The following is a 72,089-nucleotide window of genomic DNA, read 5'->3' as shown; positions in this document are numbered from 1 at the left end:
TTTCTTGAGCTTTCCCACATACACTATCTGGCTCAGTCACAGGTTGATAAGCAAGGGACTATCGCAGGCAGCAGTCCCCTGCAATTAGGCGGTAAGCTTCTGAAGCAAAACGGAAGTGAGAGCTTAGACTAGGGAACGGCCAGCCAGTTTCAAAACCTGGGTCTACTGCTTACTGATTGGCGACCTTAGGCAATTCATTTAACCTCTCCTCTCTAAAATAATTTTACACTCCTTCTCTGTAAAATAAGGATGTGAAAGAACCACCTTATACTTTTGTAGGATTTCAATGAGCTAATCTAGTTAACACGTGTTAGTTACTATCATCATGACGTCATCATCACCATCACCACCTCTGAACCTCACAATTTCCACTGTAGTGCTCTGCACAGTGTGATAACAGGGGAGCAATTTCCCTTTGCTGTGCAACTGACTCTACCTACTAATGAATTAAGAGATTTCAGATGAAATCTACCAGGAATGCCCATTCAAATTCTTGGAGACTTTCAGTCTACTCTGCTCTTATTTTAGGGGGTAGGAAGAGAGTAACTTCTTAACAGTTGCCTAAATACCAACCTGAAAAGACAATCATTAGATCTTTGTTTATAAAAATTCCTGGTGTAATCTTGGCACACCGTAGCAGACTTTGATAAAAGGTCTGAGAAATAGAAAGGTTCCTATTTCATTTTACAGAGAAGACACAGGCTTATAGTGACTTATAGTCTAAGAAACAGGAATGTTGTTTTTGGATAGTCTTTCCTAAGTTAAATTAGGCAAAGTCAAATTCTATTTTGTGTTTAATAACACAGATGCAATTATCTTTAGTAAATGTTTTCTTAGGAAACCCAAGTAGTGAAAAATTCCTCCAGAGAGCTGCTTGGCTGGCAGACATTTTCTATGTTACTTAAGTGAGACGTCTCTGTCCATGAGATCTAGTGAATAAAAGAAGTGATGAACAGTGGCTCTCAACCTGCTCAGCTCTTTTGAACCACCTGGAATCCTAAAAATGCCTGAGCCTTGCCCCACCCTGAGATTTTATTTCAGGATAACTCAGAGATTTTGCTTTGGGATAATCTAGTAGAGCCTGGGCAACAGAATTCTTAAAAATCTTTCTGAGCAATTCTAGAAAGAGTTCCTGTCTTCTTCTTCGTCTTTAGCCTTCTATGATTCTATATTCTCACACTTTCTACGTACTTATAGATTTAGCACATTAAAATACCACCCCTTTGTAACTTCTCTTTAAAAGGGACATTTTTTAACTTTGGAAAAATATGAAACATGATAGGAATTAAATAATTTGCTCTTCTAGACCATATATAAAAATCTGATTTTACAGAGAAATGCCATGATTGCTCTGTCTGAGATGTCACTGGTCTGGTAGCCAATAGCCTCTTCATTTTACACAATCAAGAAAGCACCTGCTTTTTTTCCTTTCTAAATTCACTTAACAGAAGGAAGCTTGCCCAAAAGACTCTTCCCTTTGAAATTTACAGAAGGATAACCGGAAGTCCATACATTGTAATACTAACACAATGTAGAGAGGTAGTAAAAATAGTAACAATGTTGCTAATATTGCCTCTGTTCATCCTGTTAGGCTGTTTTGAATAGGATTTGTGGGGGACTACATGCTCTTCCATATTGTATGTTTAAAGACGAGTGATAGCTGCACCTGCCAAGATATGAAATTTAAGTGAAACTGTTTACTCTGATTTTCGTGATTGATAGACTATTTTGGTTGAATATCCAAATTCCTCTGATACATGCTGCAGCTTCTGTGCTGCGGTACTAGTCATTTCTTATAATAAGCCTAACTCTATGCAGCAACAGAGAGAGGAGCATAAAAGGTCCCTAGGAGCACCTAAGGGAATGGCAAAGACCTCATAAACAGAAAACACAGGGAAAACTGGCATGTAAACTACTTCCTCCCCACCATATATGGTTCTCTCTCCAATTTTCTATCTCCCAGAGAGAGCAACTTTTGCTCAATCTTGGAATATCTCCTAAGCTCTCCTCTTTAAACTTGAATGATTCAATTGGCAATGCTTTTACAGTACACTTAGTGCATTTTGTATTGAGGAATTATTTGTGTGTTTGCCATTACTTCTTTCCTTTCACAAATATCACTTGAAATACACTGCTTCTGGAAAGTCTCACCTAGTTAAGTGGAATATGATCTGGCTCTATCTTTAAACGATACACGAGAAGCCATATATGCATAGGCATGTGCTGAAATCCTATGTATGAGAACACACGTCTGCATATTTCTTTTATTTCTCCAATTTAAGCACCGTGGGACAGGTATGTTCAATGGAATGTACTCTTCCAACTGCTCAGAATATGTTTTGCTTCTACCAGCAACCCCTTCCTCTAGCTCTTTTCAGAGCTCTGCTTGGTTATTTTTTTTTTTTAAAGATTTTATTTATTTATTATTTTTTTGACAGAGACAGAAATCACAAGTAGGCAGAGAGGCAGGCAGAGAGAGGAGGAAGCAGGCTCCCTGGCGAGCAGAGAGCCCGATGCGGGGGCTCAATCCCAGGACCATGGGATCGTGACCTGAGCCGAAAGCAGAGGCTTTAACCCACTGAGCCACCCAGGCGCCCCTCTGCTTAGTTATTTTTGTTCAGGGAAGCTTTCTTTACTCTGTTACACTGTTGTACATGGTCTTGGAACATCTCTCCTAAGCTTCATTTATATACTTAACTGAGTGATTGTTTGATTAATACCTGCCTTTCTTGGTAGACTGCAACTCTGACCACAAACTGAAAGTTTACATTTGATTTTGTTTACCAGTATATTTCTAGCCTTGAGCCCAGTGCCGGGACCTAGTAGGTGACTAATAGCTGAATGACTAGATGAATAAGAAGCTGTGTGTTTTCTCTTTGAGACACAGATACAGTTCTACTTCACATAGAAGTATTGCAATACTTAAACAATTTTCAAACTCATGGCTTATGCAACACATTTAAAGATTAAAAAGTAATGATTAAGAAGATTTAAGAAGTGGTTCATTATATAAAAATAATGAATGTTCCTAAAAATATTAAACTGAATTTGAAGCATAAGCTATAATTCTTTTAAAACAGTCAACCATAATTTCATATTATTATAGCAACTTTTTCATTTCATCAAAGGATGTTGTCTTTAAGCTGATACTATTTTCGTTCTAAATGTTTTTAGCTCTCCTCCCCCACCCACTTCTCTGCATGATGATAGGTTGCTTGCTAAACTCTGGCTAGAAATCAGGATCTATGAGATATAGCTTTTTATTCCTATGTATCAAACAAAAACAAAAACAAAAAACCCCAGTGCTATCTAGAGACAAAACTGCTCCAAAATGTTCACATAAAATAACCTAGGCTTGCTACCTGTTGTGCTAAGCAGCATAACTTAAATTCTGCCTTCAGCCTCAGGAACCAGACCCCATTGTGCCAAATTCAGAGTAACATCTATCTCATTTGATTTAAGACATTTTCAGTTATAAAATCTTACTCAAAATCATAAGAATTGTCCTTTCATGTGACTTTCTGTTGTATATGAAAGTTAGGACATTGTTTTAACAAGAGGTTCCTTCATTTTTGTAATCACTGCATTTATCCCTAGGACTCGGTGCCTCTTGACCAAGATTCGAGTAAACTGTTTAGATATGAAAATTAATTACCAATTAATGATTAATGTAATGAGCAATTAAACTCTCCTCTTTATTAATGTTACATGGTCTTTCCAGTATTTTTCTAATTGTGAAAGTATAGTTTGTCATACAATGCTATATTAATTTCAGATGTACAACATAATGAATTAACAATTACATACATTATGAAACGGTCATAATGGTAAGTGTAGTTACTATCGATGTTATTGCAATATTATTGACTGTATTTCCAATGCTATAATTTTCATACTGTGACTTATTTTACAATTGGAAGTTTGACCCATTAATTCCCTTTCCCTATTTCACTGAACTCTCCACCCCTTTGACAACCATCAGTTTGTTCTTTGTATTTATGAATCTGTTTCTGGTTTAGTTTTGTTTTTTAGATTCCACATATAAGTGAAATCATATGGTATTTGTCTTTCTCTGACTTATTCTGCATAACATAATACCCTTTAGGTCCACCTATGTAGTCACGAATGGCAAGATTTTGTTACCTTTTTATGGCTAAGTAATATTCCATTCAGATCTTCTTTGTCCATTCATCTACTGGTGAACACTTAGGTTGCTTCCACATCTTGGTTATTGTAAATAATGTTGCAGTAAGCATGGGATGCATCTTTTTGAATCAGTATTTTTGTTTTCTGTGAGTAAATACCAAGAAGTAGAATAATTGGATTGTATTTCTATTTTTAAATTTTTGAGGAAACTCTGTACTGTTTTCCATAATGACTGCATCAATTTACATTCCCACCAACAGTTCCTTACCTTCTACATCCTCATCAACACTTTTTATTCCTGCATATTTTCTTAATTGGCTGTTCTGATAGAAACCTGGAGGCAGTTCCATGGTAGCATTTGGTTGATCCAAGCACCAGCTGACTCGTGATCAACAGTTAATGTAACATTTGGTATCACCTAGTACCTTGTAATGGCAACCTTTACTGTCATGCGTGTTTTATTCTCCCTTTGTTATGTTTTCCAGAGGGATAACGAATTGGCTGATAGAGTAACAAATGAAAAGTAATCTGACTCCACTGACCTGCTTAACTCTGGATGAGAACAATGGAAAGGAGTAGCCTTTTGCTTTGAAACAGTGGAACAGGTACAGAATTACTCCTTTCTTTGTTGCCTCCCTTTATTTCTTTGCACATCTATTTCCAGATTTCCAGACCAGTTAAAAACAGCAAGTTGCTCCTGTTTTGAGAACACTGAATCGGAGTTATAGGAACAGGTACTGTGGGTTATTTGTAACATTTCCAAGTTTTCCCATCTTCAAGTTGCTATTTCTATAAGTGCCAATGCAATTAAGGGATAATTTTTTTCTATAATAAGTAATTATGCTAGGGAGAATTATTACTTTTAAACATAAGATTAGCATTTTGGATGTGTGCTTAGCTTTAAGATACAATGTTATTTGAATAAGGAAGTTTTGCTTCACTAAGTAGATTTCAATGGAGGAATCACAGAAGGAATAATAAAATGGTAAAGCTTGTTGGTTTCCCCAATGACAGCCACTGGAAGTGTTTTTGCTCTGTTTGATGATCTAATTTCCCTTGCCTACATTCATTTTCTGAGTCTTGCAGAAAACCATTCAAGAAAGGTATAGTTTGATTTTTTTCCATTTTTGAGAATTCACATAATAGATATAGGTGAAAAAAAATTTTTTTTTTGCTTTGAAAAGAACATTTTATGTCAACACGAAGAATTTAAAACAGCATTTGTAAGACTCCTGGATTTAGAATCTTTAAAATCAGTGTTTATTTTGAATTGGATGCCCATCATCATTGGACTACTAAACCTTCTTTTGATTATATCTCTTATCAAAAGGCAGGTGAGCTGTAGGTGTTTTAGTAGTAACCATATAGTTGTCAGTGTTTTAAGAAATTATGATGTTAATGGCATTGTAATGTACCAAAAAAGTAATTTAAGTTCAGAAGATTAAGTATCATGTACTGGATGATCAAAATTAAATTACTTAATAATTTTGCATGACAACATTTTTTCTTCATTGGATGGCTTATATAGATGAGGGACTATGAATAAATAATAAAGACTTGAATTTTACATAGGAATATTAGAATTCAAAAGTCTACAGAAAAAAATTCATAAAAATTATATTTTATATAAGGAATTAAAGAAAAGTATGGCTTCATTATTTAGTATTTAAGGTTTTTTAAGGAAAGGTTTTACAAGACATTTTAACTATTACTCTGTAATTAGTATGTTCTCAGGGCACATATCTATTTTTCTATATTAAAACGACTGAAAGTTTCAATGTATTACACCACTGAATTTGAAACTAAATGTCATCTGCATCAATAATGTATGAAGAGTCTGGTTTCTATATCAGTAAGGAGACAGAAAAGGAAGCACGTCATTGCTGTTTGATGTACAGAGAGCAATTCTACAGTTTTTTGGTCCCTTTATGTTTCTCTCTGTAGAATTAGCCAACAACTAACCACATGGACCAACTATTGACCAACTATCTTTATCTTATGTTCCAATGGTGATATAAAAGGGCTCTTTTTTAAAAGTATCTTAACAGACTTTATCTGTTTGAAAGGAAATCTTTTGGGAATAGAGCAAAGTAGATGAAACATAGTAATTTCCAAATTCTTTATAACAACTCACTCTACATATTGTTCAATCCACACCAAAAAACAAGTCAGCTACTGGATTTTTTTTCAGTAGGAATGGATTACAGTATGATTGGATTTCTGAAAGAGGGAATTTGAAAAAATACATAAACCAAAGTAATACCAAGTTACCTACCATGTTTTCCTGGGTGTGAGTTTCTACATGTGAAACTATTTGAGAGATGGAATCTGTCTTCCTTTTTTCTTTTCTTTTTTTTTTTTTTTAAAGATTTTATTTATTTATTTGACAGAGATCACAAGTAGGCAGAGAGGCAAACAGAGAGAGGGGAAGGGCAGCAGGCTCCCCGCTGAGTAGAGAGCCCAATGCGGGGCTCCATCCCAGGACCCTGGGATCATGGGGATCATGACCTGAGCCGAAGGCAGAGGCCTTAACCCACTGAGCCACCCAGGCACCCCCTGCCTTCCTTTTTTCTATCAGGAAGAGGAATGTGTAGAGGGATAGCCATGGGGTAAGGAATGATAAATCCTAAAAAAGTCCCAGTCACAATGTGAGAATGTCCTCCCTTCTCTTTCAGACCCTAAGCCCAGAAATCCTCTTTCCTTTTCAGTTATACAAATAAATGATCAAGAGAGTCACTGGTTACACATCAATGCAGATCCAATATTAGGCTTAGGTACAAGGGCTGTAATAGAAATTTGTGCCAATTTCTACAGAAATAAGTGGTTGTATTATTATCAGCCTAAATTTCATCTTTTCTGTGATGTTCTCCCTAACTTTTCCATTCAAGCTAACTAGTCAGTTTTGATTTAATTACCCAACAAACATTTATCACACACCTAATACATCCCAGACACAATGTTGGGCCTCTGGGGGCACAAAGCAGAATCCCCGCCTTCCAGAAAATTCCTTCTTGTTCTATCCTCAGTACTTGTTTAACATCTAAACACTAGTTTCATTATTAGCTTACAGTTTTGTATTTCATATTAGTCTGAAATCTCCTAAAAGACTTGGCCTGCATTGCAGGACTTGAATAAATAATTGAATTTTTTGCTGTGGGTATTACCATAATCTGTTTAGCAGATTATCTTCAGTAAGTATAAATCCTTTTCCTGGATTAGTGACAAGATCCAAGTAGGAAGGAATCCAAGCTGGTCATGGAGCATGATGCTCACAATTGTGGAAATTGTGCATGTCTGTGTCTTGTTAAGATTAATTTTAGGACATCTGTTGATTAATGGGAGCCATGATATCTCTTATTTCATGAAATAGATGAAGAGTGAATACATTTTTTCCCTCAAATCCAAATTGTTTCTTTGGAATGCTGAATATAGACATAAATAGATAAAGCAAAGATAACTACTTGTCATACTTTCATTTCTTCTTAGTTCTCCCTAATAGCTATCCATAAACTTTTGCTGTGAAAGTGGGTTTTTTAATTTTTACATTTATTTATTTTTATTTTTAAAAATTAACATATAATGTATTATTTATCAGGGGTACAGACCAGTCTTACTTAATTCACAGCACTTACCATAGCACATACCCTCCCCAATGTCCATAACCCAGCCACCCTGTCCCTCCCACCCACCCCCCAGCAACCCTCAGTTTGTTTCCTGAGATTAAGAATCTTTTATGGTTTGTCTCCCTCCCCAGTCCCATCTTGTTTCATTTTTTCCCTCTCTACCTCCCACAATCCCCTTCTCTGCCTCTCAAATTCCTCATATCAGAGAGATCATATGATAATTGTCTTGCTATGAAAGTGTCTTAACCCAGATTTATCACTGCTCCTTTTATCTGTACTAGTAATGTCTACACAATACATCTGAATGAATCTGTTTGAATATCTTAGTATATGTTGTTATTTCCCCAAAGTATTCATTTCCAAGTACCAGGAAGCCACATTCAACTTAAAGGATGAGTAGACGCAATAATTTAAGATTAGCCTGGCTTGGAAGTCCATGGGGAACCACTGGCGGTGTTTAATTGAGAAAGTACATGACACTTAGGAGTTTGGGTTAACAGTGAACAAAACCTAGCTAAAATATGGTCAAAAGAAAAAAAATGTGTGTAAATTTGTGTGTGGAGAGGAATTTTATTGGCTAAATGCAAGGAAAAGTTGATTGGCAAGCTGTAGGAGGGGAAGAGATATAAGTGCACTCTGAAACAACTGGAACCAGAAGACTGAACTCTACTGGGTCTTTCTCTCCATCTTTCAGCCATGACTCTCCTTCTGAGGATCAGTTTGAATCTCTCTCATTTCAGGCCAGCCAGTAATACCTAAATTTTACATTTTACTCATTTTACCATCTGCAAGAACTTCCTGTATATTAAAAAAAAAATGCTAGGGAAGGAATCCTATTGGTCTGCCTTGGTACCTACTCTCTCTCTCCTCAACTGAGATCAGGTAAGACTGAAGCAGGTGTCAGGAAGGGCATATGTTGCAGTGGGAATCGGAGCATCGCCCAGAAAAAGGAGAGCTAATAGACTAATAGTAAAGTTGTCTGCTACAATGATCTATGGCCCAAATTTCCCAAAAGGCATTTGTTAATTGTTAATTGGCTTATATAACCCCTAACTCCCTATCTTACAGTCCTAAAATTTGAATTATTATGTTGATATCGTCTTAGTTTGTGACTCTGGGGATCTTGTGGCCCTACTCCTTGTCCACAAAGCCACACAGAAATACCTATCTTCCAAACCCCACTCATTTGTGGCATTTAGTATGACTTGTGAGAGACTAGCTGGTTGCCTCCATTCCTGGGAACCTGGGTGAATGTATGGTGGAGAGCATCAGTATCTCGACCATTTCTTTGTGTGGTGGTAGTAGGACGGAGGGAACAGGGAAGGAAGTAGAGAGGGTGTCAGACATTTGGGTACTTCTTCCTTCAATTGTGAATAATCAGCTGGGCTGTGATTCTAAGACAGGGCTGACCTGTAGGACTGAAACACAGAGATGAATGACATACCCCAAGCCTTTAATTGCTTACTCCCTAGGGAAGTTGTGAGGGTAGGCAAGAAATGTAAGTTAGAGCAGTAATGAAAGCAAGTGCACAATTTACTGAATGGCTGCTAGTCAGTATGGACATTAGACTTTGTTTTGTGGCACGCAAAATCAGTTTCCTTCTCCTCTTATCCTTGTGTTAACCAGGAACTTGGGACTGGGGTCCTTCTGGCCTCCATGGACACTAGTTTCACAAGAAGCTGATTGAGGAAGGGACGATGCAGCCACGCCACAAAATAAGCCCTCGTCCTTGGTGCCTTTAGGCAAGACTTTTGCCCAGGTCTGACTTTTTTCAGTATTTTTCAAAGCTCACAAAAATATTTTGGAATTCCTCATATTGTTGTTCATTGAATTCTTTAAGACCACAAACACTCACGGTACAACACTGGGGCCTCAGGGACCCCTAAGGCCACCCTGACCCACTAGTTGACATCTAGGGGCTCTGCTCTTGCATATGTTGGTTTGGTTGGTCATTAGTCTGGTGGGAACAGAGTTGGGAGGTCAGCTCCATTCAACCCCATCCACCACTGGGATGTCCAGTTCAACTGTTGTCACTGTTGTCACCAGGGATTTCCTATGTTGGACGTGAGTGTCTCCACAGTCCTAAGACCATCTCCTGAGTCCTGGCATATTCATTCATTCATTCATGCTTATAGCACTGGCTGTACAAGGCTCAAAGCTAAGAAATGCACAGTGATTTTCAAGGAACTTCCAGCCCTTGTAATCTAAGGACTTTGCTATCTAAGTAAATATTTTTCCCTTGTTTTGTATTTGTGGCAAAATTTAACATTTACTCTTTCAACTATTTTTAAGGGTAAAATTCAGTGATACCAAGTACAATCACAATGCTTTCTAATCATCACCACTATTTCTAGATTTTTTTCATCATCCAAAACAGAAACTCTGTGCCCATTAAATAATAATTCATCATTCCCCATGCCCCACAGTCCTTGATAACCTCTACTCTACTTTTTGTCTTGACAAATTTATTTATTCAAGGCATCTCATATAAGAGGAATTATACAATATTTGTCCTTTTGTGACTAGTTTATTTCACTTAGCATAATATTAAGGTTCATCTATACTATAGCATGTATCAAAATTCCATTTTTTTAATGGCTGAATAATATTTCATTGTCTGTACATACCACATTTTCTTTCATCTGTTCATGGACATTTGGGTTGTTTCTACCTTTTGGCTGTTATAAAAAATGGTGAGCATTGGTGTATGAGCACTGGTGTATGTTTTCTCTTCTTTAATATATGAATATGTTTAATTCTTATAACAGCCCCAGGATTTTAGGCACATTTCAGTCTCTAGTTCACAGATAGGGAAGGTCATTCAGCTGGTCATGGCAAGGCCAATATTCTGAAAAATCTGACTACAGTGCAATCTCTGAATTACATATGGTGCTGACTTTAATAAAAAATAATTATCTTATTCTTTGAACCCATATGTCCTGCATATATTATATACATTATTTCTAAATCCCTAAGATATCCTTGTGATGTGGGTTTTATTATCCTTTCATTATAAATGAAGCCCTTAAGCCTTAGAGAGAGGTTGAGTGGTGGATGCAGGAATGCCCCTAGGTATGCTTGCTTATCTTTGCTGCCCTAGAGCCAGAGCATGGAAGGCAGATTTTATCTGGGTCTTAGAGGTAGCCCCATTCCTTCTGGATAGACCATAGGAAAATGATCTATCTCAGGTGCAAAACCCATTAGGATTCTGACATCCTATAGGTGCAGAGGAGAAGTTCTATCCTGACTCCCAGATGATTTTTTCCCTCTGATACTTCAAAAGGTTTTCTTTCTTTCTTTTTTTTATTTCTTTTTAAAACTCTTGCTCTAACAATGGCAAGGCCAATAGAATCAAAGTAAAATGGAAGATTATTTCCACTGCTAGCTAAATTTGGAAAATATACAAAAAAAAGAGCTGTTCAAATTCTGGCAAAAAAGAATTGACATAGTCTGACCAGTGAGGATTTATTTCCAAAAATTCTGAATTAGCTGGGTATTTAGATAACATTTCACTCCTATTTATCCATGTGGACAAAGCCATATTCCATTTACATGACTGCCTGTAGCCTTTAACACCCTGACTTGAAGCTCTACTTTTGGCTCTCCTAACCCTTTACTCCTCTCCTTGTGTGGCTGGCACACAAATGTACTTTAGATTGTCATTTTGCAAAAGGTTAGAGATAAACTTTCTCTTTAAATAGTGGGACCCAGTATGCATAACCTTCATGGCTATTTCCCCTCTTTGCTTTCACAGCCTGAGAAAATGGCATGTAACATACCTAACCAAAGACAGAGGACTTTGTCTACAACTGGAGAAGCTCTATATGAAATTCTTGGTCTGCATAAGGGAGCATCAAATGAAGAAATTAAGAAAACCTACAGGTACAGAGAAATTTCAATGATGACATCATTCTACTACTAGCATTAGTTATTTTGTGATGGGCAAATTGTGATAGGCCCCCAATTAAAGACAAAAGCTTCTTGCCAAGACCAAGTAATCAGAGTTTTGAACCTCATGTCCCCTGTTCTACAACTTAGGCTGTTAGAAATAGACAAGTATGAAACTCACTTTTTAAAAGAATACTCTCATGATTTTGGGCCTTATTAAAAGGAAGCCTGTGTTCTAGGCCTTCAGTGTGAGAGAAAGACAGAGATAACTGAGAATGACCAGGAGTTTTAATTTAACTTAAATGGTAGAGCATCATGGAATCTGGTAGAGGGATTTTAAAAGTGGGGGGGGGATTGTCACAATTGTCATATTTTATGCTATGCTTTTCAAGTCTTCAATTTTGATTTTTCATATCTGATCTAGTTCAGAGTTAGATATAATTGGGAAAAACTCAAATATATTTTTCTTTAGAGATCCAAGAAATTAAAAAAGTATTGAGCAGGAAATACTGTATAAAATTTGAAATTGCTCAAAATGAAGACAATAACATTTATTCATAATAATATATCAGTTATTGATATTTTGTTTTCTTCTAGTCTTCTTTTTCTGTCTAGATAAGACATTTAAAAATAAAATTGGATTTGTCAATACCCCCTGTTTTTTAACAAGGTTCTATCATGTAAATATCTTGGTATTATTAAATACTGAATTTTTAATGAAGCTTATAGTCATCCTGTAGTATCATCACTTTGAGCTATTTTTTTTAAGTTTAAGTTCTTTTAATTTCCTCCTATACTTGATATTCCTACATGCAAATCATGATGCATATTTCCAAATATTTCATTATTTTCTTTTTAAAGATTATTTAAAGATTATTTATTTATTGAATAAATTATAGCATGCAAGTAGGAGTGGGGAGGAGGAGCTGAGGGAGAGGGACAGTGAGAATTCTAAGCAGACTCCCTGTTACCACAGAACCCCATACAGGGCTCTATCTCACAATCCTGAGATCATGACCTAAGCCAAAATCAAAAGTTGGACATTCAATTGACTGATCCACTCAGATCCCCCTTATTTCCTTATCAAGGAATAAAGCTGTGCCTTTAGAGGAAAAATTAAATCAAAATATAAATGAAACTTTCAGATTTTAATTGGTTACTTCTTGATTTGACCTTGAACTTGGTTTTTTAGAACTTAGAGTGTATATATTTTTTTACATATGAGAGTTTAGAATTATGAAGACAAATTTGCTAGTAATTTTCTTTGTGGATTTTATCTTCCATGTTTAAAAAGCTACTCTTCGTTATAATATTGTAAAAATATTAACCCATGTCTTCTTTCAGTACATTTATAATTTATTTTCACATTAAATCTTTGATCCATTTGGAGTTTATTATGACATATGGTATGAAGGTAAGAGTCTAGATTTGTTTTTTCCCAAATCACTAGCCCACAAATATTTATTGACTTCTCCATTTCTATGTACTGATGGGAAATTCCTTGACTTTGGATTGTAACCCTCACCATGTGGTAAACCATGGGACCTGAAATGCCTTCAAGAAGCATGTGAAGAATAAATGACAGAGGTGAAAATTGCCATTTGGACCCAAACAGTTCTATGAAAATGGTCAAGAGCTTGATCCAAAGTCACTATCAATCTTCTAGTTTATGTTTCACTTAAAGTAGTGGGGACAGAAAGTCTTTGCCATTTCATTGCTCCCCAGAGTTATTTAGAAGTGTACCTGGGAGCTGTTCAACCTCCTGTGGATAGATACCCTTGGCTGAAAGTTATTAGACTTGACTTTTGAGGCTTCAGGCTGAGACAACATGCTGGAAGTGGGGGTTTGGAATCAAAGTAATTACACCGCAAGCTTATTACCTATAAAGATGCTCCCCCAAATGAGAAAAAGAGTGATACCTAACTACCTTATAATCCTTAAAACCCACTTTACTTTACAAATGTGACTTTTAATTGCCTCAATTAATTTTGTAAGCTAAAATTTCAGGTCATATCCTAATTAAGGCACTAATTATGCTGAGTTGTTTGCAAGTTTAATAATTATAACCTAAAATCTTTTCATGTAATCAGTGTCCTGCTATTAATTTTGTTTTAATGTCATACAAATATCATTTTTTCCAGCTGATTAGGGTGCTAGTATGCTGCCAAAAGCATCTACTTCTATCTAAATTACACATTTGTATTCTGCAAGTTATTATTCAAAATGTATGAGCAGGCTGAAAACCCACTGAGAACATTATTCTTATATTCAGAGATCTTGATCAAAGCAGTCACAATATAGTGAAATTAAAAGTCAGTGAAATTTAATAAAATTACAAACTGTTGAATCCATACTCTGCTTGACCAATGTTGCAATGCTTGGTTGTGCTCTTGAAAGTAAGGCTGAATTAGATTTCTTCTTCTATATTTTATTTTTATTTTTGAACAGATAATATATTCACCTGATTAAAATAAGAACATGCAAACACATATACAAAAAAACTTTCCCTTCTACTTCATATTCCCTAGGTTCCCTCCTCAGGAAACGCAATTCTTTGTGTACCATCTAGAGAGATTTTAGGCCTATATAAGCTTATATAGAGATCTTCTGATCTGAGCAAAATGGTGTAGACTTGTTTCTCTCTTCTCCTTCCTGTCAAGCATAACTAAAGGCCTTGGAAATAACACAAGTGACAACTAAAGAAGAACCCTAAAAAGTAGAAACAGGAAGATGAATTAGTTAGGGACCAGAGGACCAAGGGAACAACACAGTGGCAGGGCATGCTCTGATTCTCCATCCAAGAGACTATAACCCAGGCCCAGCCTTTCCTGATACCCAATCTAGCAAGAGAAAGCAGACAGATAGCCTTATTCTTCCTCCAAACTGAGCAGGAGTCCTGGCAACAACTCTAGACAAGCTCAGAAGAAATAGCAAGGAGAACAAACTGAATGTTCCCCAAACAGTAAACTACCAAAGAACTTTCCCACCATCTGAGACTCCCTTCTCCTACCCAGGGATTCACCTGACAGGGGAGATTAGCAGGTAAGATTCTTTCACCAGTACCCAGCCCAAAAAGTGTTTTTTGTCTCTGCAGCCTGGAGATTCCCTTTCTCCACATAAGGGAGATTCCCTTTCTCCACATAATGGCACCAAGCCACTCAGCCTGGGAAGCTCCTTTCACTTCCTCAGCTAGTACCAACAAGTACCAGTGAAGTCTCAGAGGCAGGAGACAAAGAAGACAAACATAGTACCATCAAGGCTCTGAAAATCAAACTGTCATTGGAGCCACCACCCATAAAAGTAGGCTATGACCAACACGCTAAATCTAAACAGAGTCAATGCCTGTTAAAATAAAAAATTTAAGTAAGACCCAGAGTCTCCTAACATAATAGCAAAAATTTCCAGATACAATTAAAATCAGTTATCATACTAAAAAAAAAAAAAAACCCAAGAAAATTATAACTTGAATGAGAAAAGATAATCCTCTGAGTCTCACACTGAGATGAACCAGACATTAGAATTATCTGACAAGTAGCTATCATTAAAAAAATCCACAAACAATTACAAATTCTCTTGAAACAAGTGAAAATAAAAACAACAGAAAATTTCAGCAGAGAAATAGGAATTATAAAATGTAACCAATGGAAATTAAAGAACTTAAAAATAACAGAAATAATAAAAATAACTTAAAGAGTTCAGTCGTAGAGTACAACTAACAGATGACGGGATCAGTGAAGTTGAGGACAGATCCATAGAATTTACCCAATTGGAACAAATGAGAGAAAATAAACTGAAAACAAACAGAGCCTCAGGAACCTATAAGACCATAACAAAAGATCCAACATTCATAGAACTGGTGTCATAGGAGGGGGGAAAGAGAGTGGGACTGAAGGAGTATTCAAAGAAATAATGACTGGAAATTTCCCAAATATAACAAAACATATAAATTCACAGATCAAGCAGCTAAGTGAATTCCAGAAAGGATAAATCCAAAGAAATCCATGCCCAGACACATCATAATTATACTTCTGAAAACTAAAGACAAAGAAAATATCTTGAAAGCAGCCAGAGAGAAACAACGCATTACTGATAGAGGGACACCAATTCAAAAGGCAACTTTGCAATTTCTCACCTGAAACAAAAGAGGCCGGAAGAAGTAACACACCACTTTTCAAGAAAGAAAAGAAAGAAAATTACTGTAAACTGAAAATTCCAAATTCGATGAAACAATACCTAGGGAATTAAGGGGAAATTAAAAAATTCCTACATGAAGGAAAACTGAAAGATTTTTGTCACTTAGCCAGATATGCTTTTACAGAATAGCTGAAGAACATATTATAAAAGAAATAATAAAAGAAGGAATCCTACATTATTAAGGAAGGAAGAAAGAACAATGGAAAATATAGAAATATGGGTAAATACAACATACTATCATCTTCATGAATTTTCTAAATTATATATGACAACTGACACAAAAATTCTAACACCATCTGATACTCAAGACAATGATATTTAAAAGTGGGGAGGACAAGAAAACCTAAATGAAAAAGTTCTGTACTTAGATTGGTAAAACATTGATATCAGTAGACTGTGATAAATTACATTACATACTCAACCACTAAGAAAAGTATACAAAGTAATATACTTCAAAACACTACAATAAGGCTCTTCAGCCCTGGGAGATTTCTGGGAGGCCCTAGGCACCAAACTTCCAAGCATGTCATGAATTGCCCAGATTCCTAGCCCTTAACAGTAGACTGTGATGGCTCAAAGATGGCATCCCTACCATAGCCCTACAACAAAGCTACCTGATTCTGTGTTCCCCTTGGTAACTTGAATGAGGCAAATACAGTTCACCAACCACTTTAGGCCTGTCATAAGGTATGTCACTTTTCTTGACACTGGCACATAAAAATCCTTCACTCCAAACCCAGTAGATTGTTGATCTATGCCTTACACTGCTGCCTAATTATAATGAAGCTAGGAAGGCTGATCAGGGCATGTAGCATGTAGTATGTCTAGAATCTCTTAGAATCCTAACGGCTTTATAACAAGGCTTGATCATTATTCAACAAATATTTCTTAAGTACTGTTTTGAGCACTGAGAGAATTGCATTGAACAAAAGAGATGAAATCCCTACTTTCCTGAAGCCTATATTCTGGGCTGGGGGAGAAGGGGGGCTTAGTAATAAAGTATACAATCTATCAGATATTGGTAAGAGCTGTGGAGAAAAGCAAAGCAATTAAGATGTTGGGGAGTGCTAGGAGTGGTGCTTGAAGTCGCATATTCTCTTTAAGGTGTTCCAAGTTGATTTTAACACTAAACTCCCTCAGTTGCAGTGAATTTTAAGTATAAAGTAGCAGCAGTTAAGAGTAGAGGGTATGAAGTCGGAAGGACCTGAATTAAAACCTCTTCTCTTAGCCTCATTTTCTTCATGAGTAAAATGGAGAAAACAGTACTGCAGAGGGTTGCTAAGGATTAAAAGAAGTAATATATGTAAAGTGTTTAGCCAAGTTCTGACACACAGTTACTGTGTACCACAAAGGACACGTAAGGCATCAGAGAAAGAAGCCTATAGAATGGCATTCTTCAAAGTTGGCTAGGGCATGGGTGTAAGAAGACTCTCCAAGAAATATGTGTGTGTATGCATGCCTATGCATGTATGTGTGAGAGTGTGTGTGTGTGTGTGTGTGTGTGTGTGTGACTGTGTATAGTTTCTGTGATATTTAAATTCTGTTGATAAATTTAAAGGAGTGTTAAAACTTTTATTTTAACATGTCAATGTCTATAATGCTGAAAATTACACCTTTTGCATCTGTTTTATCTTACAAAAAATTTAGATGCAAAGTTTAAAATGTTAAGAGGACAATTTCTCAAATTTATTTTAAGGAGCATATAAGCAAAAAATTAGAATCTAATTGGGAGAGGGAGAGAGAAAGAGAAAGAGAAAGAGAAAGATGGAAACTTAAACATCATACCCAAAATGATTATGAGAAGCCATTTAGGTTGATTGGGAGAGAAAGGCGATGGGGGCCTTCCCTGTGGCATATTATATATTCCATAACTCACTTTGCTGTTCAATGAGAGCATAAAATTCTCACAGGTTGTAATTCAGTCTTCTTTTCTGCCTTTCCCATTCAATCAATTCCCTCAGGCCAAGCATTGTGTTTTGTCTTCCATTGGTGTGGTCAACAAATAGATTTTGCCTGTGGGTGTATGTCTCTTTCTCCATACTTACATTTTTAGCTTTGTCAGGACCTTGTCTCAAATGTTTTGCCACATAGTTGAAACAAGAGTCATTCACTGACCCAGTAAAGAGAGGGACAGCTCAGCAAGGAAAGACTACAGTTTCAGACTAGGACACAGTGCACTATTTTATGGCTTGAAATCCTCAAGTAAAATGTAGTTAGGGGATAAGGAATAGAAAACTCTGAGAAAAGAGAGCCAGTTATATAATACAGAAAATGTGAGTATTGAGTATTCAAAGTCTCATACGCAACTTAAATGTTAGTTTTTATTTACACTGATGTGTACATTTTTAAATTTAGATAGAAACAAGAGTAAGATACCCAAAGGAAAGCCAGCAGGTTTTTCTAGAGTTTTGGGTACAGGGACCTAACAAAATGCTGGCCTACTTGAGGAGAAATGAGACAAAGATCTAGCCCTTCCTTAGCTCCTCAGAAAAAAACACAAAATCAGAGTGAACTAGTTTTGTACATTAGCACCTGGGTTTCTGTGCCTCATGGATGAGCTTGTTGATGAGGTACCAAATATCTTGGTTCACAGGGCACAGGGACTCGATTTTTCTATTTCATTCAATTTCACATGGAATTTTCTGGAAATCATCCTCCATCTCTGAAGAGGTGAGTTTGCACAGAGTAGACCAACATGAGGCAAATGCTATTCTCACAAGAAGCAGGAAAGAGTGTAATTTCCATAGTGATCTGTGGCAACCCCAATCTGTGGTGCTTTTACCCATCTTTATTAGCAATTATAGGTCATAACAGAGGCTGCTTATGAATAAAGTGTAAATGTCAGGGGAATGCATAGCTAATAGAAGAATTGTAAATATTTACAAGGCAAAGTGATGATTCAAGCTCACAAGATAAATTGAAATTAATCTCTATCAGTACTAATTTGTTTCCTGAATTCTAAAACCTTCCACTAAAAAGAAGAGTATATGAGGCTATTTCAGAGTTATCTTTCAGGTCAGTGGCATAACCCCCTTTGTCCCATGGCAAATATTCTTGGTCCTCTTAGTTCTTCACACTACTTCATTTGTTCCTGGGCACTAAAATTGTTATGACCAATGACATTTTTTTCCCACCCACTCATTCACTCAATCCTATTTACTTTTGGATACTTATTTATATTATACTCTGAGAAATGAAAATATGTATCTATGTATCTATGTCTATCTATATACATGTAATTTGTACCTTTTAAAGAGTTCACCTTATAAAGAGTTAGATTTAGTAAGGTTGAAAGATACATATAGAAGGACAAGCAAAATAAGGGAGACTGTGGTAAGAAGAATAAATTGACTTGAGCATAGAATTCATATTAATCGAAATTTAAACAAAAAAAATTGCTTCATTCCATCACTTATTCCTGTCCTAGAAACTATGCTAGTTTCTAAAAAGAAATCAGTTCTGACATATCCCTGGGAAACTAGAAGCTACTCACCTGCCCACAGTTGTACACACACTTGGGAAAGACTTGAGAAAGCCCCAAGTTCTCACTTCTGGATGACCTTGTAGCTCTGTTCAAGCAGGAATAAAGGCTAAGGCAGAGTTGCAAACTCTCTGGCTCAGCACTGAAGATGTGTCCTAACACACATAAAATTCTATATATAGTAAAACCATCCATCTAAAATGAAGGGAGATATTAATTTATTTCTAGATAAATGATTAACTGAGTCATTGGCAGACCTTTTCTATAAGAAATACCAAAAGGAATCCTTCAGAGTGAAATGAACACTGGACCATAATCTGAATCCACATGAAAAATTAGAGAACACCAGTAAAGGTAACTTCACAGGTAAATATGTTTGTAGATCCTCTTTTTTCCTATCTAATTTAAAAGACAATTGCATAAAACAATAATTATATATCTATGTTGAATGACACACAATGTATAAGGATGTAATTTGCAACAATAGCAGCATTAATGAGGAGGTGGAACTATATAGAGGTTTTTGTGTACATTTTTTTTTACCAGAACCTCACTTTTTAATTTACTTTTCCATCTTTTTTTTTAAATTTATTTTTTTATAAACATATATTTTTATCCCCAGGGGTACAGGTCTGTGAATCGCCAGGTTTACACACTTCACAGCACTCACCATAGCACATACCCTCCCCAATGTCCATAACCCCACAACCCCTCCCAACCCCCCTCCCCCCAGCAACCCTCAGTTTGTTTTGTGAGATTAAGAGTCACTTATGGTTTGTCTCCCTCCCAATCCCATCTTGTTTCATTTACTCTTCTCCTACCCACTTAACCCCCCATGTTGCATCTCCACTTCCTCATATCAGGGAGATCATATGATAGTTGTCTTTCTGCGATTGACTTATTTCGCTAAGCATGATACCCTCTAGTTCCATCCACGTCGTCACAAATGGCAAGATTTCATTTCTTTTGATGGCTGCATAGTATTCCATTGTGTATATATACCACCTCTTCTTTATCCATTCGTCTGTTGATGGACATCTAGGTTCTTTCCATAGTTTGGCTATTGTAGACATTGCTGCTATAAACATTCGGGTGCACGTGCCCCTTCGGATCACTACGTTTGTATCTTTAGAGTAAATACCCAGCAGTGCAATTGCTGGGTCATAGGGTAGTTCTATTTTCAACATTTTGAGGAACCTCCATGCTGTTTTCCAGAGTGGTTGCACCAGCCTGCATTCCCACCAACAGTGTAGGAGGGTTCCCCTTTCTCCGCATCCTCGCCAGCATCTGTCATTTCCTGACTTATTCATTTTAGCCATTCTGACTGGTGTGAGGTGGTATCTCATTGTGGTTTTGATTTGTATTTCCCTGATGCCGAGTGATATGGAGCACTTTTTCATGTGTCTGTTGGCCATCTGGATGTCTTCTTTGCAGAAATGTCTGTTCATGTCCTCTGCCCATTTCTTGATTGGATTCTTTGTTCTTTGGGTGTTGAGTTTGCTAAGTTCTTTATAGATTTTGGGCACTAGCCCTTTATCTGATATGTCATTTGCAAATATCTTCTCCCATTCTGTCCGTTGTCTTTTGGTTTTGTTAAATGTTTCCTTTGCTGTGCAAAAGCTTTTGATCTTGATAAAATCCCAATAGTTCATTTTTGCCCTTGCTTCCCTTGCCTTTGGCGATGTTCCTAGGAAGATGTTGCTGTGGCTAAGGTCGAAGAGGTTGCTGCCTGTGTTCTCCTCAAGGATTTTGATGGATTCCTTTCTCACATTGAGGTCCTTCATCCATTTTGAGTCTATTTTCGTGTGTGGTGTAAAGAAATGGTCCAATTTCATTTTTCTGCATGTGGCTGTCCAATTTTCCCAACACCATTTATTGAAGAGGCTGTCTTTTTTCCATTGGACATTCTTTCCTGCTTTGTCGAAGATTAGTTGACCATAGAGTTGAGGGTCTATTTCTGGGCTCTCTATTCTGTTCCATTGATCTATGTGTCTGTTTTTGTGCCAGTACCATGCTGTCTTGAGGATGACAGCTTTGTAATAGAGCTTGAAGTCTGGAATTGTGATGCCACCAACTTTGGCTTTCTTTTTCAATATTGCTTTGGCTATTCGAGGTCTTTTCTGATTCCGTATAAATTTTAGGATTATTTGTTCCATTTCTTTGAAAAAAATGGATGGTATTTTGATAGGAATTGCATTAAATGTGTAGATTGCTTTAGGCAGCATAGACATTTTCACAATATTTATTCCTCCAATCCAGGAGCATGGAACATTTTTCCATTTCTTTGTGTCTTCCTCAATTTCTTTCATGAGTACTTTATAGTTTTCTGAGTATAGATTCTTAGCCTCTTTGGTTAGGTTTATTCCTAGGTATCTTATAGTTTTGGGTGCAATTGTAAATGGGATTGACTCCTTAATTTCTCTTTCTTCTGTCTTGTTGTTGGTGTAGAGAAATGCAACTGATTTCTGTGCATTGATTTTATATCCTGACACTTTACTGAATTCCTGTACAAGTTCTAGCAGTTCTGGAGTGGAGTCTTTTGGGTTTTCCACATATAGTATCATATCATCTGCGAAGAGTGATAGTTTGACTTCTTCTTTGCCGATTTGGATGCCTTTAATTTCCTTTTGTTGTCTGATTGCTGAAGCTAGGACTTCTAGAACTATGTTGAATAGCAGTGGTGATAACGGACATCCCTGCCGTGTTCCTGACCTTAGCAGAAAAGCTTTCAGTTTTCCTCCATTGAGAATGATATTTGCAGTGGGTTTTTCATAGATGGCTTTGATAATATTGAGGTATGTGCCCTCTATCCCTACACTTTGAAGAGTTTTGATCAGGAAGGGATGCTGCACTGTGTCAAATGCTTTTTCAGCATCTATGGAGAGTATCATATGGTTCTTGTTCTTTCTTTTATTAATGTGTTGTATCACATTGATTGATTTGTGGATGTTGAACCAAACTTGCAGCCCTGGAATAAATCCCACTTGGTCGTGGTGAATAATCCTTTTAATGTACTGTTGAATCCTATTGGCTAGTATTTTGGTGAGGATTTTCGCATCTGTGTTCATCAAGGATATTGGTCTCTAGTTCTCTTTTTTGATGGGATCCTTGTCTGGTTTTGGGATCAAGGTGATGCTGGCCTCATAAAATGAGTTTGGAAGTTTTCCTTCCATTTCTATTTTTTGGAACAATTTCAGGAGAATAGGAATTAGTTCTTCTTTAAATGTTTGGTAGAATTCCCCCGGGAAGCCATCTGGCCCTGGGCTTTTGTTTGTTTGGAGATTTTTGATGACTGTTTCACTCTCCTTACTGGTTATGGGTCTGTTCAGGCTTTCTATTTCTTCCTGGTTCAGTTGTGGTAGTTTATATGTCTCTAGGAATGCGTCCATTTCTTCCAGATTGTCAAATTTGTTGGCGTAGAGTTGCTCATAGTATATTCTTATAATCGTCTGTATTTCTTTGGTGTTCATTGTGATCTCTCCTCTTTCATTCATGATTTATTTGGGTCCTTTCTCTTTTCTTTTTGAGAAGTCTGGCCAGGGGTTTATCAATCTTATTATTTCTTTCAAAGAACCAGCTCCTAGTTTTGTTGATTTGTTCTATTGTTTTTTTGGTTTCTATTTCATTGGTTTCTGCTCTGATCTTTATGATTTCTCTTCTCCTGCTGGGTTTAGGGTTTCTTTCTTGTTCTTTCTCCAGCTCCTTTAGGTGTAGGGTTAGGTTGTGTACCTGAGACCTTTCTTGTTTCTTGAGAAAGGCTTGTACCGCTATATATTTTCCTCTCAGGACTGCCTTTGTTGTGTCCCACAGATTTTGAACCGTTGTGTTTTTATTATCATTTGTTTCCATGAATTTTTTCAATTCTTCTTTAATTTCCTGGTTGACCCATTCATTCTTTAGAAGGATGCTGTTTAGTCTCCATGTATTTGGGTTCTTTCCAAATTTCCTCTTGTGATTGAGTTCTAGCTTCAGAGCATTGTGGTCTGAAAATATGCAGGGAATGATCCCAATCTTTTGATACCGGTTGAGACCTGATTTAGGACCGAGGATGTGATCTATTCTGGAGAATGTTCCATGTGCACTAGAGAAGAATGTGTATTCTGTTGCTTTGGGATGAAATGTTCTGAATATATCTGTGATGTCCATCTGGTCCAGTGTGTCATTTAAGGCCTTTATTTCCTTGTTGATCTTTTGCTTGGATGATCCGTCCATTTTAGTGAGGGGAGTGTTATAGTCCCCTACTATTATTATATTATTGTTGATGTGTTTCTTTGATTTTGTTATTAATTGGTTTATATAGTTGGCTGCTCCCACGTTAGGGGCGTAGATATTTAAAATTGTTAGATCTTCTTGTTGGACAGATCCTTTGAGTATGATATAGTGTCCTTCCTCATCTCTTATTATAGTCTTTGGCTTAAAATCTAATTGATCTGATATAAGGATTGCCACTCCTGCTCTCTTCTGATGTCCATTAGCATGGTAAATTGTTTTCCACCCCCTCACTTTAAATCTGGAGGTGTCTTCAGGTTTAAAATGAGTTTCTTGTAGGCAACATATAGATGGGTTTTGTTTTTTTATCCATTCGGATACCCTGTGTCTTTTGATTGGGGCATTTAGCGCATTAACATTCAGGGTAACTATTGAGAGATATGAATTTAGTGCCATTGTATTGCCTGTAAGGTGACTGTTACTGTGTATTGTCTCTGTTCCTTTCTGATCTACTACTTTTAGGCTCTCTTTGCTTAGAGGACCGCTTTTAATATTTCCTGTAGAGCTGGTTTGGTGTTTGCAAATTCTTTCAGTTTTTGTTTGTCTTGGAAGCTTTTTATCTCTCCTTCTATTTTCAATGATAGCCTAGCTGGATATAGTATTCTTGGCTGCATGTTTTTCTCGTTTAGTGCTCTGAATATATCATGCCAGCTCTTTCTGGCCTGCCAGGTCTCTGTGGATAAGTCTGCTGCCAATCTAATATTTTTACCATTGTATGTTACAGACTTCTTTTCCCGGGCTGCTTTCAGGATTTTCTCTTTGTCACTAAGACTTGTAAATTTTACTAATAGGTGATGGGGTGTGGACCTATTCTTATTGCTTTTGAGGGAGGTTCTCTGCACCTCCTGGATTTTGATGCTTGTTCCCTTTCCCATATTAGGGAAATTCTCTCCAATAATTCTCTCCAATATACCTTCTGCCCCCGGTCTCTCTTTCTTCTTCTTCTGGAATCCCAATTATTCTAATGTTATTTCGTCTTATGGTGTCACTTAATCTCTTGAATTCTCCCCTCGTGGTCCAGTAGCTGTTTGTCCCTCTTTTGCTCAGCTTCTTTATTCTCTGTCATTTGGTCTTCTATATTGCTAATTCTTTCTTCTGCCTCATTTATCCTAGCAGTGAGAGCCTCCATTTTTGATTGCACCTCATTAATAGCTTTTTTGATTTCAACTTGGTTAGATTTTAGTTCTTTTATTTCTCCAGAAAGGGCTTTTATATCTCCTGAGAGGGTTTCTCTAATATCTTCCATGCCTTTTCCAAGCCTGGCTAGAACCTTGAGAATCGTCATTCTGAACTCTAGATCTGACATATTACCAATGTCTGTATTGATTAGGTCCCTAGCCTTCAGTACTGCCTCTTGTTCTTTTTTTGTGTGTGTGGTGAATTTTTCTGCCTTGTCATTTTGTCCAGATAAGAGTATATGAAGGAGCAAATAAAATACTAAAAGGGTGGCAAAGACCCCAGGAAAATATGCTTTAACCAAATCAGAAGAGATCCCAAATCATGGGGGAGGGGGGAGAAAGGGGATAAAAAGAGGTTCAGAAAAAAAGAAAGAAACAATTTTAAAAAAGAAAATGAATAAAGAAAAAATATAAAAAAGAAAAAATATATATGTATTAGATAAACTAGTTGAAAAAGGTTAAAAAAGAAAAGGGTAAAAGTTTAAAAAATTTAGCAGAAGAAGAAAAAAAATTGAAAAAGAAAAAAATTAAATTAACTGCAAGACTAAAGAATCATGGGGAGAAAGCCATGAGTTCTGTGCTCTGCTTTCTCCTCCTCTGGAATTCCACTGCTCTCCTTGGTATTGAAACTACACTCCTTGGTAGGTGAACTTGGTCCTGGCTGGATTTCTTGTTGATCTTCTGAGGGAAGATCTAGCTGATCTCCTGTTACCTGAAGTTGTCTCAGCCTGCTACTTCTCCACTATCTTGACTCCGTTTCTGTGTACTTTTGACAGCATATTAATGTGAACTAGATATTTAAAAATTAAGATGTTAATTGTAATCTGAAGGGAAACCACATACACAAAAAAAGCCTTAAAAATATATAAAAGAAATGATACAGGAATTATATAATTCCTAGTAATGGAAAGAATCTAGTAATATTCATAGGAGAATTGAACAAAAGGGATATAAGAATATAAATAGAAGAGTGCCTGGGTGGCTCAGTCAGTTAGTGTTCAACTCTTGATTTCAGCTCAGGACTTAATCTCAAGGTTGTGAATTAAAGCCCTGCATTGGGATCCATGCTGGGCATGGGCTCTACTTAAAAAAAGAAAGAAAGAACGAAAGAAAGAAAGAAAGAAAGAAAGAAAGAAAGATACAAATAGTAAAATGACCAAAGTCCTTCCTTATCAGGAATTACTTTAAATATAAGTGGATTAAATTCTCAAACTAAAAGACAGCAATTGGCAAGTGATTTAAAAAAGAAAAAAGATTCAATTCTATGCTGTCTCTAGAAACAGTCACCTTAGATTAAAAGTCAAATAGGATGAAAGTGAAAGTTGTAAAAAAAATATTATATGGAAGTAGTAACCCAAAGAGAGCTGAAGTGGCTATACTAGTATAAGACAAAATAAACTTTAAGATAAAGTTATCAGAAACCAAAAAGGAAATTTATTTATTTTTTAAGTCAATCTTTCAAGAATATATAACAATTGGAAACATATATGTGCCTAACAACAGAGCCCTGAAATACATGGAGAAAAAACTGATGTAATTGAAGTGAGGGACAGATGGTTCAACACTAATAATTGGAGACTTCAATAACTCACTTTCAATAGTGAACAGAACAACTAGACAGAAGATCAGCAAGGAAACACAAGGCTTGTACAATACCATAAACCAACTAGAACCACTGAACATCTACAGAACAATCCACCCAATAACAGAAGTGCTCATGGAATATTCTCCATGTTAAACCATATGTTTGCTCACAAAACAAGTATCAATAAATTCAGAAATATTTGAATCAAAGTATGTTCTCGGCTACAATGGAATGAAATTTGAAATAAATAACAGAAGGAAATTTGGAATAATCAGAAACACATAGAAATTAAACAACACACTCCTAAATAACTAATGCATCAAAGAAGAAATCACATGGGAAATTGGGAAATACTCTGAGATCAATGAAAACAAAAACTTATGGGATGCAATGAAAGTAATTCTCAGGGGACGCCTGGGTGGCTCAGTTGGTTAAGCAGCTGCCTTCGGCTCAGGTCATGATCCCAGCGTCCTGGGATCGAGTCCCACATCGGGCTCCTTGCTCATCAGGGAGCCTGCTTCTCCCTCTGCCTCTGCCTGCCATTCTGTCTGCCTGTGCTTGCTCTCTCTCCCTCTCTCTCTGACAAATAAATAAATAAAATCTTTTAAAAAAAAAAAAAAAAAAAGAAAGTAATTCTCAGAAGGGAATTTAGAACGGTAAATGCCTACATTAAAAAGGAACAAAGATAGCAAATAACTTAAACTTCAACTTTAAGAAACTAGAAAAAGAATCACAAATTAGACCAAAAGCATGAGGGGAAATAAGACTAGTAAAGATTGGAGTGAAAACAAATGAAATAAAGACTAGAAGAATGAGAAAATCCACAAAACCAAAAGCTGGTTGGTTATAAAACACCAACAAGATTGACAAATCTTAGCTAAACTGACCAAGAAAAAGAGAAAAGTCAAATTATTAAAATAAGGAATAAAAGCACAGGGACATTACAATTGACCTTGCAAGAAAAAAAAATTATTATAAAGAATACTATGAACAATTGCTTACCAATAAAATTAGACAACCTAGATAAAATGAACAAATTCTTAGAAACACACAAACTAATAAATTCACTCAAGAAATAGAAAATCTAAGTAGATCTATAAAATGTGAAGATTGAGTTCATATTCAAAAAAATATCCAACAATGAAGAGTCCTGATCCAGGTGTCTTCACTGGTGAATTCTACCAAGGAGAAGGAGAAGGAAGAGAAATAACAATAATCCTTTCTCAAATTCTTCCAAAAAGGTAGGAGAGAGGACACACCCTAACTTCTTCTATAAAGCCAGGGTTACCCTGATAATAAAGTTAAAGACTTTACCAGAAAGTGACAGGACTATAAATCTTATGAATATAGATGCAGAAATCCTCAAGAAAATACTAGAAAACAGAATTCAACAACATATTAAAAAGATGATACACTATGACATGTATTATTTATTCTAAGAATATAAAGTTGGTTCAATATATGCAAATCAATGTATTTTACCAGATTCATAGAGAATGGGGCACCTGGGCAGCTCAGTCCGTTAAGCATCTAACTCCTAATTTTCACTCAAGTCATGATCTCAGGGATCTGGGATTCAGCCCCACATCAGGCTACATGCTCAGCAGGGAGTCTGCTGGAGATTTTCTCTCTCCTTCTTCGTCTGCCTCTCCTCCTGCTCACTTCCTCTCTTCTTAAATTAAACAAAGAAATCTTAAAAAAACAAAAAGAATAAAGAAAAAAATGCATATTCATCTTGATAGATGCAGAAAAGGTTTTTGACAAGACCCAATACCTTTCATGACAAAAATATTCAACAAACTAGCATTAGAAGGGAGTTTTCTCAACTTGATAAGGGGTATCTATAAAAAACCCATAGCTCTCATCATATTTAAGTGTTAAAGACTGAAAACTTACCCCCAAAGATCTGGACCAATATAAGAATGTCTTCTCCCATTACTTCTTTCAACAGTGTATTAGAATTTATACTAAGACAATTCAGCAAGAATAAGAAATAAAAGGAGTCCAGATAGGAAAGAAAGGAAACTATCTGTATTCACAGATGACATTATCTTATACATGGAAAAACATACTGAATACATGTTAGTGTTCATGTACACACACAATTAGAACTAACAAATGAGTTCAGCAAAGTTTTAGGACTTAAGTTCAATATACAAAAATCTATATGCCAGCACAATCCAAAAATAAATTAAGAAAAGAATTTCATTCACAATAACATCTAAAAGAATAAAATACTTAGGAAAAAAATTTAACCAAGGAAGTAAAAGACTTACACTGAAAACTACAAAACGTTGTTGACATAAATTAAAGGCCTAAATACATGGAAAGACATCCCATGTTCACAGATTGTAAGACTAAATATAATTAAGATGAATCTACATATTTGATGCAATCTTATCAAAATTCCAACTACATTTCTACAGGATTGGATAAACTGATCCTAAAATTCACATGGAAGTGAAATGCAAAGAACCCAGAATAACAAAACAGAATATTGAAAAAGATGGATCAAGCTGAAGGACTCAACACTTTCTGATTTAGAAACTTATCACAAAATTGCAGTAATCAAAACAGTGTGGTACTGGCATAAAGACAGATACATAAATCAATGGAATAGAATTAAAAGTTCAGAAATCAACCCATACATCTATAGTCAAGTGACTCTTCATAAGGATGTGAAAACCATTCAATGAGGAAAAGAAAAATCTTTTCAACAAATATGCTGGCACAACTAGATATCCACATGTAAAAAAATGATTTTGATCCTCGACCTCACACTTTATACAAAATTTACTCAAAATGCATCAAAGCCCTAAAACTACAAAAATTAGAACAAAACAGGAACGAATCTTTAAGACCTTGGATTAAGCAACTGTTTTTAAAAATATGACACAAGAGAAAAAAACAGATAAACCGGACTTCGTCAAAATTAAAAACTGTTGGGGTGCATGGGTGGCTCAGTGGGTTAAGCCTCTGCCTTCAGCTCAGGTCATGATCTCAGGGTCCTGGGATCAGTCCCGCATCTGGCTCTCTGCTCAGCAGGGAGCCTGCCTATCCCTCTCTCTCTCTGCCTGCCTCTCTGCCTACTTGTGATCTCTCTCTGGGTCAAATAAATAAATAAATAATCTTAAAAAATAATTAAAAAAATTTTTTTAAATTAAAAACTGTTGTGCACCAAAGGACACCATCACGAAAATAAAAAGACAGCTCACAGAACTGTAGAAAATATTCAAGTAAGACATCTAACAAGTGTTTAATATCCAGCATATATAAAGAATACTTACAACTCAACAATAAAAAGACAACACAATTAAAAAATGGGCAAAGATTTAAAATGGACATTTTTCCAAAGGAGATATACAAATGGCCAATAATCACTAGATTAAAATCAACATTACTTATCAGGAAAATGCACATCAAAACCCCAATAAGACACCACTTCTTCACTTTTAGTAGCTTGGCTACCATTAAAAAAATATTGAGAAGAATATAGAGAAGTTGGACCCCTTGTACATTTCTGGTAGGAATGTAAAATGTTGTGACAGCCAGGGGCACCTGGGTGGCTCAGTGGGTTAAAGCCTCTGCCTTAAGCAGCTCAGGTCATGATCCTGGTGTTCTGGGATCAAGCCCTGCATCAAGCCCTGCATCGAGCCCCGCATCAGGCTCTCTGCTCAGCAGGGAGCCTGCTTCCACCTCTCTCTCTCTCTGTGCCTGCCTCTCTGCCTACTTGTGATCTCTGCCTATCAAATAAATAAATAAAATCTTAAAAAAAAAAATGTTACAGCCACTGTGGAAAATAGTCTAGCAATTTCTCAAAAAGTTAGTTATCATATGACCCAACAGTTGTGTGCCTTAGACCCAAGAGAACTGAAAACATATTTCACAAAACCTTGTACATGAACATTCAACTAGTATTATTCATAGCAACCAAAAATGAAAACAACCCAAATGTCCACTAACTGATGGATGGATAAACAAAATGTGGTGCATCCATATAATAGAATATTTTTCAGTCATATAAAGAAATGAAGTACTGACTGAAACCTGTTATAACATGGATGAACTGTGGAAATGTGCTAAATAAAAGAAACCAGATATAAAAGACCACATATTTTATGATTCATATGAAATGTCCATACAGCTAGTCCACAGAATTAGAAAGTAGATTACTGGTTGTTAGGGAATCGGGATATGCAGGAATTAGGAGGCACAGAGTTTCTTTTTAGGGTGATGAAAATAATCTGGAATTAGATTGTGATGTTTGCACACCACTGTGAATGTACTAATGTATTAAAACCACTGATTATACATTTTAAAGTGGTCAGAATAGTTAAAATTTGCATGATATAAATGGTTGTTTACATTATGTAAATTTTTTCTCAATTAAAAACTTGATAGTTTATTGGATGAATGTTTTTTCTGATCATGATCTTAAAACAAATTAAGTGTATTACTTTGATTAGAATATTTACTCAATTTAAAAAACCATCCATAGGGCACCGGGTGGCTAAGTTGGTTAGCATCTGACACTGGCTCAGGTCGTAGTCTCAGGGTCCTGGTATTCAGCCTGCATCAGGCTCCATGCTCAGCTGGGAGTCTGCTTGGCCCTCTCCCTCTACCCCTCCCCCCCTCCGCTTGTGGTCTCTCAGATAAATAAAATCTTTTTAAAAGGCCATCCATATAACAATGCTGTTCAATGAGCATCATTTTTTTTTTCCTGAGTAAGGCACACAACTCAAAGAATTGCAAATTGTCAACCAGTCAGAATTAGCATTCTGTAGCACAGAAAACTATAATATGTCTAATGCTAGACCTAAATAGATACTCTTATTAACTCTGTTTGGGGCGGGGAAACGGAAGCTTGTTGGAGATTTTGCTGGTTTAGTTCAGATAATTCCAGGATTTTGTGAATATGAAATCTTCCCTGAAGCAAAAGACATGATTTTTCCCCCTCTTCAGCACATCTTGAAAGGAAACTGAGAGTATTGTAGAAACATGATGCTAAGTTGTTTTTCTAGTTTACTTATTTATTCATTTATTCCATAAATATTTCATAAGTATTTCTTTTTGGCAGGCATATGCTAAGCTTGGATCCACAAAAGACTAAAACATGCCTTCATTTAAGAAGGTATAAAACAGATAATATAGTGTAATCAAGAGAGAAAAAATAGAATAAAATGCAATGAGAAAAGACAAGAGGTTCAGGGTAGGTCTTTCCATAGGAGTTAATGCTTTGAGTTAATAATTCAAGCATGAATAAAGATGGTTAGACAAAAAAAGTATAGAAGTTGGGGAAAGAATGTAATGTTAGCAAGGATAGGTATGCAAGGCAGAGACAACAGACTAAGCAAAGATGGAGAAAAAGGCCATGGGGTATTTGAAAAAATACTGATAATGTGGCCGTGTCAGTGAATAATATACAAGCTGTGTGTGGAGGACATGAGACAGAAGGTAACCCAGGATATGATTATGAGAGTTTTGTAACCATGTTGACAAGCATAGACCTGCACAGGGAGGTGGGTCAGTGTGTTTCAGATTTGAATAATATGTCATTAAACCCTACAGAAAACAAGTCATATGAACTCTCAATATTAGGTTAAAATAGCTTTATGTTACAAACCCAATTTGAAGATAAACTCTGAATGCAAACATAAAATAAGCCAAATTTAACAAAATGAAGGATAAAAATCATATAACCTCAACAGATGCAAAAAAGCATTTGACAAAATTCATCCATTTATGATAAATGCTCTCAACAAAATGGGTATAGAGGGGATGTAACACAACATAATAAAGGCCATATGAGACAAGAGCACAGCTAAAGTCATACTTAATGGTGAAAAGCTAAGAGCTTTTCCTCTAAGATCAGGAATAAGACAAAGATGTCCACTTTCCCCACTTTTAGTCAACATAGTATTGGAAATCCTAGCCAGGGCAATTGGGGGATAGGGCAAGCATTCAAACTGGAAAGGAAGAAATAAAACTGTCACTATTTGCAGATGACACATTTTATAGGGAAAACCCTACAGACTCCACCAAAAGACTGTTAGAACTAATAAACAAGTTCAGTCAGTTGCAGGAAACAAAATCAATATAGAAAAACTAGTCAGTCATGTTTCTATACACTAATAACAAACTAGTAGAAAGAGAAATTAAGAAAATAATCCTATTTACAACTGCATCAAAAGGAAGGGAATAAATATGAATAAATTGAACCAATGAAGTAAAAGACCTATGCACTGAAAATTGTAAGACACTTATGAAAGTAATTAAAGAAAATGCAAGTAAATGGGAACATATTCTGTGTTTATAGATTGGAAGTTTAATATTACTAAAATGTCCATACTCTCCAATGCAATCTACAGGTTCAGTGCAATACCTGTGAAAATCCTAATAGCATTTTCACATAAATAGAACAAAGAATCCTCAAATTTGTATGGAACCACAAGAGACACAGAATAGCCAGAGCAATCCTGAGAGAAAACAAAGTTGGTGATATCATGCTTCCTGATTTCAAACCATATTACAAAGCTATAATAATTAAAATAGTACAGTATTGGCATAGAAACAAACACAGATTCATGGAACACAATAGAGAACTCAGAAATAAATCTGGGTAGGGGTGTAAGGGTGTCAGTTAACTATCTGACACTTGATTTTGGCTCAGGTCATGATCTCAGGGTTGTGAGATCAGGTCCCATTTCAGGCTCTGCACTGGGTGTGGAGCCTACTTGAGATTCTCTCCCTCTCTCTGCCACCCTCCCCTGCCCCACTGTTCATGCATGCTCTCTCTCTAAAATCAATCCAGGTACATATGGCCAATTTGTAACTTACAACAAAAAAAGAAAGAATATACAACGAAGAATGGACAGTCTCTTCAATGAATGGTGCTGGGGTAACTACACAGCTACATGCAAAAGAATGAAACTTGACCACTGTCTTACACCATATACAAAAATTACCTCAAATTGGATTAAAGATTTGAATGTAAGACTTAAAGTCATAAAATGTCTAGAAGAAAACTTAGGTGGTAAACTCTTAGACTTGGATCTTGGTGATGCTTTCTGGATTTGTCAGCAAAAGTACAAGCAACTAGAGCAAAATAAACAAGTGGGATACATCTAACTAGAAAGCTTTTGTAGAGCAAAGGAAACCATCAACAAAATGAAAAGGCAACTTACCTAATGAAAGAGTGGGTATTTGCAAATATCTACTAAGGGATTAATACCCAAAAATATACATAAAGAAAACATGAAACTCAATAGCAAAAAAACAAATAATCTAACTTTAAAATGGGCAAAAGATCTGATTAAGCAATTTTCCAAAGAAGACATACAGATGGCCAACAGGTATAAGAAAAGATGCTCGTCACTAATCATTGGGAAAATGCAAATCAAAACCACTGATACCCCAATAACAAAGTAGCAGAAAGAAATTAAGAAAACAATCCCATTTAAAATAGAATAAAAAATCCCATCCAAATCTGGGAATGAACCTAACAAAGGAGGTGAAAGACCTGTACTTTAAAAATGATAAAACACTGATGAAAAAAATTAAAGATGACACAAACAAATGGAAAGATATACTATGTTCATGGGGGACCACCTGGGTGGCTCACTCAGTTGTGTCCAACTCTTGATTTCCGCTCAGGGTCTGATCTCACGACCCTGATCAAGCCCCACGTTGGGCTCTGGGCTGTGTGTGGAGCCTACTTAAAAAACAAAAAACAAGAAAATGATATACCATGTTAATGGACTAGAAGAATTAATACTGTTAAAATGTCCATACTACCCAAAGCAATCTACAGACTGAGTGCAATCCCTATCAAAATGCCAACAGAACTTTTTATAGAACTAGAACAAATAATACTAAATTTATATGAACTACAGAAGCCCCCCCCCCCCCCAATAGCCAAACCAATTTTGAGAAAGAACAGAGCTGGAGATACTACAGTCCCAGATTTCAAGATACACTACAAAGCTGTAGTAATCAAAACAGTATGGTACTGGCACAAAAGTAATACACATAGATCAAGAGAAGAGAATAGAGAGCCCAGAAATAAACCCGTGATTATATGGTCAATTAATCTATGACAAGGGAGGCAAAACTGGAGGGAAAACTGGACAGCTACATGAAAAAGAATGAAACTGGACTACTTCTCAAGCCATACACAAAAATAAACTCAAAGTGAATTAAAGACTTAAATATAAGATGTGAAATCATAAAACTCCTAAAAGAAAACATGGACAGTAATCTTTTTTTAACATGGACCTTAGCACCATTTTTCTACATATGGCTCCTTAGGCATGGGAAGCAAAAGCAAAAATTAACTACTGAGACTATAGCAAAATACATTTTTGCATGGGGAAGGAAAGCATCAACAGAATGAAAGGGCAACCTACTGAATGGGAGAAGATACAAATGACATATTGGATAAGGGGTTAATTTCTGAAATACATAAATACTTATATTACACTACACCAAAAAAACCAAATAATCAGATATAATAAATGGGCAGAGGACCTAAACAGACATTTTTCCAAAGAAGACATAGAAATGGCCAACAGACACATGAATGAAAAGATACTCAGCAACACTATTCATCAGCAAATCAAAACCATAATGATATATCACCTAACACCAGTCAGAATGGCTAGAACACAAAAGACAAGAAATAGCAAGAATTGGTGAGGATATGGAAAAAAGAAAAGCCTTGTGCACTATTGGTGGGAATGTAAACTGGTGTAGCTAATGTGGAAAACAGTATGGAGTTTCCTCAAGAAATTAAAAATAGAAATACCATATGATCCAGCAATTCCATGACTGGGTATTTATTTTAAAAAAATGAAAACAATAATTTGAAAAGACATGCACCTTGTCTAAGGCCATACCACCCTGAACGCGCCCGATCTCGTCTGAAAAGACATGCACCTCTATTTATTACAGTTATGTGCAATAGGCAAGATAAGGAAGCAACCTAAGTATTCATCAGTAGATGAATGGATAAAGAAAATGTGATATATATGTATATATATATAGTGGTATATATGCATGTATTATATAATGTATATATGTATATATAATAGTATAATGGAATATTACTCAGTCATAAGAAAGAAAAAGATCTTGCCATTTGCAACAGCATGGATGGACCTAGAGGATATTATGTTTAGTGAAATAAGTTAAACAGAGAAAGACAAATACTGTGATTTTGCTTATATGTGGAATCTAAAAAATGAAACCAAACAACAAACAAAAAACCAAAAGGAGAAACAGACCCAGAAATACAGAAAACAAATTGATAGTTGCTGGGGGGTAGAGGGCAGATTGGGCAAAATGGGTGAAGGGGAGAGTAGAGGCTTCCAGCTGTGGAATAAATCATGAGGATGAAAGGCATACTATAGGGAAACAGTTCATGGTATTGTAATAGCATTGTAGCTATACTTGTGGTGAGCATAGCATAACATAACCAAGTTGTCAAATCACTATGCTGTACACCTGAAACTAGTATTGTGTGTCAAATACACCTCAATAAAACATTTTTAAACCAAAATGAGATGTCACTGCATGCCTGTCATAATGGCTAGTATCAAAGAGACAGAAAAGATCTAAAAGATAAGTGTTGGTAATGATATTGAGAAAAGGGAACCCTTGTACACTGTTGGTGGGAATGGAAATTGGTATAATCAATATGGAATACATTACAGAGGGCCCTCAAAAAATAAAACTACTATAACTACTATATGATCCAGCAAATCCATTTCTGGGTATTTATCTGAAGGAAATGAAGAAACCATTTGGAAAAGATACTATTCATCGCAACATTATTTGCAATAGCTAAGACATGGAAACAACCTAAGTGCCCACTGTTGGATGAATGAATAAAGAAAATGTGGCATGTATACAATGGAACATTATCAAGCCATAAAAAAGAAGGAAATCCCATCATTTACAACAATATGGAGAAAGTCAAGGGTATTATCCTAAGTGAAATAAGTCACACAGAGGAAAACAAATACCTTATGATCTCACTTATATGTGGAATCTAAAAGAAAAAAATAAAAGAAAAAACTCATAGATACAAAGAACAAATTGGTGGTTGCCAGAGCCAAAAGGTGGGGGTAAAATGGATGAAAGAGGATCAAAAGGTATAAACTTTCAGTTGCAAAATAAATAACTTCTGTCAAAATATATAAAACAAAAGGAGCAGGCTTCACATGTTTTAGTAAAGATCAAATTGCCACAACATGATATGTGTACTCAATGCTTTGCCATAAGTATTACACAATATGTTAAACTACCATGGGAAAAAAAAAGCATCCAAAAATAATAGCATTCCAAAAAAGTTGTTAAGAAAGTGTTAAATAGCTTGGAAATTGGCAATACATTAAGTACATTAAAAAAAAAACCAAAAACCCAAAAAGTTCTATCCAAATAGTCAAATTCATAGAAACAAAGAACTGTGGTTTCCTGGGTTTGGGAGAGGGGAGGAGAAAACGGGAAGTTATTCAACAGACAGAGTTTCAGCTTTGGCTTTGCAAGGTTAAAAAGTTCTAGAGCTCTGTTGCACAGCAAGGTGAATAGCTAGTGCTACTGATCTGTACTCAAAATGGTAATTTCATGTTATGGAGTTTTTTTTTTTTTTTAAAGATTTTATTTATTTGACAGAGAGAGATCACAAGTGGGCAGAAAGGCAAGCAGAGAGAGAGAGGAGGAAGCAGGCTCCCTGCGGAGCAGAGAGCCCGATGTGGGACTCGATCCCAGGACCTCTGAGATCATGACCTGAGCTGAAGGCAGAGGCTTAACCCACTGAGCCACCCAGGTGCCCCCTCACGTTATGGAGTTTTTAAAGCACAATTAAGGAAGGAATGAAGAAAGAGAAAGGAAGTGGGGAGAGGAAGAAGGAGGGAAGGTAGGGAGGGAGGGACGAAGGAGAGAAAGGGAAGGAGGAAGGAAAAAGAAAAAAGGAAAAAAAAAGGAAAGGAAACGAAATGAAAGGAAGAAAGATGTGTTAAACAGTAGAACTTCAAAACCAGACTTTAGTACACAGCCAAATCAATTGTGGAGTTTTGCAAGCATGTAGATGTCCCAGACCTACAGAATTAAAACCTCTAATAGTAGAAGCCTGACACATGAGTTTTTAAAAACATCCCATTCACAGATGATTCTGAGAATCAAATGTTGAAAACTACTGATTTAACTGGGGAGCACAGAAGAAATGATAAACATGGATGACTGTAGCAACACAGTCAGATTGTCTACTCTGTTTCTGGTCTTTTTTATGAGAAGTGACCCTCCTTTGGTTTATTGAGAGTGAATAAAATCCTGTATGTGACATGTCCACTTAACTCTCGAGCGCCTGCTCCTGGCTTCCCAGTTCTTCGTCTGCCCTATCTTTACTTGGTGTTTGAATACTAGCTTGCTTTTGGAGCACTGGTCCCTTTGGGTAATACTCCTGCCAATCTTGGCCTCAAGGAACCCACATATGTCTGCTGCCTTGTCTAGCCTCCCAGTCAGGATAGGGCAAGAATCAGGAAGTCATCCTGGAAACCAAGGGAAAAGAAGGTGTGGTCAACAAAACTTACAGAAAGGTCAAATAAATGAGGGCTAAAAACAGCACATGGATAGGATGATGGAATAGGGAGCAAGTAGAGAACTAGAAATCAGATTACAGTGGGTTGAAGAGTCAGTAGATGCTGAGAATGCAACTTTTTGTGTAAACTATGCTTTGAAGAAGTATTACAAAGAAGGGAAAGAGGAGATAATTCAATGATTTGAAGGACAGGAGAGGACATAAATATAGTTTTCCTTTTAAAAAAAAATGATGGGGGGCGCCTGGGTGGCTCAGTGGGTTAAAAGCCTCTGCCTTCGGCTCAGGTCATGATCCCAGGGTCCTGGGATCGAGCCCCGCATCGGGCTCTCTGCTCTGCAGGGAGCCTGCTTCCTCCTCTTTCTCTGCCTGCCTCTCTGCCTACTTGTGATCTCTGTCTGCCAAATAAATAAATAAAATCTTTAAAAAAAATGATGGGGCATGTTTGCTTGCTGAAGACAAACAAGACATTATTGAAGCTCGTGGAGTTGGGGGATGGGTAGGATTGGTGACTGATGGACCAGGTTTTGGAAAGATGAACAGGTAGATCCTAGAAAACACTGACAGGGTTAATCCTAAAGAGAAGAGGTTCTTCAGATTAAAAAAAGAGGGAAGGATGGCACAATCATGCAGAATTATTTTCTTCTAATGAACTTTAAAAAAAAATGTTACTTCTCTTGAAGTAGGAAATGAGGTTTCTTGTTGAGAGGGATGAGGAAGAGGAATCAAAGAGAAGATGTAAAAGCTGGTATAACTGCCACAGGAGACTTGAGAGGGAATTTATTGAGGCCAAGCAAAAGGATTGGCAAGTAGCATAGAAGATCAGCTGAGGCAGAAAAGTGTAGGTCTTTATTGGCCCCAGTTTGCAAGGTTGTGCAATCTTTTGGAGCAATGTTGAGCATCCCAGAAATGGGAGTACAAGCAATGGAAGACTAATTTCTTTGAGGGAATGGCAGGATATCCAAAATATTTATAGAATTGAATCATTTGATTTGAGTGGTCATGCACTCAAGTGCATGACCCCAAGGGTCAGACCGTGTAGTTAAGGAAATTAAGTCAGTGAGGCTGGCATTCTGGAAAAATAGGTCCTGGTAAGTTTAAAAGACAAGTTTAGGGAAAACAAGAAAGTGAGTGCTTAACACAAAGATGTATCAGGGAGTTGTGCTATATATTTTTGCATTGAGAAACCTAGAAGATAAAGACACTGGGGAACCTACAAGAACTACCAGCCTGGACCACCACTGGAAATTGCCAAGAACTGTCTGCAGCCTTGACACAATTCACTATCACCAGCATTCCAGCTGTCAGACAGTAGGTGGAAGGCTTGCAGAGAGCAAGAGCCTGCTGAGGGCTTTGACTAGAACCAATGGTGGCGCTGCTGTTGGAAGAAGGAGACAGAGTTTGTATGGCCATTTCTTCTACATCTCAGTCTTCTCCCTTGATGTCAGAGTTCAGTAAAGATTGCTAGCTTTAAAAAAAAAAAAAAACAAGAATGCAAAATTTTTCTCAAGAAACACAGTACTAGGTTATAGGTCCAGAAACTTTTGTTGGAAACCTGAGCCAAATGTAGAGATGTTAAGTTGTATGCAGCTCTCAGATTCTGGGCAAGCTACAGGCTGGTAAGAAAAACACATTTAATAAAATGTAACACACAGAGATATTAGTGGTCTGCTAAAGGCTTGAAGGTTTGCAGTGGCAGACTAGTGTCAGAATATCAGGTCCTTATTCCTTAAAGCAGTACTTTTATAATTGGTATAAAGAAATACTTCTAATATCAGACACTTTATCTACCATGTTTTTACAAATATTCTAGTCTATTCCCCCTGATCAGGAAGGATAGAACCTGGTTCTTAAAATTAACCTTAGAAAATAACTGTAACCAGAAAACTATATAAAACAAAGAGTTATCGATTGGCATTTAAACTTCTCAAAAGCTTAAGTATTTTTAAGTCTCATGTTAAAAAAATACTCAAGCATAATACCTCATAAAGTCATTATATAGTCTGATAAAAACTCAAGATTATTTGCCATAAAGTGGTATCACTGCCTTGACTGCCACTAGAGGTCAGCACTTGACTCTCCATCTGGTTTTATATGGTTGGGGGGAATCAATTCTCTAAAACAGATCATCATTTATGGTTCCTATTGTTATCTCATGCCATCTGTCTCGAATCACGAATGTGACTGTGGATCACAGAGAACTAGAGAACACCCTGACAATTGCTGGGGTGAGCTGTTCTATTCCATCTGCAAATGTGAGGAAATCATAGGACTGTGTAATGTGGCCTTCAGAGGGCCTGGGTGCCACGGTGGCAGAATACTTCAATCATATACTACGGCAGCAGGTGTTCCAGAAATAATTACATGGCAGGGCAGTGTTGGCATCATTATTTGCAATTTGAAGCTAAATGGCGCCCTGAATTTTCTATTTTGTCTTTTTTGCAGGAAATCTGCACTAATCCTCACCCCATGGCTCTCTTCCTTGAGCCCCACTAACACTCTTGTTCCTGATTTCTTTCAGCCGCAGACTGTATTGAGGTTCTTGTGGGGAAGGAAAATGTACTGGGTAGAAATGCATGCAAGTGTTTGTCAAGGGTTCAAGGGATTTGGGGGCTGATCAAGAGAAACGATATGACCATGAGAGGCAGTAACACACAACCAGATTTATTGGGTGTGGCTCAAACAGGATTGCTTGTGAGGGGAAGACCCTCACAGTGTGAGACCATCCAGAGGCTTACAGCTTGGGAACCACCCTCAGAAGGGGAGGGGATAAGGGAACTCAGAGAGGAGGGGGGGGCAAGAACATTGGAAAGGGGGCTTGTATGTCTGGGTGATATCACTCAGGAGCATAGTAGGAAATCTCTTGAGTCAGACAGCTCCAGAGAGCCATGACAGCTTGGGGTCTCAGAACCATAAGCCTCTATCTTATCAATGGCTCCCACACGTAGGGTGAGGTCTTTCAGGATATAAAGTGAGTAGGCTCTAAAAGGGTGATAATCTGTTTCTTTGGGGTATTTTAAAAAAATTAAATGTGTAAAAATTTGAGTTTCACTCTGCTCAGCTTTTGAGCTAATGGGTCTCGGCTTGCATAAAGAAATAGACAATACATAGAGGCAATCTTTGGGCCATTTATATAACAGTGGTATAAAGCCTTTTGTGCAATTAACATCCACAGTTGACCCTTGAACAACATGCATTTGAACTGTGCTGGTGGTTCACTTCTATGTGGATTTTTCTTTTTTAGGTAACTATAGCCCAATACTGTAAATCTATATTCTCTTTATTTTCTTAACAACATTTTCTTTCTCTATTTTATTGTAAAAATACAGTAAAAATTGACTGTTTATGTTATCAGTAAGGCTTCTGTCAACAGTTGGCTATTAGTTGTTAAGGCTTGGGGGAATTGAAGTTATACATGGATTTTTGACTGTGTGTGAGGTCGGCACCCCTTACCCCGACATTGTTCAAAGGGTTGACTGTACTTCAAGGAGGTGATGGAGACTTAAAAGATAACCAGGAGTTCCTGGTTATCACTGACAAAGTAATTTTGATTGGTTCTGCCTTCCACTGAGAGAAACTAGAAAAACTGGAAAAAAATTGTATTTTTATATATACATCTTAAAAAAGCAATTGAGATTAAAGAATTACTGCTGATTAGGTCACGATAAGGAAGAAGAGCAGCTGAGAGGCTGAGGAGGACTCTACAGAGAAAGGAGAAAAATTTGGGACCCTACCTGACAAGTATGGGAGTCCTACAATTCTGTTTAGACTCTGCAGTGCTATACCCCAGGACACAGGGAAAAATGGAAGTAAATCATCTGTGGCTCACTATTACTTTTGTGGTCCTCCGTAAACCATATTCCCTGGTATTCATGTCCTTGTATGGTCCTCTTGAATCTGGACTGTTTCTCTGACCTAATTTAACCAGCAGAATGTGGCAGAATAGTGATGGTGTATCTTAAATCCTAAAAAGGCTCAGCAGCTTCTGCTTTTGCAGTCTGGTTTAAGTCAGCCACCTCTTAAGAAATATAACTATCCTGAGATTATCAAATACTGGGGCTCCTTACCAAGTCACATGGAGAAGCCACATGGGGAAGAGATCCCAGTCAACAGCCCTCACGGAGCTCTCAACCAGAGCCAGTACCAACTTAACAGCAGGTCAGTGAGGCCATCTTGGAAGCAAATCCTCCAGCTCCAGCTGAGCAGTCCTAGCCAAAGCCAGAGCACAGAAAAACTCCCCACCAAGGTCTGCCTGATTACATTGCAGGCAAATCAATAAAATGTTTGTTGTTTTAAGCTGTTAAATTTCACCATACTTATTATACAGAAACAGATAATAGTATAATAGTAAACACCAGTCTTTATGGATTGTAACTGAACTTTAGCCATCGGGGTGACTGAAAAAATCTCAGCACCTAATACTGGACTGTGATGACCCCAGTTCTATAAATGCCTCCAGATACCTGAAAGTAGGAAATAAAACTGCTCTCTGGTATAAGACAATAATTGGACATAGTCCAATTATTTCTTTTAAAATTGTTTTCCAGTTCTATTGGGAAATAATTGGCATACATCACATGTAAGTTTAAGGTGTACAGCATGATGATTTGATTTACATACAATGTGAAATGATTGTTGCAATAGGCTTAGCTAACATTCATCATGTCCTATAGATACAAAAGAAGGAAAGAGAAAAAAATTTCTGCTTACCATAAGAACTCTAAGGATTTACTTTTTCACCAACTTCCTATATGTCATATTCTTTTGAACTTCCTATTTTTTAATTTAATTTTTTAAAGATTTTCATAATTTATTTATTTATTCCTGAGAGAGAGAGAGAGAGAGAGAGAAAGGCAGGCTTAGGGAGAAGCAGGCTCCCTACAGAGCAAGGACCCAGGTGTGGGACTGAATCCCAGAAGCCTGGGATCATGACCTGAGCTGAAGGAAGATGCTTAACCGACTGAGCCACCCAGGCACCCCTCCTTTAAACTTTTAAAATACAATATCTGAAAAATAAATACAATATCTGGCCAAAGTGATAAGCATAGAAGTCAAGACAATATGAACAAAAATCACCAGAAATGAGACAATAGACACAGCACCACAGACAACCTCAGGTATTAGAATTATCAGATATAAATTTTAAAATATCTATGATCAAAAAATAAAATACAAGAGGAATATTTCAAATGATAAAAGTTCAATTCACTGGGAATGTTTAATAGTTCTTAATTTGTATGCTTCAAAAACCGCAGCCTAAAATACAGCAAAAAGTGACAACTATAAGGAAAAATATGTAAACCTACAATCACAGTGGCAGACTGCAGGTTTAACAAACCTTGTTTGATAGAGTAGTAAAATGCCCAAGGATTTAGAAGATTTGAACAAAAAAATTATCAAATAAAATCTAATGCTCTTATACAAGAAGGAAGCATTTAACAGGTATGGAATGTATTCTGTAAAGTATACTATGTATTCTTATAAGTTCACATGAAACATTTACAAAAACTGAATAAATAGAGACATAAAGCATCTCTCAAATTTTGAAGGATTTAAATAAAAATATTTTTCACTATAGCACACTCAAGCTTGAGAGCAAAAACTAAAAGATAACTAGAAAATTCCAATATATTTGAAAATTTGGAGGCACAATTTAAACTAATTCATCAGATCAATGGAACAGAATACAGAACCCACAAATGGACCCTCAATTCTATGGTCAACTAATCTTCGACAAAGAAGGAAAGAATATTCAATGGAAAAAAGACAGTCTCTTCAACAAACGGTGTTGGGAAAATTGGGCAGCCACATACAGAGGAATGAAACTGGACCATTCTCTTACAGCATACACAAAGATAAACTCAAAATGGATGAAAGACCTATATGTGAGACAAGAATCCATCAAAATCCTAGAGGAGAACACAAGCAGTAACCTCTTCAACATTGGCCACAGTGACTTCTTTCAAGACCTGTCTCTAAAGGCAAGGGAAACAAAAGCCAAAATGAACTTCTGGGACTTTGTTGAGATAAAAAGCTTTTGCGAGCAAAGGAAAGAGTCAACAAAACTGAGAGGCAACCCATGGAATGGGAGAAGGTATTTGCAAATGATATTACAGTGCTTCTCCCCCCTGACTGCTCCGGTAGCCTGAGGCTCTGGTGGGCGAGCAGCTTCTGCTTCCCAGCAGGGGGAGGGTCTGAGATGCTGCAGTGCTGGCAGGTGCACAGGTGATGGTGGTCCTGTGGGTCCCGGCCCCACACTCCCAGGAGACAAGGGTCTGCTCTGTTATTAGGAAGGTGTAGGAGACCACTGGATGGGTCCATCGTCCTGAGCAGAGGTTGACCGATGTCCCTTTCCCAGAAGACCACAGCCAGTGGGGAGGGAAGCAGCAGCTGCCGCAGGAGTTGTGAAGGCTCCTCTGTGACCCCGCTTTCCCTACTGCCCAGGGTGAGTCTGTATACCAGGGCTGGTATACAAGATCTATAAAGAACTTTTCAAACTCAACACCCAAAAAACAAATAATCCAGTCAAGAAATGGGGAGAAGACATGAATAGACACTTCTCCAAAGAAGACATACCAATGGCTAACAGACAAATGAAAAAGCATTCAACATCACTAGCCATCAGGGAAATTCAAACCAAAACCACAATGAGAGACCACCTTATACCAGTTAGAATGGCAAAAATTAACAAGAAAGGAAATAAGTGTTGGGGAGGATGTGGAGAAAGGGGACCCTCTTACACTGTTGGTGGGAATGCAAACTGGTACAGCCACTCTGGAAAAGAGTATGGAGGTTCCTCAAGCTCTAAAAATAGAGCTACCCTATAACCCAGCAATTGCATCACTAGGTATTTACCCCAAAAGTACAAAACTAGTGAAAAGAGGGGCACATGCACCCCAATGTTCATAGCAGCAGTGTCCATAATTGCCAAATTGCGGAAGGAGAGGAGATGCCCTTCAACAGAGGAATGGATAAAGAAGATGCAGTTCATATATACAGTGGAATATTATTCAGTCATCAGAAAGGATGAATACCTGTCATTTGGATCTACGTGGATGGAATTGAAGAAGATTATGCTAAGTGAAATAAGTCAACCAGAGAAAGACAACTATCATATGGTTTCACTCATATGTGAAACATTGGGAATAGAGCAAAGGACAACAGGGGAAGGTAGGGAAAATTGAATGGGAAGAAATCAGAGAGGGAGATAAACCATGGGAGACGCTGGACTCCAGGAAACAAACTGAGGGCTGCAAAAGGGAGGGGGTGGGGGTATGGGGGTAGCTGAGTGATGGGCATTAAGAAGGGCATGTGGGATGATGAGCACTGGGTGTTATACGTAGCTAATTAATCACTGAACACTACATCAAAAACTAATGATGTGCTATATGTTGGCTAATTGGACATCATTAAAAAAAAGAATACATATAGCAAATAATGTGTTAAAAAACAATTAAAATGAGAAAATATCTAGAAGTGAACATTACATATTAAAACTTGTGGAATGAGTAGTACTTAGAGGAAAATTTATAGAATTAGATACACATACTAGAAAACTGTGTCCAGCAATAAATTAAAAAATAATACATAATGACCAAGTTGAGTTTATCCAAGCACACAGACTTCATTTAACATTAGAAAACCAATCAATCACATTGACAGAGAGAGGGAGAAAAAATGTGTTTCCTCAATAGATGCTGAAAAAGCATTTGATAAAATTCAACATCAATTGACTGTTAGTGAATAGTAAAAGAGAAGAACTTGCTTTTTTAAAAGATATTTATTTATTTATTTATTTATTTATTTATTTCAGAAAGAGAGAAAAAGAGAGCACAAGCTTGGGGAGGAGCAGAGGGAAAGGGAGCGAGAGAATCTCAAGCAGACTCTGTGCTGTGCACGGAGCCTAATGCAGGGCTTGATCCCATGACCCTGAGATTATGTATGACCTTAGCTGAAGTCAAGAGTTAGACACTCAAACAACGGAGCTATCCAGACACCCCCCAGAAGAACTTTCTCTTTAAGATACTAAGAGATACTTTAAAGTACCATATTCCAAACTATTATTGGCCCAGAAATAGCCAAGCAGACCAATGAAGCTGGACAATCTAGACATATATGGAAAGGATTTTATTTTTTAAATAAATGGTGCCGGGACAGTTGGATAACGATATTTTAAAGATGAGACTGGACACCTGCATTCTATCACATTGAAAAATCAGTGACAAATCAATTCCTGACTTCCATGTGAAAGGCAAATCTATAGAGGTTTTAGAGTTTAGAATTTATAGGATAATATCTTTCTGAATTCATGAAAAAGCTCATCAACTAAATTAAGAATTTCTGTTCATCAAAAGATTCCAGAAAGAAACTAACAAGTTCCCAGAAAGGGAGACTGTACATGCAATACATATAAATAACAACAGATTCACATATATAATACGTATTTTTTAAAATACTACAATTTAAACATCAAACTAAAAACAGACAAAAGACTATGCACTTAAATAGATGATATCCAAATGGCATATATATGTGTGTATAGATCAGCCTCATTAGTAATTAGGAAAATGCAAATTAAGCCACAAAGGTGGTGATGTATCACCAGACTGTCAAACACTCAATGTCCACCAATACCAAATGTCAGGGAGATGTGCACTGGGGCTCCTATATTGGTTTATTATGTTTTCACTTGGGTGTTAGCTTAGTCCAAGAGGGCACAGGAGTTCCACTGAACTTCCAATATTATGACAACTATCAAGTTCCATTATCGCAACTCTTGCCATCACCTGGGGTTGCTAATCTAGTTTGTTTTCACCTTCAACTCTGGTTTATAGCAGTTCATTTTCCTATTTATCACCAGTCTCCTTCCCATGATAGCCAATTTTTTCTAGAATGAATAGTCTATGTCTCAGCTCAGATTTTGCTTTCTTTTGCAGCCTGAGTTTTTTCAAACTCAGATTTTGCCTTTTTTTTTTTTTCTATCTTTGCAGTAGATGCTGACTCTGTCACAAGGGTAGTTTTAAGGGCTCTAGGATATGGGGGAAAAAATGACTCTTCCTTTTCTGTTATTTCCTTTTAGGCAGCAGGTAGCTTCTTCTGGGACATTGGAAGAGGGGCAATAAACTTTGTGGCGGAGAGAGCTTAGCAGAAAGTCACACCACAATGGAGAATTTTTTTTTTTAAGAGGAGGGTGGGTGCAAAGGGCAGAGGGAGAGGGAGAGAGAGAATCTTAAGCAGGTATACAGGCCTGCATCTCCCGACCCTGAGATCGTGACCTGAGCCTAAGTCAAGAGTAGGACGCTTAACCAACTAAGCTTCCCAGGCACCCCCATAATGGAGAAATTTTGAAATAGGAAACAATATGTGGTCATTGGAGAAACCAGCTGAAATGTATTGAGCAGGGAAAGGCAACTTATAGACACAGCCATGCCAGGATGGGACTTAGTTCCCAGAAGCTTAGATCCCCAAGGTTTCCTGTGACATTTCAACCCCATGGAGGTATATCTGGCCTAGAGGTGAGGGAACATGGTCAGAATCAGGTCTCAGATAACTTAGAGCCTGGTAGACAGCGGTAGGTAGATCTGATGTTAAGAGGATTAGATGTTAAGAGGAAGAAAACTGGGCAGAACACTGTAATTCTTATTAGAATTATGCTACTGCCTCAGAATAGGGGCATTAAGTAATTACAACTATATATCCCATGTTTATCTTATCTGCCACTCATTGAATTCACTATGCATTTCAGTTGACAGTTGTCATTGGATTTTGAAGTGGAAGTTAGAGGAATTGATGCTATTATTCTAACATTAGTTATAGCCATACCAGATTAATAGATGACTAACTATAGAGAGATTTAGAACAAAAGGCATACAATCTGGTTGAGTATTATGTCACTCTTAAGTATAAAATGAGAAATTATAAGATCTTTAAAATGAATTAGGTAAATTTTATATTTAAGTGTACTCTAGGCACTTCCCTTTTACTCTAAATTCCATACGTGCTTCCTTGCTCTATAGGCAATTCCCAAAGATGGGTCCTTGACCAACTACTTCCTGAGCAGTTGTGTAATTTTGGCAGCTGCCTCTGCTAGCCATATTTCCCAAGGATTCCTCAGAGCCAAGAGTATCTGCCAAGAGGAGTCAAAATGCTGCTGACGACCAGGAATTGGATTTGTTACAAATGGAGATGGTCCAGCCCTCTGAATTTGCCAAAGCTATTGTTAGAGGAGTGTGATAAATGGCTGAGTGCATCTGCCCTTGTGAGCTGACAGAGAGCTGAGCAGCTTAAAATATGACAGGAAGCCAGGCTTCTCTGGTTAAGTCTCGGGCAGTGTGTATCAGTCTACCACTGAAACCTAAAAACAAGGAAATTTATGCAAAGAGACACTTTCCAGGGGTTTCTTTTTTCAAGGCAGAAGTAATGGCTCTTGTATTTGATAGGCCTGGAAATGATTTCTGGGCCTAGTAGGGGGAAATGTGGCAATTGTATCCCAGGGCACAGTATGAGAATTCCAGGAATATCATCCCATTAAAATTAATGTGTTTAAAGGATCCATTTGATGTTTTTTTGATGATGATCACTGTATCATTGAAGTTAGAGGACTTCTTTCTTCCTTTTTCACCCCTTCTAATTTTGTGGTAGGTCACTTAAGAGAACTAAACATTCAGCTACTAAAAGAGAACAACATTTATAATGAGCTTGGAAATGCTTACAAAAGAAAACTGTGCAAAGTAATCTGTATATTTTTTGTAACAAGAAAAAAAAATCATCTATAATCCTAATGTGCAGCTATAAGCACTGTTAATTGTGGTTATAAACTTCCATGTTCTTCTTTCTTTTCTACTGATTTTTCTGCTTTATTTTTCCTTATATAAAGACATATATACCAATGTCTGTGTGTGTGTGTGTGTGTGTGTATGTGTCAAGGTCATTAAAGATTTCTATATCACTAAACCCAAGTGATCAATTTTCATCCTCATCATATTTGACATGTTAATGGTGTTTGACAGAAATGACCACTATCTTCCTCGAAATACTTTGTTCACTTAGATCCCAAGATGCCATATTCTCCAGATTTTTTCTTCTGCATCTTTGGCCTTTCTGTTTTAATCCCTCTGCTTGTTCTTCTTTCCTAAAGGCCAGTTTTTGGACTTCTCTTGGACCCACTCCCTTGGGAGTCTTTTCCAGTTTCACGGCTCTAAATACCATGTAACCACTGAGAACTCTCAAACATATATCTCCCACAATAATTCTTGCCAAAACTCCAGACTCATATATCTCTTTTACCTCCATGTCCACTTGGAAGTCCAATAGGCATCTCGAAGTTGTCTAAAATACAACTCTAAATTTTAGCAAACCATGCCCTACTGCAAGAACAAACAAAATCTCTTGCCAACTCATTAAATAGTAACTACAAACTTTTGTTTGCTCAGCCCCAAACTCTGGCACTATCTCTGATTTCTCTCTTTCTTTTATATCCCACATCCAATCCATCAGCTAGCCCTCAAAATACATTGAGAAACCAACCACTTCTCATTATATTTTCCACTACCACACTGACCAGAACCACCATGAACTTCGCTAAAGAGTGTCACTGCTTTGGGTTTTGTCTTATCCAACAGTTAATAATCCTTCTAAAACTAAAGACCGATCATACCACTCTTTTTCTCAAAAAACCCCAATGGCTTCCCATGCCACCTAGACCAAAAGCCAAAGTCCTTAAAAATGGTGTACTAACATTCTATGTGCCTTACTTTTTTAATTTAAAAATATAAAACAGGAAGCATGGTGATGGTTAAGAGCATGTGTTCAGGGTCAGATTGCCTGTATTCAAAGCTGGTTCTAATTATTAGTTGTATGATATTGGGCAAGTTACTTAACTTTCTGGTGGCTAAATTTCCTCATCTGTAAAATGGGATCATTATAATACCTATTTCATAGAGTTGTGAATATTAACAAATTAATATTTGTAACATGCTTATAATAGTGCTGATATATAGCAAAGATTATAAAAGATTTTTAAAATGACAAAATTTAAGCACTTATGCTATTGGCATGATTTCATCATGAATTCTGCACATCAAAAACATCTCCAGTGGTCCCATCTATAAGAATTTATAGATAACACAAATGTTTCTCAAAAAGCGTGAAATGGGGGCACCTGGGTGGCTCAGTGGGTTAAGGCCTCTGCCTTCGGCTCAGGTCATGATCCAAGGGTCCTGGGATTGAGCCCCGTATCGGGCTCTCTACTTAGCAGGGAGCCTGCTTCCTCCTCTCTCTCTCTGCCTGCCTCTCTGCCTACTTGTGATCTCTGTCTGTCAAATAAATAAATAAATAAAATCTAAAAGAAAAAAAGCGTGAAATGTTTTGGTTAAACAAATTTAAAAAGTGAACTATCATTGCTTTTGTTTATTCTGAGTTAAGAGTTGAAATAGATTTTATACCATGATTTATACTTTTAAGTACTTTGGTACTTTTTTTTTTTCCAATAACTGTATTTATTAGTCAATGCTCACCACAGTAAGTGAAGCTACCATCCATCACCATACAACAATATGCCAATATTATTGACTATATTCTATATGCTATACTTTTCATCCTCATGACATTTATTTTATAACAAAGTTTGTACCTCTTAATCCCCTATACCTTTTGTGCCCATTTCCTTTCCCTCTCCACTCTAGCAACCACCAGTTTGTTCTCTGTATTTATGAGTCTGTTTCTGGTTTTGTTCGTGGTTTGGTTGGTTTCGTTTTACATATTCTACACATAAGTGAAGTCATATAGTATTTGTCTTTCTCTGTCTGACTTATTTCACTTAGCCTCATACCCTTCAGGTCCATTCATGTGCAAATGGCAAGATTTCATTCTTTTTTATGGCTCAGTAATGTTCCATTATGCATATACACCATATATTATCCATATCCATACCCATATTCATCTATCAATGAACACTTAGGTGGCTTCCATATCTTGGCTATTGTAGATGATGCTGCAGTAAACATAGGGATGCATATATCTTTTCCAATTAGTGTTTTTGTTTTCCTTGGGTAAGTACCCAGAAGTAGAATTACTGAATCATATGGTACTTCTATTTTTAGTTTTTGGAAAAAGCTCCATACTGATTTTTATAGAGGCAGCAAGAATTCATATTCCACCAACAGTGCACAGGGTTTCCTTTTCTCCATATCCTTGCCAACATTTATTTTTTCTTGTCTTCTGATACTGGCCATTCTGATTGGTGTGAGATGATATCTCGTTGTGGGTTTGATTTGCATTTCCCTGATGATTAGTGATGTTAAGCATCTTTTTACATGTCTGTTGGCCATCTGTATGTCTTGCTTGGAAAAATAACATTTTTTAATTTTTTAAAAATTATTTATTTATTTATTTTTAAAGATTTTTTTTTTTTAATTTATTTGACAGAGAGAGATCATAAGCAGGCAGAGAGGCAGGCAGAGACAGAGAGGGGGGAAGCAGGCTCCCTGCTGAGCAGAGAGCCTGATGTTGGTCTCGATCCCAGGACCCTGAGATCATGACCTGAGCTGAAGGCAGAGGCTTTAACCCACTGAGCCACCCTGGTGTCCCCCTATGCCCATTTTTAAATCACATTATTTTTTAAGCACGATGCTGAGCTGCTTAATCACCTACTTCCTAACCAGCAATACTTTAATTCCTAAAATAGGTGAGATTTCTTTCTTCCAGTTTACTATGTAGATTGACTTATAAAGTACACTTTACTTTTCTGTTCTATTTATGGTCCATTATTATTGCATTAAAATGAAATGGTTTAATCTAAACAAAAACAAAAGCTTAGGGTATATTCCTACATATATAGCTATCATGGCCACAGTAGAGAGAAAAAGTCATACAAGATTTCCAGTACCGAGTTATAAAATTCATTGAGTGTGTGTAGTAGAAAAATTACTACAGGCTTTTTTTACATGGTTTTAATCATTATTTAAATCTGTCTGTAAAGGAAAGTGAAGGAAATGGCCACCAGTTACTCCCCTGACAATCACAGCTCAGTTCTTACATTCATTTCACAGGGTTATACTTGAGTATAACTGAAGAATAAATAACCCTCAAATATCTCCCTCCCCCTCACACACTGTAACATAACACATACACATACCCTTCAGGAACAGAGAAGAGAGCACTTTTTACACAAGTAAATTTCTACAGATTATTCGAAATGGAAAGACCTATTTGAAAAGAAGTCAAATATACATTCGAAAACAAAGGAAGTCATAGTAGCTGCTCATTAAAACGAAAGGGACTAAGGATTTGTGTGAGATTTGTGAAAAGGGTCATATTATTTATCCAAGGTAATATGAATCAGATTTTTTTTGACAGTTGAGTTTAACTTTTTGAATATGTGGTATGAAGTTTTGTTAATTCTAGAAACTTGTTCCAGTTCTAAGTGGAATTTTGATATAAACTGACCCTATTGCACGAACTCTTAAAGGCCTCTGCATGTTGAAGTGGGCCACTGATCAGCTCCCAGGTAAAAATAAAGTTCACATATTTGCCAACAACAAAAACATACTCCACAACTATGCAGCAGTTTGAGAATTCCTTTGAGGATGTGAGGACAGAAACAATCCTACTGTGCCTGCACATTAGAAACAAGAAACAACATCTGATGAAAACTTGCTCAGTTATACCAACATTTTTGTGAAATTTACCACCTCACAGTAATTGCCTATAAACACAACGTACAAATGAATAGCTTTCCTCCTAAAATGTTGCTGCAATTGTTGTCAAATAACCCTTTTCCTCACTTTTTTTTAATTTTAAAAGAAAATTGGCCCTGAAACACCATCCAGACAAGAATCCAGATGACCCAGCTGCTGCTGAGAAGTTTAAAGAAATCAACAACGCCCACACAATACTTACTGACATGTCAAAGAGAAACATATATGACAAGTATGGATCTCTGGGACTCTATGTGGCTGAGCAATTTGGAGATGAAAATGTTAATACCTACTTCATGCTGTCAAGCTGGTGGGCAAAGGTAAAGCAGTTTTTTCTTTTAAAAATGATATCCTAGAAAAATCATGGTATTATTCACTCTTTAGACTCCATTTCAGAGAAAACCTAACCTTCACTGTATTACTAAACTCTTGTAAATAAAAAGAGATACCGCTTTGACCAAAAGTTGTTATTTGAGGATCCTTTTTGTTTTGTTTTAGCTCATCAAATAATTATAAAATACAGCATGACTTAAAATACCTCTAGACATTCGTTATAATTGAATTTGAGGCTTTAGGTTAATTCTGACTGCCCTCCCTCTCCCTGTAATGACTAATTAAGAACTGACTCACTGCTCAAAAACAAAAATAATTTATTAGTGTGACAAGCGCTTAGTAAATCATTATAGGCCAAATTTAGCCATGTACTTTACTATCTATAGCATAAGCTACCTGAGCAAACATAGTACTTGGGAGAATGTGTGGTAATTATGTCATGGTCTCACATGGGGCCTGACTTCAAGTAGTGGAGAAGGAAATAAGCTGGAAAAGGTGAGAATTAAGTAGTGCTGGACAGGGTGTTGAAGAGACACAGAGGGAAGGGAAAAAAAGTATATCTGGTCAAGAAGAAGGCAATGTTTTTAAGGATTTAGTGCAGTCAGAATTGACTTTTGACAGTAAGTTTTGTGTGGTTTCCTAGGAATACCTAGTGTTTGATGATGAGTGTTTGATGATGGTTACATATTTGGTTATGAATTTTAATATCCTTATCTTCTGATAAAAGTGTATTTACATGTGAACCATATATATGGTCCATCAGCTTATTTTTTGGACAGTTCATATATTTTGTGAAAGCATATGAACTCACATTCATATGGGTACTAATTAATAATTTTAAAAACTACAGATTTCCAAAAAGAGGGACTGCTATTTTCTTCCACTAGAATAAATCTTGCTAAATTGAAGAGTTTTATATATGCAGGAGGAGAGAGAATATATTTTTATACATAAGCATGGAGAGTCTGCAACCTGAAGGCTCACTTGTCTTCTACAGTCTCCCAAATTTCTTTTTGAAAAGATAACTGGGATTCCCACTGAAATCCCCTTTCCCTATTGTTGAAGACCTGGGAGGGAAACAAGTTCCCACCGAGTGGCTTGGACTTTGGAATGAGAGTGTATATAATGACAATGTCATTTATGATAGATGGAATGTTCATATAACAATGTGGGCTTGCCTGTGAATCTAACCTCCAGGTATGACATTCTCTCCATGGGAAGGTGCATCTGGCCTTCTAGATAATTTACACACTAGCACCTGGTTGCATATTGGGGCTAGCCTTCATAAAAACAAGAATAGGCTTCCTTGCTGAGGAAGTTGACAAAACTGACCAAAATTCATATAGAAAAGCAGAAGCTGTCCAGCAGTATAAGAGGTATGTGAAATAATTCCTAATATGGCTCTTTAAGATAAGGTTATTAAAAAAATCCACGTTCTTCTTCTGTTTATGTCAAAAACCTCATTGTGCAGTGCCCATTAGAGTGGGATGGCATATAATGACCGTGTATTAAGTACGTACTGCAAGAATGATTTATGGTACCATTGAAAATATGTATTTCAAAATATTGGACTCCTACTTACGCCTAGTAGTGTGCTAAGAACTGTAAGTATACAAGGCAAGGTTATTTCTGCAAAAGGTAAACAATCTAGTTGGAATAATTAAAGAACAAAACAGTATATGGATTAAAGGAAATTTTTGGAGAAGGGAAAAATACGGGAATTGCATGGTAAAGACAAAAAAGGACAAAGGTAGGTAAAGAAAGGAGGAGCTGGTTGGGGCAGTAACTCAGGAATACCACACAGGAGGGTTTTGGAGGCAGTTGGTGAGGCGAAGGGTGTTATAGTTTTGTTTTCAGAGTAATTTATTTAAGTCTATGAAAATGTAGAGTATACACGGCAAAAAGATGATCGACATGAGAAGTGTGACTAAAGCTACCTCAGTCCAAGCCACTGTAGTCTCCATGCCATCATGGGGGCCAGGGTTAGGAATGGGGAGCTGGTCTAGGAAGCAGGAATGAGCCAGGTGAGGTTCATCAATGTTAAAGATTTCTACCCTAAGTTTCTGAAGAAGTGCATATGAATAAGATGATCTTCATCCACTTCCTCTTTTTAGATAAAATCTGCATTCTTATTCAAAGATGTATAAAACACTTCCCAGATTAAATAACATATTTTTTAAAAAATCAAATTTATTTTCCTCAATTTACAAAAGTTGGCATATTTTAACTTAAATTGGAGGTTGGGGAAGTTCTTTTTATTTGTAACTACGACAGACTTAGTAAAGCAAACTTTTTAATCTTAATCTTTTTAAAGTATTTTTATTTATTTATTTTTGAGAGAGAGAAAATGAGCATGGGGAGGGGAAGATGAGCAAGGAGCCTGATACAGGACTCAATCCCAGGACTCTGGGATCAGGACCTGAGCTGAAGGCAGATGCTTAACTAACTGAGCCACCCAGGGACCCTTAAGCAAACCTTTTATATGCTTGTGGAAAAACCCTGGTGCTGGATGTTCATTAGGAGGAACAAAACATTTGTTTATCCATTACTTCATAATTCGTTAATTCAATAAGTATTTATTATCTTCCACAGGACATGAACTAAATCTTTAGGTTAGGAGGGACTGAAGGATGACTAACATATAGTTCCAGCCTTCAAGAACCTCAGTCTAATGTGAGACAGACATATAAAGTGATCAATGTCCTAAAGTGTCAACAACAACAACAAAATGTGGGGGAAATTTATACGTACACTTGGGGCACAAAGGAGGGAGAAACTATTTGAGTGGGGGGGGATCAGGAAAGATGTCAGAGAGAGGATCTTTGAGATGAACCTTGAACACAGAGTGGGCATTTTTTAGATGGCTGGGGAATGGGAAGGAGCCCTATGGGCAGATGGATCCACAGGGAAAGCAAAGCTAGGGTAGGTACAGCAGGAACAGGGCTGTGCTAATTCACTGAAGGGTTTTAAGCCAGATGACTATTAATAAGGAGCCTGAGCCTTTCCTGAGAGGCAGGAAAGTTGCTACATGGGTTCAAGAGAATGTGTATTTCAGAAAGTTCCAACTACAACGTGCAGAATAGAATAGCAGGCAAGAGTAGAAGCAGGGAGGCCAGTTAGGAGGCCTCTAGTTAGGAATGAAAAAAGTGAAAGGCAGAGATAATGAGATCTTTCTAAAGTCCTACTGGTCAGAATAGAGACAGAGAGGGTGGGTATAAGAGATCTTGAAGAACTGGCAGGACTTGGTGACTAAGAGAAATGTGGAGGTGGGAGGGAAAGCTATCAAAACTCTTTTGATGAGAATGATTCGGTCTTCTTGGTTAGCTCATTTGATCTGTAGAGGTTTTTTGTTGTTTTGTTTGCTCTATTCTTTTTTTTTTTTTTAAGGATTTTAAAAAATTATTTATTTTTTTGACAGACTGAGATCACAAGTAGGCAGAGAGGCAGGCACAGAGAGAGAGAGAGAGAGAGAGAGTGTGTGAGGAGGAAGCAGGCTCCCCGCTGAGCAAGAGCCAGATGCGGGGCTCAATCCCAGGACTCTGGGATCATGACCTGAGCCGAAGGCAGAGGCTTTAACCCACTGAGCCACCCAGGCACTCCTTGTTTGCTCTTTTTTTAAATTTCTTTTCAGCATAACGGAATTCATTGTTTATGCACCACACCCAGTGCTCCATGCAATACGTGCCCTCCATAATACCTACCACCTGGCTCCCCCCAACCTCCCATCCCCTGCCCCTTCAAAACCCTCAGATTGTTTTTCGGAGTCCATAGTCTCTCATGGTTCATCTCCCCCTCCAATTTCCCTCAACTCCCTTCTCCTCTCCATCTCTCTATGTCCTCCATGTTATTTGTTATGCTCCACAAATAAGTGAAACCATATGATAATTGACTCTCTCTGCTTGACTTATTTCACTCAGCATAATCTCTTCCAGTCCCGTCCATGTTGCTACAAACGTTAGGTATTCATCCTTTCTGAGGGAGGCATAATACTCCATAGTGTATATGGACCACATCTTCCTTATCCATTCGTCCGTTGAAGGGCATCTTGGTTCTTTCCAGTTTGGCGACCGTGGCCATTGCTGCTATAAACACTGGGGTACAGATGGCCCTTCTTTTCACTACATCTGTATCTTTGGTGTAAATACCCAGTAGTGCAATTGCAGGGCCATAGGGAAGCTCTATTTCTAGTTTCTTAAGGAATCTCCACACTGTTCTCCAAAGTGGCTACACCAACTTGCATTCCCACCAACAGTGCAAGAAGGTTCCCCTTTCTCCACATCCTCTCCAACACACGTTGTTTCTTGTCTTGCTAATTTTGGCCATTCTAACTGGTATAAGGTGGTATCTCAATGTGGTTTTAATTTGAATCTCCCTGATGGCTAGTGATGATGAACATTTTTTCATGTGTCTGATAGCCATTTGTATGTCTTCATTGGAGAAGTGTCTGTTCATGTCTTCTGCCCATTTTCTGACATGATTATCTGTTTTGTGTGTGTTGAGTTTGAGAAGTTCTTTATAGATCCTGGATATCAGCCTTTTGTCTGCATTGTCATTTGCAAATATCTTCTCCCATTCCGTGGGTTGCCTCTTTGTTTTGTTGACTGTTTCCTTTGTTGTGCAGAAGCTAATGACCACCATAGCTTATGAATAAAGAAGAAAACATCACCCTTCATTACTTAGGCTACTAGTCACTTCCTGTGAACTTGTTAGACAAAACTTTATAAGGAATTTGTTTCCGAGGTAACTAAAAATCTATTTCTTGTATGGAATAGGATGAGAGTGACTATGGGGTCTGCAGGGTGAACCGCGTTATCTTCAGGTCTCTGAAGATACATGGAGTCACACTTAATTTCTGGGATTCTCCCATACCCCACCACCCTTCAACCCTATTTTGCTTTGCTTCTGTCTCCCCTAGACCCTGTTTGTCATCATTGGCCTCTTGACTGGCTGTTATTTCTGCTGCTGCCTATGCTGCTGTTGCAACTGTTGCTGTGGACACTGCCGGCCCAAATCATCGGTGCCAGAAGAGGACTTCTATGTGTCCCCAGAGGATCTTGAGGAGCAGATCAAAACTGACATGGAAAAAGGTGGAGTAAGATGAGAGCGGAGCTAATGGGTGTCCCTTCACAGACCTGACCAAGCATGAGGTCCCTGATGACAATTGTCACTAAAGTGAGAGAGATCCTACACAATGAGGGGAATCCCAAAGATGTTCACTTTTGGTACCTCTTTTGAAAAGGATGAAAGGACAGTTCCCTTTCCCAGCTGCAGAAAAAAGCAGAACTTGACACCATTAAAAAGAAATCACAAAATATGCTGATCACAAAGCAAAGCTGGTACAATTCATGATCTCGGTACAGGAGCATAAGCTCTAGGTGCAGGGAGGTTTGGGTGGGAATGCTCAGCCATACACAAGAACCAAGCCTGTTACCTTGGGATCTCTATTTAAATAGAAGGGAATGGACATCAGGAAATGTCAACAACCCTTGACTTTTTCTTCTTTCTGATCACTTGATAATGAGTTTTGGGTTGGACTGGCGAAGGGTGATCTTTCTTTTCTTACAAATCCACACATCCAGAGCTAGCCTCAGCCAGCATCAAGAATACTGTCCTGTGGAAATGGGACTATTTGATTTGCTAATTCACCTCCACATGTTTGTCTATTTGTATACATGGCCATGACATAGTATTTGATTCATCAAGCTCATTCCACCCAGAATTGATAAAGAAAAAAAATATATAAAGAAAGATGAAACCTCACAGAATTCACAACACCAGGAATACTTCATATGCTCTGGGAAATGCCTTTGTGTAAACAAGCTGGAGTTAAACCTGCCATTGTCCTTTCTGTCTTGCAGCCATAATCCTCCTATCATTTTCTCCTATACAATGCCTCTTTATTCAGTATTACAGACTTCATCACTAAATCACAAAGAACCCTGCGCAGCCAAATACAAGAATTACTTAATAATTCAGACAGGGACCCATTGTTGTCAGAATTGCTGACATTAGGAATGGTACACTTCTCTGCACTGGACTGGACTCTGATTCTTTTGATCACAATGAAACAAAATTTCTATGACATCAAGCAGCAGAGACTATTTAAAATCTTCCACATACTTTTTATTCTCTACCAAATGTGATGCTAAGTAATAGTGTTATTACCGACCCTGAGTCCAGCTTGAAGGAAGAAATCTTCCATTATGTGAATCACACCTAGTCTAGACCATTTTAGAATTGGGAGTCAGAGAGGACTGATGGATTCTCCTACAACCTGTGACCCCTTTCTATGGGGACTACTGGGTGGTCATTCTGGAAAACAGGGGAGTTACTCTAGCAATTTTTTTAAAAAGACTTTATATATACATTTGAGAGAGAGAGAGAGAGAGAGCACACAAGCAGGGGGAGCAGCAGAGGGAGAGGGAGAAGCAGGCTCTTCACCGAGCAGGGAGCCCAATGCGTGACTTGATCCCAGGACCCCGGGATCATGACCTGAGCCGAAGGCAGAGGCTCAACCATCTGAGCCACCCAGGCGCCCCTAATAATTTTTTATTACTTCCCCTGGAAACAAATTATGGGCCCATGGTGAAATATAATTATAATTGCATTTTGCCTAATTTGGGATATAAAAGGACAATTAATCTTTTAATGAGGACATACGTATCTAAAAGAGCAAGAAGCAGTACTACTTAAAAATGGGTTAAACAGATATATATATATATATATATATATATATATATATATATATATTTCTGTAAACACTTCTCCATGGAAGGGCCAGTAACCTTGCATAACTTGCTTAAGAATGATGACTCCAGTTCATTAATCCCATCTGCCTTTGCAAGGGAGATAAATTGTTATAAGACCACATTAGCTGGCTCTGTTGTCTATAGGATCTCCCATAACATCCATCAATCCAGTACAATATTCAGTTACTAATAGAGGATAGGAAGGGATGGTGAGATAGGAAAGTACTGTCATCATCATCGACTGTGTCGACCTTATCTTAACTTTTCCTGCATAGTGCAGAAACCAAAACTAGGCGAATTGAACCTAGATATCCCAAATCACTGGTTCACACTTCTCTGAAAGGCCTCAAAGTCTCTCGTCTTTTAAATTAGATGAAAGCTCCACCAGGTCATTTCAGCAGACCTCCTTTTCAGTTTTCTTTTCTGGAACAGAAATTTATACTCGGTGCCAAATTCCACCCAGGTTTCCTTCCTACAGGATGACTGGTGATAAATCTGTGTGTCTCTCACTGTTCTCAGTTCTGACACCCCAGAGTTACCAATTCCATTGCAGAGGTCATATTCTAGACTAAGTAAAGCGTGATTTCACTTGACTGTGTTACTAAGAATCCTTAAGCAAAAGGAAAAGCTTTATTCCATGCCCAAACATTTAAAAGCTCTACACAGAGTTGATCCAAGTTTTAGAACACCAGACACTTAACACAACTTGGGCAGTGCTCCTTAAGAAAAAAAAAAGCACAAAGTTACAAATACAAAATTAGGTCTGAAAGCAAATATTTGTAATGAGAAAAGGAAATCACAACAAATTGCAAAGCTTAAAAACTGAAGATACCATAAATATCACAAAGTCTAGAAAAATAGCAATAGTTTACTTAACTGCCTGGCACACCTCTATAATACTGTCTCCCTGTGTTTTCTGGATGCACTACTCTTTGCCTCTTCATTTAACAATAATTTTGGAATATCATTTTCTATAGGAAGAATAGAAAATTCTGTTTTTCCTCTAGCATGTTTGATCAAAATTTGTTTTCTCTCATGGTTTTATAACTCATTAGTGATAATGTCTAAATTTTTAGGGATAGCTATTAAATTTGGGAAGACTACTCTATTTTATCTATAAGGCGTAAGATTGGGAAGAATTTTTCACAGGCCACTTTTTCAGTCTGCACATTTCCAACTTTGTTTCCCCTCCATCACCCCTCCAATATCAGAGCCCCCTGGGCACAATCATACAGGGTGACATCCCCTCTGCCATGGATTTTCATGTCTCCTCAGCAAGTGAACTGGCATAGGGAGCTATAGGAGTATTCCTCAAGCCATTCCTATGCTAGTATGGCTAGCAAAAACTAACTATATACAGATTTGCTGCAAACCACAAAAACATATGCCACTAAACTCAAATGAAGCTTGTCTCTCAACTCTCAACTCATCCCCAAAATATCCCCCCTTTGTTGCCCCTCATCAAAAAGAAATGTATGATGGAGGGAAAATCAAAGTGCAAAAAGACCCTGTTTTGGCTGATTATGGTTAAAACACCTTACTTTAGCACATCTATAAAAATATAAGCACTTTGCTTATATTTGCTTATATTTCTGAGGACCCAAGGGCCCTCAGAGAGATTTGCACAAATAGAGGTCCCTGGAGGTTCGATTTCATTGACCTTATCGTAAATTCACCACTGCTCTTCAGTCTAACATTTCATTATGAAAATTTATGCCTTATTTGCAGGTAGGTACACTAGTTTCAGATTTTTACTCCATGAATTCAGAGACTTAATGTAGTTTACAGATAAAATTAGTGTAAGTTAGGTCTTAGAAAAATGAAAAAGCAGATTCTATGTGAAGATTTCTGGACTGTGATCCAATAAATGGAATGTGGGCTCTTCTGTTCTACAAAAGAAGGGGACCCAGTGTTTAAGGAAATACACTTGAGGTGGCGTGTCTGGGTAGTTCAGTCAGTTGAGCGCCCAGCTCTTGGTTCCAGCTCAGGTCATGATCTCAGGGTCCTGAGACTGAGCCCCAAGTTGGCTCAGTGGTGAGTCTGCTTAAGATTCCCTCCCTCTGCTCCGCCCTGCTTGTGCATGCTCTCTCTCTAAAATGAATTTTAAGAAAACAGAAAATATACTTGAAAGCAGTTACTAGTCATTCAGATATCAATCTACTCAACACAAATGATAAGCAGCACACATCAAGATTTGAGTCCATTATAAGGCATTGGTGAGCCCAGGGGCTTTAAGACTTTTTTTTTTTCCAATGATTCTGAAATTTAAAAAAATATGGCAAACATTTTCTCACTTAGAGAATTCTTAATTATCTTACATTGAATCTAAACATAAAATCTTAGGAGTTTCGAGTTGGAAGAAATCCAAATAGTTAACCCTCACCTCCCCAAAACTTTTCTAGCAGACTGTTGCCTAGCCTCATTTGAAAGCTGCCAATGGTGGGGAGGTTTGGGACCTTGTATAAAAGTAAGAGATATTCATAAAAATTCAATAACTGCAGAAGAATACAGAGTCAAAAGCAAATTTACACCAACATCCTGGTACCAGCTCCCCAAGGATAACAACACTTTTAAAAATTTTTATGTAAATATTTATGGGGTTTTGTTTTACAAAACTGTTATCATGTCGACATGTATTTTTTGCTTCTTTGCAGAGCAAAAATTTTAATGAACAAGCTATCAAATTTTTAAGTGGATTATGCTTTTAATGTCATGTCTAAGAACTTTTAGCCTAACCCTAAGTCATGAAGATTTTTCTCCAATGTTTTCTAAAAGTGTTACAGTTTCATGTCTAATATTTTGATCTATGACCTATTTTGAGTTCATTTTTGTTTATGGTGTGAGATTTAGATCAACTTTTTTTTCTTGCACATGAAGCTTAATTGTTCTAACACTTGTTGAAAAGATTATCCTTTCTCCATTGAATTGTTTTGCCCCTGTCAAAAATCAATTGGCCATATTTCTATGGTTTATTTATGGACTCTATTCTGTTCCTTTGAGCTATGTGTGTATCCCTTCACCAATAACACACCGTCTTGCTTTCTGCAACTTTAAAGTAAGTCTTAAAATCAGCTAATGTGATTCCTCCAAACTCATTCTTTTTCAAAACTGTTTTGGCAATTCTAGTTTGTCTTTCCATATAAATTTTGGTATGAGTTTGTCTAAATCCACAGAAAAATACCAATTTTTAAAATTAGAATTGCATTAAATTTGTGTATTAATTTGGAAAAAAATTGAAATCTTTATTACTATGTTGAATCTTCCAATCCCAACACAATATGTGTCTATACTTATAGGTCTCATTTGATTTCTTTTATGAGTGTAGTATAGTTTTCAGCATACAGAGATGGTATATGTTTTGTTAAATGGGTACCTAAATATTTCATTTTGGGGAGGACTATTAGAAATGGCATTAGTTTTAATTTGGGTTTCCAATTGTTCATCACAAATATTTACAATCATTTTCATGTATTGACTTTGTATCTTTTGTTATTGTTAAGTTCACTTATTAATTTGTATTTTTGTGTGTGAATTCTTTGGGGTTTTCTATGATGACAATTATGTCATCTGCAAATAGGAATGGTCTTATTTCTTCCATTCCAGTCAGCATGCCTTTTTGTTTCTTTTTCTTGCTTTATTGCACTGACTAGGATTTCCAACATTGGGTTTATTGTTCTGCTGTCACCATCTTCAAATTCTTAGCTTTTGAATTGGGTATGCCACATTTTCATTTTTCATTGGGTTTTGTAGTAATTTAGCCAGTACTGCTGAAATAATTCCCTGTATGGACTACAGATACTTATTTCAAGTTTGATACTCACTGGTAAGGAATAGAATAAAATGCCTCCACAGCATAATACCCTGTTTTTAGGGAAGACTGAAGCTAACTGAGATGATAAGGTGGGGTGGGGAGAAGTAGGTGGAGCATGGGTTTTATATTATCAATCTAAATGCTATGCTACAGATTATACTGTGTTTAGACATTTGGCCTGCATATTAAGATTATGACTGAAAATTTATTTTTCATATGCGAGAATTAATTTTTGAAAAAGTATGGTTAACATTTCTTACATTATTCTGAATTTAATTTCCAGAAGTGCCAAGATAAAAAAGCATAATAAAACTAATATGAGATTATCCTCTCTCCAGAATAAATGTTAGAGCTGCTTTGTCCTTATGGCCTCCTTATGTCTAACTATACTAACAAAGAAGAAGAAGGAACAGGAGCTAACTAGAGGAAAGTATTTCTGATTTGCTCAAACTTCACTTTTAAGGACACATTATAGAACATTGTACATGCCTCTAAATTTATGAAAATCCAAATTTAAAATATCAAACTTTTTAACCAACTGATTTATTAAAAAAACATTAGAAATGTTTTTCACCTACCTTGAGATATTTAATAATTCTAGTTTTATATCTAAAGTCTACAATTTTTCTTAGATTTTTTTTAAATTAAGTGCATATTTCAAATATGCCTACTCCTCAACACTGGTTAAAGTCCAAGATACCTTTTGATGCTGTAAAATAGTACCAGTTTCTGTTTGAGAATAGTGTTATAGGATTTGGTAGTAGAAAGGAAAGGTCGACTTTAATTATGGTTTCTCTTTCAACTATGTGAAAAGGTATAATCCAGCTTCTACCCTTAGGAAATAAAGGGGGGGAAGTTCAGTGGCATCTTCAATGTTCACTGGAAACTATGGGACTTGTAACTGGCTATCCATCTCTTTCTCAAAGATATACCCCCAGTGGGATCCTAGGAACACAGGGAAATGCTATTATTCCTATGAGTCAATAAGGATTAAATAGAAAAAAAGTGTCTAGGGGGAGATCATCACCCTCTTTTTTTATCTTGGAAAATTTGAAACTTGAAAGCTAAAGATTATGGACACCAGGTGATTTCCCTAGCCAAGAGAACTTTGTAGACCATCTTGAGGTACCCTGTTTTCTGGGACTCTGTGTTTCTGTGTGTGTGAGAGACAGACAGACAGACAGACAGTGTAACAAGATACAGTAGCAAGAGCATAAATGAGAACCAGTTATTTCTAAACACCCTGGCGAAAACAAACCAAGAATACAATAGCTAAATTCAGGTGTTGGTTTGTTTGTTTTTTCCCCCAAACTGAAGGCAATGGACTGAAAACTTCCATTTAAATCCTAAAGATTTGGGGCAATCATGATTTCCCCATTTTTTTTTTTAAGGAGATGGAATAAGACACCTAAAGAGAATAATTTATAGTGTTGACCTTGGATCTAAAAATATGAAATACAGTGATAGAAAAAAAATTTACTGATTACTTAACTGTTCTTGATACTCACCTGGATAAAACCCAAATAAATTCACAGCCACTGAGTTGAAAAGGCCATATGGCTTGTAATTAGACTCTTGCTCTCAGCCAAGATATTGAGACATTTATTACATTTCCTCTTCAGCATCCATCACATATTGCTGCCCAGGAAAAGGGCACAAGAAAGAGATTAAATTCACCTTCCTTTTGTTTACCAGCCAGTAAGCATCATCAAGGCTCTGGGCCAGGGGATCAGGACGAGTGAGTCTGCTCAGAATGTGATCCCAAAAGCGGCTCAAAGTGGAGGGGTTTCTTCAATTTTTGGCTACCAAGGTTCAGTGAGCAAATTTACTAGACAGGCTTATCCAGCTAGCTTTTCCACAGCAAACATAAATTGAGCACTTCATATTTTTAGACATTTTTTTCTTCATCAATTAAGACGATCATGATTTTTCTCCCTTAATCTGTTAATATGAAGAATTATATAAATTATTTTTCCAATGTTAAGTCTTATACTCTTGAGATAAACCCAATGCAGTCATAATGTTCTATTTTATTTTTTTAATGAAATGGGTTTGCTGATGTCTTGTTTTAGATGTTTGTATCTATGTTAATGATTGAGATTGCTCTACAATTTTCCTTTCTCAAACTTTCTTTATAGAGTTCTATACCAAGATTATGCCTCATGAAATAAATTAGAACCTATTCCTTCTTTTTAAACTTTTCTTAAAGAGTTTGTATATTACTGGATTTCTTTCTTTCTACAGGATTTTGTAGGACTTTCTGGGCTAATGTGCCATTGTACAAATTTTAGATTACTGATTCAATGTATTTAATGTTTATAGGCCTTTTAGATTTGCTATCCTTACTTAAAAAATTAGTTCTTCAAAATTTCTTATAACCTTTCGTGCATCTGTAGGATCTGTATTACCATCCCATTTTTCATCCCTTATATTGCTTATTTCTGCTTTTTGTTTTTTAGCCATTCTACCAGATTTTTGAAAATTTAACTGGTTTTCCCAAATAACTTTTGGGTTTGGTTCTCTTATATATATATTTTTAAATTTTTATTCTTTATTATTTCCCTTAATTTATTGTTAATTTTCTAACTTGTTAATTTTTATACTACTTAATTTCCAAAACTCCTTTTAGGATAGTAAACATTTACAGTTGTAATTTTTCCTATAAGTACCATTTTAGTGTCACATGTGTTTTTATATTCTTCTTAAAATATGAGTTCTAAATATTTTCTAATTTCCATTATAATTTTTTCCTTGATCTATACGTTGGGCCTATATGTGTCTTTTTTTTTTTAAGATTTTATTTATTTATTTGACAGAGATCACCGTTAAGCAGAGAGGCAGGCAGGGAGAGAGGAGAGAAAGCAGGCTCCCCGCTGAGCAGAGAGCCCAATGCAGGGCTCAATCCCAGGACCCTAGCTGAAGGCAGAGGCTTTAACCCCCTGAGCCACCCATGTGCCCCAGGCCTATGTGTGTCTTAACTTGTAAACATATGGGGATTTTTCAGGTTCTTTATTGTTGTTTGTATCTAATATAACTGCACTGTGATCAGAAATTTGGGAAACATGATGCAATATTTGAAAATATCTTGAGGCTTGCTTTACATCTTAGAACTTAATTTTTATAAATGTTCCACATGGCTCCAAAATAATACATTCTGCATTTTTTAAGGTTCACTGTTCCATTTATGACTATTAAATAAACCCAATTTTTATATGTACTAGTTCGCTAGGGCTGCTGTTTACAAAGTACCACAGAGAGGGTGGCTTGAACAACAGAAATTTATTTTCTCATAATTCTCAAGGTTAGAAGTCAAACTTTAAGGTGTCACAGGGGCAGGGTGCCTGGTGGCTCAGTCAATTAAGCCTCTGCCTTTGGCTCAGGTTGCTCGGGTAATGATCCCAGGGTCCTGGGATTGAGCCCCACATTGGGCTCTCTGCTTGGTGAGGAGCCTGCTTCCCCCCCCCCCCCCGCCTGCCTCTCTGCCTACTTGTGATCTCTGTCAAATAAATAAAATCTTAAAAAAAAAAAAGTAAGGTGTCAACAGGGTTGACTCCCTCTGAGGCCACTCTCCTTGGTATTAGATGGCCATTTTCCCCTCATGTCTTCACATAGTCTTCCCTCCATGTATCTGTGTCTTAATATCCTCATCTTATAATGACATCAGTTATATTGAATGAATGCCTACCCTGAATCTCTTTTTAAATTAATTACCTCTTTAAAGACCATCTCTCCAAATATGATTCACATTAGAGGTACTGGGGGTTAGAACTTCAACATATGAACTGGAGTGGGGAGGCAGAGCGTTTGACACAATTTAGTTCACAACATTATCCTTTTCAAATGTTTTATATTCTTAAGTATTTGTTTGTTTCATCAGTTACTGAAAGAAGTGTTCAAATCTTCCACTGTGATGATGAATTTCTCGATTTTTCTATAAGGTTCTGTCAATTTTGGTTCATGTATTTTGAGGTTATATTAGTGTATATAAACCTAGAACTTTAATAGCTATTTGGTGAATTGAATATTATATTTTATATTACTCTTTAGCTCTATCAATGTTTTGTCTTTTGTCTGTTAAAATATAGTTAGATTAGCTTTCTTTTTAGTAGTGTTTGTATGATAAAGATGTTTACATCTTTTTACTTTCAACTTTTTTTTTGCCCTTTTTTTGTTGTGTATTTTATAAACAACATATGGGGGGGTGGGATTTATTCAGTTTGAGAACATTTTTCTTTTAAATAAGGTATTAAGTCCATTTGTATTTATTATAATTAATGACACTTTTTTTTTCCTGCTAACTTACTCTTTTATGAGAGCTAGTATAGCAAAGTTTTTAAGAGAACAGACTCTAAGAAATACTGCTTAGGTTTGAATACCAGCTCTATTACTGACTACCTGAGTAACTAGGGCTAGATACTTATAATTAGTTATATTAGTTATTACTTTATTATTTAATTATCACTTTGACATTTTTTTGTTTTTGTTTTTTCTTTTTTCTTTTATAACAATAGAATATTTCTTTCATATTTCATTTCTTTCCCTCCTCTAGTTTGGAAATTATTTTCTCTGCCCTGTTCTTTTAGGGTTATCCTAAACATTCATTAAGCATACTTGTTATCAAAGTTCAAAATTAATTCTTATCTTCACCCCCTCCTGAACAATACAAGAAATTTGTAACATTTTAATTCCAGTCACTTCCTTTTTGAGTTATATACTGTTCTTGTATTCTAGTTTTATGTTAATTTTAATTATTATTGCTGTACATAGTCAACAATCACTTATTTTTATTCATATATCCAACATTTCTTTACTAATCATTCCTTTTACAACACAGATTTTCCATCTACTAACACTTTCTTTGCGCCTGAATTACATCTTTTAAATTGAGTCTGTTGGTGACACAATTTCCATTTCTATTGTCTGAAAATGCCTTTATATTATGGTTTTTAAAAAAGTAACAATAAGATAGTTTATAAACAAATTTAAGTTGATATCTTCTTTTAGCATATTAAAATTATAATTCCATAGTTTTTGGGCTTCCATATTTGCTATTGAGAAGTAAGATTGCTGTTAAACCCATTGTCTTTGAGGGGTGTCAGTTAAGCACCCAACTCTTGATTTTGGCTCATGGATTTAGGATCAGGTCATGATCTCAGGGTTGTAAGATAGAGCTCCCTGTGGAGCCCCACACTGAGTTCCACATAAGGCTCTGTGCTGGACATGGAGCCTGCTTAAGATTCTCTCTCTCTGCTCCTCCCACCCACTCTCTCTCTCAAAAAAAAAAAGTCTTTAGTGTTTTTCAAAGTCACTAAGATGTTTTAAATATGAGTTCTTGGGGTGACTGGGTGGCTCAGTGGGTTAAAGCTTCTGCCTTCGGCTCAGGTCATGATCCCAGAGTCCTGGGATCAAGCCCCCCATCGGGCTCTCTGATCAGCAGGAATCCTGCTTCCCTTCCTCTCTCTGCCTGCCTCTCTGCCTACTTGTGATCTCTGTCAAATAAATAAATAAAATCTTTAAAATAAATAAGTAAATAAATATGAGTTCTTCTTTAATTTACCCTGATTCTTGAATCTGTGGATTGTTGCCTTTCTAGAAAATTCCAGCCACTAAATCTTTAAATATTGCCTCTAATCTTTTCTTTTACTTTCTTTATGGAAGTTTTATCAGATATGTTAGACTATATCATTCTATTCTTCATGTCAACCTCTCTCATATTTTATTTTTATGTTTCTCTGTGTGACATTCTGATTAATCTCCTCAGATCTGTCCTCTCCTTCATTAATTCTCTCTTTAGCTGTTAAACCCATTCATCAGGTTTAAAATTTTCAGATATTTTGAACTCAAGTTCTTTTGCATTAGTTTCAAAATCCACTTGATCACTGAAATTCATCTAATTTTTTAAAAAAATTCTGTGTCTTAAAAGTGCAGGATTTGAAGTCCTTTTGTGTCTCATCTGGCCTTCCATTGTTTCTACTAGCTCTTAGTGTACATTGTTTTTGTGTGTAGTCTTTTACTCTTTCCTTCTCAATATTTAAATCTCTCTTTCTCTGATTTTTTACTCAATTCATGTTTCTTATAATTTTCTTGTTATTTTTTGAGGGTTACTATTTCTCTAATTCTTTCTATCTCTATCTCCCCTTTCTCTCTATTCATTTTTATCTTGAGTTCATGTGTGTTAGCAATACTTCAGTGATTCTCTGAGGTCTGGGTTGAAGATGGGGCCATTCTTTTCTGGTAGGTACTTGGGAGCACATCTTATATTGGACCATTTTAAATTAATCTATCAGCTGAGGTTTCTTAGTACATATAGATATTTAAATTTGTTCTGCCAATATGTGTGCTCATTGTCTTGCCATTAAATATTTATAGGGGAGCTCTTTTCTCTTTCACTTGAGCAACAAAGCTCAAGACTAACAAATTTCCTTGTAGATTTAGGGGTATGGTGATTTAGAGAGTGCATGCCATTTTGGATACCAGCTTTATGTGGGAAGCTACCTATTAGACTGTCATCTAAGCAAGCTCTGAGCTTTGACCTCTGTCCCAAACAGGATCACATATGTAATTGTACACTGAACAACTTTAGGGGGCATTTTTCATACAGATATGTACTGGGGGCTATATGACCTACGTGGTGCACCTGTCCTTATCCCCACAAGATGGTGAAAACTAAAGCTCCAGTTCACCTGGTTCAGCAATTGCCTCAAGTTGAAAGCAGGGTTTAGTGCTTTAATTTTATAATTCTATAACTGACAGAACTTAAGAGTAAAGACAGTGACTTCTCCCTTTTGAAGCTCTTTAAAAGGCAGGCATCCTCAACATCTTATGAAATGAATTAGTTTGCCAATCATCATTTCGACAAAAATATCCACCACTTGCCCCATTAAGGGAAATGTAATATGATCAGAGGGTGTTTATTGCTTTGCTTTGTTTATTTTTAGATGTGGACTTTCCAGTTGTTCTCCAGCCTACAAATGCAAATGAGAAAACACAGCTAATCAGAGAAGGACCTCGAAGTTATTGCACAGACTCTTAATATTGAGACCATTGAGGGTCCACAGTACCCCCTCTTGGTTCAGCCATGTCTCCAGGTGGTCATGGGTGGAGCAGGGTAGGGGACATGAAATGCTGTGAACTTTTCCACATTCGTATTTTATTTTTTAGGTTAGGAAAAGATGACTGCTACATAATTTTCTCAGTATGCAGTCTCACTCCTTGAGTAGAATTCCTAATGAAACACATTCCATTTTGATGAATAAAAGCCTGAAGAATTGTTTTATGCTCCTTGCATGAGGTAAGATGGTGGCACTGGACAGGCCATCTGAGCCAGCCCTTTCTGTGACCCAGATCTAATTCCTTACAGACTAAAGTAGCATTCCAAACAGAAGCCACGATTCATCTATTTAACTGAATGCAATATTCCTATCTGCCACAAATATCAGCAAAATATACATGGAAACTTAAAAGGAATTTTGTGTGTGTGTGTGGAGATTTTCCCATGTCGATATCTAATATGGCTACAGAAATATTTCAAGAGGTAGGAAGAAATTATTAGGTAAAAAGACAAATCACTTAATTTTAAAGTATATCTTTGAAAGATTAAAAGTTGTCATTTACTGAAAACTGATGAGTAAAACCAGGAAGAAACAGGTTTTGTATATTTTTAGACTGGCATAAAAAACAAAAACAAAATTTCAACCTGGTCAAATGTTATAAATGACCCAGGAAATCATACTGAGCCCAAAACAGCTGCCCAAAATATGTTGACCATTTTTAAGTAAAAACAATTATTGTACAACTGACCCAGATTAAGCAGAGTCAGGAAAAGAAACATGTAGGGTAAAAAGTAGAATTCTAAACTCTACAGCCTAACTTTAGATTTAAAGGCATTTCATTTACACCATTTTTGGTGAGAATAATTACATTGACCAGAAAATGCTCAGTTCTGTGCATGTTGAACAATGAAGCTCAAAGTTCATGTGTGCATTTACTCTTTGATCCTTAGATTCATTATGTGGTCAAAGTCATGTCCTAAAACCATGTTTTAAAATAGTATAGAAAGTGTTTGTTTTTTCTCAGTCCTTTATATAATATTGCAGCTTTCAAGATCTTGTCATGTTTTTATATAATATTGCATGAAATGCCATTTTCTTTTTTGTGTCTTTTTCCTACCACCACCAGCAAATTACAGTCAAATGAGCCTAAAATATACATTGTAAGTGAAAACTGGGGTTACAGCTCTGACAATTCTGAAGTCATTAAAACTCTACTTTAACTCTTGAGTTACTGGAATTTTTTTAATCGACAATCAAGTACAAAAACCCCTGGCTGGAAAGTTAGGAAACCCAGTTCTAATCTAAACTCTCACTACCTAGCCCTGTGACCAAGTGAGATGAGAATTATATGGCTAATGGCTCTATGACTCCGTTACTTGCTTTGACCACTTCCAAGTTGCTGTGAGACAGGATGAAATGTCTGAGGTAAAAGCACTCTACAAAGTCAAGTGTTTGACAAATAGGTGGTTTTACATGAATTTGTATATGTTT

The 72,089-nt window shown here is 36.8% G+C and overlaps 1 protein-coding gene across 1 annotated transcript; it reads left to right on the top strand.

Moving 5' to 3' along the window:
* Window positions 1-11,532: 11,532 nt before the first annotated feature.
* LOC111155482 (DnaJ heat shock protein family (Hsp40) member C5 beta) lies at window positions 11,533-70,970 on the top strand. Its single transcript, XM_022515647.1, has 4 exons — window positions 11,533-11,651; window positions 52,760-52,973; window positions 57,902-58,073; window positions 70,485-70,970. The coding sequence occupies exons 1-4, from the start codon at window positions 11,533-11,535 to the stop codon at window positions 70,577-70,579; spliced, it is 600 nt and encodes a 199-aa protein (XP_022371355.1). The 3' UTR covers window positions 70,580-70,970.
* The last annotated feature ends 1,119 nt before the right edge of the window (window positions 70,971-72,089 follow it).

The sequence above is a fragment of the Enhydra lutris genome, unplaced genomic scaffold (assembly GCF_002288905.1).
Source record: "Enhydra lutris kenyoni isolate GAN:26980312 unplaced genomic scaffold, ASM228890v2 scaffoldscaffold41, whole genome shotgun sequence".
NCBI classification, from domain to species: Eukaryota; Metazoa; Chordata; class Mammalia; order Carnivora; family Mustelidae; genus Enhydra; species Enhydra lutris.
The sequence above is the reverse complement of the archived record's forward strand: the minus strand, read 5'-3'. Positions and strand labels throughout refer to the sequence as shown.

Excerpts from the sequence above, each read along its gene's own strand:
- LOC111155482 (XM_022515647.1), top strand. The coding sequence starts at position 11,533 with ATGGCATGTAACATACCTAACCAAAGACAGAGGACTTTGTCTACAACT. Across the intron at positions 11,652-52,759 it reads GAAATTAAGAAAACCTACAG|AAAATTGGCCCTGAAACACC; the intron begins GTACAGAGAAAT and ends TAATTTTAAAAG. Across the intron at positions 52,974-57,901 it reads TGTCAAGCTGGTGGGCAAAG|ACCCTGTTTGTCATCATTGG; the intron begins GTAAAGCAGTTT and ends TGTCTCCCCTAG.